The sequence below is a fragment of the Quercus robur genome, chromosome 8 (genome assembly GCF_932294415.1).
Source record: "Quercus robur chromosome 8, dhQueRobu3.1, whole genome shotgun sequence".
In the NCBI taxonomy this organism is placed as follows: domain Eukaryota; kingdom Viridiplantae; phylum Streptophyta; class Magnoliopsida; order Fagales; family Fagaceae; genus Quercus; species Quercus robur.
The window spans coordinates 36,871,116-36,943,204 of NC_065541.1; the positions used below are offsets into that span (position 1 = coordinate 36,871,116).

The 72,089-nt window shown below is 34.9% G+C and overlaps 5 protein-coding genes, 1 long non-coding RNA gene and 1 pseudogene across 7 annotated transcripts; 5 read left to right on the forward strand and 2 right to left on the reverse strand.

Moving 5' to 3' along the window:
* The first annotated feature begins 10,872 nt into the window (after positions 1–10,872).
* LOC126695387 (uncharacterized) lies at positions 10,873–23,100 on the forward strand. The gene is made up of 2 exons (XR_007646021.1): positions 10,873–10,981; positions 22,817–23,100. It is a non-coding gene; the product is annotated as an uncharacterized LOC126695387 (long non-coding RNA).
* Positions 23,101–27,899: 4,799 nt separating this feature from the next.
* LOC126696238 (cysteine-rich receptor-like protein kinase 10) lies at positions 27,900–31,136 on the forward strand (annotated as a pseudogene).
* Positions 31,137–35,710: 4,574 nt separating this feature from the next.
* LOC126696239 (F-box protein At3g07870-like) lies at positions 35,711–36,839 on the forward strand. The gene has a single exon (XM_050393008.1). The coding sequence runs from the start codon at positions 35,796–35,798 to the stop codon at positions 36,837–36,839; it is 1,044 nt and encodes a 347-aa protein (XP_050248965.1). The 5' UTR covers positions 35,711–35,795.
* Positions 36,840–40,563: 3,724 nt separating this feature from the next.
* On the forward strand, positions 40,564–41,682 carry LOC126695388 (uclacyanin 1-like). Its single transcript, XM_050392117.1, has 2 exons — positions 40,564–40,914; positions 41,059–41,682. Exons 1-2 carry the CDS (start codon positions 40,749–40,751, stop codon positions 41,514–41,516), a joined length of 624 nt encoding a protein of 207 aa, XP_050248074.1. The 5' UTR covers positions 40,564–40,748; the 3' UTR covers positions 41,517–41,682.
* Positions 41,683–42,032: 350 nt separating this feature from the next.
* LOC126695390 (transcription factor ILR3-like) lies at positions 42,033–46,455 on the reverse strand. Of its 2 annotated transcripts, none has more exons than XM_050392118.1 (5): positions 46,116–46,455; positions 44,613–44,675; positions 43,094–43,171; positions 42,851–43,013; positions 42,033–42,664 (listed from the first exon to the last, which is right to left on the reverse strand). In XM_050392118.1, exons 1-5 carry the CDS (start codon positions 46,247–46,249, stop codon positions 42,398–42,400), a joined length of 705 nt encoding a protein of 234 aa, XP_050248075.1. In that variant the 5' UTR covers positions 46,250–46,455; the 3' UTR covers positions 42,033–42,397. The 2 variants fall into 2 exon arrangements, with proteins under 2 accessions (XP_050248075.1, XP_050248076.1); XM_050392119.1 differs by having other exon boundaries at positions 46,122–46,451.
* Positions 46,456–52,531: 6,076 nt separating this feature from the next.
* LOC126696240 (uncharacterized) lies at positions 52,532–53,356 on the forward strand. Its single transcript, XM_050393010.1, has one exon. The coding sequence runs from the start codon at positions 52,532–52,534 to the stop codon at positions 53,354–53,356; it is 825 nt and encodes a 274-aa protein (XP_050248967.1).
* Positions 53,357–65,300: 11,944 nt separating this feature from the next.
* On the reverse strand, positions 65,301–65,732 carry LOC126696241 (extensin). Its single transcript, XM_050393011.1, has one exon. The coding sequence runs from the start codon at positions 65,730–65,732 to the stop codon at positions 65,301–65,303; it is 432 nt and encodes a 143-aa protein (XP_050248968.1).
* Between the last annotated feature and the right edge of the window lie 6,357 nt (positions 65,733–72,089).

Consider the following 72,089-nt stretch of genomic DNA (forward strand, 5'->3'; position numbering starts at 1 on the left):
TGACGACTATAGCAATTACCCTAATCACTATCATAATAAATAATAAATCCTCAGAATTTAATAATATTGTAATCCTTATCTTGTGTTGTTATTATTATTATTATTAATATATTCTTGTTAATTTTTGTTATTGTTATCATCATCATCTATTTTTTTAATTGTCATCATTAAATAATAATAATAAGGAAAAAGTTAATGGATGTCCTAAAGTACAGATTTAGAAAATGAATAATGCTAGAGATACAAACTATTTTACAAATTTTTTTACAAATTGCTGATTTAATGAATGATTATTGGTAAATGAAATAAATGATATTAATTGTGGGCCTAATGAAAACCAATAAGAAGTTGGCCATATCAATATTTTGTAAAAATTTTGTAAAATAGTTTGTATCTATAGCATTACTCTTAGGAAATATTTTTAGAAACTTCTATGAAATTATGAGAAGAGGAAAAAAAGAAAAGAAAAGGTAACTGATTATTTGACATTTTTATATATAAATATTTTCCATAAAAGTGGTATGAAAATTTATCTAAAATGACCAATTAACAAATGTCCTAACTCCTAAGTAAGCATTAAAGTGGTTAAATATGTGATTTCTCAGGGTAGGATCACTCCAATAGCTGGCCTTTGAAGGAATGCCTTGGCACATGAGTTTAATGGGCCAACCCCATCCATTATGTAAATCTACAAGTAATCTATATATATATATATATATATATATATATATATATTAATAAGCAAAACTTAGAAAAAGTTCAATTAGAATTTAAAATTAGAATCCAATTTTGTGCCATGTGTGTAAATTTATGTGGGATCACACCATAATTACCCACTAAAGTTTGTGCCATGTGTTCACTTAAGTTTTTTAGTATTTGTGTCAAGTGAGTTAATGAGTGCAAAATACTAAGAATCTAATATTAATAAATTATAAAATTAAAAAAAAAAAACCAATCACATATACTCAATAAAAAACACTACACAATAAAGATCACCACACGTTCTATCTTATTAAAAATTAGAAAAAAAAAAACATAAGTAGTATTAAATTTAGGTAATAATTTTCATATGGGACTAATTACGTTTATTTTAAAAAATAATAATTTGACTAATTATTTATATTTTTATGATAAAAATTGTGTTTAATTTTAAATGTATTTATATGTATGCATGTGTTACATGCTTTTTTTTTTATTTAATAATTTGACTAATTATTTATATTTTTATAATAAAAATTGTGTTTAATTTTAAATGTATCTATGCATTTGCATGAGTTACATGCTAGTACATATTAATACGTAAAACTTAGAGAAAATCTAATTAGATTCTACAATTGAAGTCCAATTTTATGCTATGTGTCTTAAATTATTTATTTTTAGAGAGAGTTTTATTTCTTAATTTTGGAGTCAAATGTGAGACCACATCATAAATATCCATCCAAGTGAGTTAGAGCATTCTCATCAACAATTGCAAAAATTTTAGCATTTACAATCTCAAAACACTACTTTTTCAATTTTAACACCTCATTTTACAATATACCAAACATCAAAACTTCTATTTTTTTTACAACTTCATTTAAATATTATTTCTTTATAATTTTTTATTCCTTTTTTGTTTTTATTTTTTTCATCCTCTCTCTCTGGTCTCACTATCTCTCTCTCTCTCCCTCTCTCCCTCTCGGTCTCACTGTCTCAACCCAGCAATCATACCCACCGCTGGCCACTAGCCACTACAATTCCAACGGCCACCACAACGATCAGAGACCCATGCCAATCAAGTCGATGACCCATGCCGATGAAACCGATCAAGTAGACGATCCACGCCGATTAACTCGGCGATCCGTGCTGGTCATGTCGATGATCCATGAACGCAGACCCATGAACCTAGACCCACAAACCTAGACCTATGAACTCAAACCCACAAACCCAGACCCATAAAATCGCTGGAGCACATTAAACCACGACCCAAAACGCCAAATTCATAACCCACACAACCACTGCTGAATCTACCATCAAATCACAATCTTAAAAAAAGAAAAAGAAAAAAGAAACCATTGCGATAGAGATCAGCTTGGTTTGATGCTCCAGCCTGGGTTTCATTGGAGAGAGAGGCAGAGACGTTAAGCAGAGGGAGAGAGAGAGCAGAGAAATGGTTAGCTCAGAGCAAGAATGAGAGACAGAAGAAATGGAAATGAGAAAGAAATAAGAAGAAGAAAAGAAAGTGGACCCCACCTGAATAAAAAATAATATAAGTTTTACAATTGGTGTACAATGCGGTCTCAAATATGAGATTGCATTGTTCATCAATGCCAAATATTATGGCATTTAAAACACTTGATGAAGGTGGTTTTTTATTGTTTGGTGTGTCAAATGCCAAATATTTGGCATTTGACACACTTGATGAGAATGCTCTTATTGCATACAAAAAGCAAAGAATTTAGAATTAATGAACATAGAAAAATTTAAAAAAAAAATGACAATTTACATTTTCTACTTAATAATATTCTTACAAGACTTTTTAAAGAGTTAAACAAAAAAAGTATAAAAATGACTATCAATAATATTTAAATTATATATGTAAGAATTATACTATGCATTTTAATGTACATCTTTTAAGCATATCCATACATATACATAGGGTTAGAAGTTAGTAATGATATAAAGTTCCAAACTTAAAAATAAAGTTTTAGCTCATGCTATTCATACAAAATATATATACAAATAATCGTCTAAAGTATGTGTAGGGACATGTTTTGCAGCCCAAGCCCAAGCCCAAGATGTATGAGATCTTGACCCAGTGAGCCCGGTATAATAAATTTGTAGAGAGTGGGTCAAAAAACTAGGCCTTAATGAGTTTGACAACGGCTAGTATGGATTTAAAAGTGATCAAGAGAGAACAAGGAGAATAGAGTTGAATGAATTCACTGTTCGAGGAGGTATTTTGTCATACAAATCAATTACAAATATAATTTTGATTGCTACAATACTCCCTGATCAATTTCCCCTCCCTCTCTCATGGAGAGTTTCTTACATTATATAGCTTCCTTTGGACCATCTTGATCCTACACTTGTTGATCATTTGAGCCCTTACTTGAGTACTTGTCCCATCAGACACCTTATTTGGCTTTCTGTGATTTGTGGTAGTCAAGGTAGTACTGTTTAAAGGTCTTCTCCACATAAATGCGGCTAGAAAAGTAGCTACAGTACATTTAATGCGGTGGTAGTAGTTTTTCCTTAGATATTTTTGGGTTTCCTTCTTGTATGTTCATGAGGCACGTCCCTATCATTGGAGCTTCCCGGAGGGTCATTCTAATTGCTGGAATAGATACTTGAATTGCATTCATTATATCCGAGGAGGAGTTCCTCCTCGAACCACCTTCCATTCGTTTCTTACTCAGGAGACTTTAAATTGGAACCCCTAATAACTATTTGTTCCTCCTCGGACCATTCAATGTCCTCAAACAAAGCCCAATGCCCAATGCCCAATATATGATCCTGGACCCTTATCCCTACAGTATGTATAAATAAAATCTAAACTTTTTCCACAAATTATTCACACAAGTACAAATCTAAAGTTATAATCAAGTTATATACACAAATCTGTAAGTAATGATATTATAGAGTTCATTATCACATACCTAAAGATTTGACCCAAAAAAAAAAAAAAAATCACACAAGTTAATATAATGAAAAATTGAGAGAGAAAGAGAGAGAGAGATTAAAGAGTTGAATGTCTTCGGAAATTAAAAAGAAAAAAATAAAAAAAATGGAACCCAAAAAATCATAATTTATTTGACCATTAACATTGCTAATTGTACTTAAACATGAAAATGAGAGTTTACTTTAAACTTTGGAAGATTGAGGTCATCAGAATTGGGAAGAAAGACATGATCATGAAACACAATTCACATTTTAGTCGCCGGTTTTCTAGTACAAGCTTTTGACGGCAAATGAAATTGTGATGAGAAACACATGAGGAAAGCAGAGTCCATGAATGAACCCATTCATGACTTTGTATTCTATCAGTACCGGTCCTACTCAATGTGTCATACTTGGACTTGGCCTCTCAGTGCTTTGTTTTCCACGACAAAAAAGTAGACTTCGTTAATCTTATTGATGACGTTATTTTCTTCCGTATCTTCTACTTTGGGGGTCTCTGTCTTTTGGGACCTTGTCCCCTTGGATTTTTATTTGATATATTTGTTTTGTTTTTTGTTTTTTGTTTTTGTTTTTGTTTTTTTTTTTTGTTTTGTTTTTTTGTTTGTTTGTTTTTTTTTTTTTACTGTGTCTCTTGGTTTATTATTTTTCTTGTTAGTGATTGATTTCAACGATTTAGAGGTGCCCCGTTTTTATTTCTATGACTAAGTCTCTTGGATTATTGTTTCAGACTAAGTAATTTTAATAAAGGAATTCATCAAAAATATATCAATAAAAGAAGAAATCACTTAAACTGTGCATCCAAAGAAAAAAAATATAACTCCCATAAACCATAATCCTAAATGCTTTCCTCATGATTATGGTTTTTTATTTTATACTAGTCGCAGACTCATGCGATGCGTAGAAATATATAATTATTTTGTAGTTTTGATATAATGTATAATTTGTTCTCCTAAATTTGTTGCAGATAGTTTGCTCTCCCTAAAAATTAAAAAATTTCTAAAACTATCTTCCATCTCTCTATCTCTACAAATATATAATTCTATTATTTTTGGTTTTATTTGATTGATATTTATCCATTTGTGGGTGGTTCATATTCTCCTAAATCATATTATAGTGCATTATGTTTTCCTAATTTTTTTTTCTTTAAAAACTAAACTTTTGAAGGTTCAAATATATGTTTCAAAGTTCTCATTCTCTTAAAGGATATTATCATAATAATCATAACTCATCACAAAAATATACTTGATATTACTCAAATAACTAATAGACATAATCAAATACATAGCCAAGATTGTGTTTTGATATAAATTCAAATTCTCACTTTCAAAATGACTAAATATTAACTCAAAAATAAAAAAATTAAATCAAAACTATAAGAGGGAGAGAGATGACTTGTGATAGGGAACTCAATTCAATTCAATTGGTCTTCTTCATATTTTATCCAAATTCAATTTCTTCATATAACCAAGCATACATCTTGGCATTTCTCAGATCCAATTGGTCTTCGTGAATTTTGAGGCTTTGTCCAAACTTAGATAATCTTTCACCCTGATATTTTTTTGGTTGTCTATTGCTACTTTATCTAGTTTTTACATGTCCTTTGATTTGATTTTCTTTCCATTGAATCGAATTCTGCAGTTTTTCAAAGTCTTCCAACAAAGGCATCCCATAATAATATCTAAATTTGTTACAATACAAAACCAAAAAAAGAGTAGCATATCTTGTATTAAGTTATGCATCTACATTCATGTCACAACTAATATGCACATACAACAAAACTGATTTATGCTACTCATATACAAAGAGAATACTTTATCCATAATGGTGAATACATCACACAAATGCACATAAGAGGTATCCATTAGTGGAAAAAACTCACCCGTCTACAATTTATTGGAAAATTGAATATACATTTCTATCTGAGACACCACTTTCTAAACATTGGTTAACTCACTACAATTCTTTTACTATATTCTTCACCTTGGCTTTGAGAAATTTTTGGTAGGTTTATGGGAACCAATGTTGTTGACACTAGAGATCTTCAATGGCACATTACCAACAAAATTAATCGGGAAAACTTGAAGAATATGGGGGAGAAAAGGGAAAAAAAAAAATCACTTTAGAGGGACTTCCTAAATTCACAGAAGTAGATATATATATATAATCAGTATTTTTTTCCTTGGAATTCTAATAGGGTGGTGTCGGGGGGCGGTTTTTGCGCGTAGTCACATGTCTTCAGTTGGAGGTGTGACTTTACTAGGCCCGAATTTGTTTTGGGGGGTCCAATTTGGAACTCGACATTGAGCCGCATAGACCAATGGCTTCTGGTGCATTTTAAGCCTACAAAATAGATAAAGCCCAAAGTCTTAGAATCATAATAATGGTTGAAATATAATATGTTTAGCATAATAGCTTTGATTAAACAATTAGTTGAACATCATTGTTATGTTTATTAAGTGATATCTAATATTAGAAAGTAATTAATCAAGTGTCATAAGTCCAATAATGGGATAAGTCCAATAGTCCATATCTAGCTGTGGTATAGTTCATGTCCAATATAATAAGATATGTCCAGTAATGGTCTATGTCTAAATAAGGTATGTCCAGCAATGTTTTATGTCCAAATCATATATGTCAATCAAAGATATATGTCCAAATAATATATGTCCAGCGGTGGTTTATGTCCAAATAATATATGTTCAACGGTGGTTCATGTCCAAATAATATTTGTCTAATGGTGGTAGATCAATTTATGAATATGTATGTTCATTAATGAAGTATTAGTGAGACCATGTTTTATTGAATAGTGAGATGATATTAAAGTAACTTATATCCAGCGGTGCAATAATAATGGGTTAACATATACTTAATAATGTAATTTCAAAGATGGAGAAAATATTGACTTATCTCTTATGTTTCTGACTCCAGCGGTATAGCATCACTTTATTCCTTATATGATTTGTGGCTCCAGTCGTATAGCATTAGTAAGCTAATAACATTCCAGCGGCATAATAATATGAGTACAGCGGTACAATGATAATAAAATAAAATATATTCAATAATGTAAATATAGAAATAAAGATATAATGACTTATCTTCATAGTTTGTGGCTCCAGCTGTATAACATTAGTGGACTTATAATATTTCAGCAGCATGATAAAATGAGTCCAGCGGTACAATGTGATATTATGAGTCCTTTCAGGTGAGTTCATGATTAAAGACGAAAAATGGGTGCAACTGGAGGGGGAGAGAATATGTCCAGTCGTGTGCATAGGTCGGTTAAGTTTATCCCTTTTATCACACTTAAATGATTTTTCCCATGTAATGCTTTTTTAGTTATTAGTCAAATATGAGTGATATTGCCTTCCATGAGAAGGGCTTTTGTAATATGTTCTTGAAAGAGTGTTTGGTATCTTTTAAGATGCATGAAGATGGTAAAAAATATATATGTTTTGTGAAATATGGTGTTTGTAATACGTATAGGAATTATATGTAGATACTTTGTTGAATATGGATTTTGTATATAATTACTTTGTGAGACATGAAGTTCAAAGATATATGAGAAGTATGTATGGATATTTTGTGAGGGATGCGTTTGTAAAATATAGGGAAGTATGAGAGATATTGAGATTAAATATAGTAAATACATGAGATTATAGTTGCTGTTGGAGTGGTTTTTGTATTATTTCATGGTTTACGTTGCTTTCTAAGAAGGGAGATTTTGTATGAGAAATAAAGAAGGAGATAGAGATGTGTTTTTGTTCAGCAAAATGATGAAGTTTTAGAATATTAAAGTGTGGGAGAGATAGGTAGTAGTGTGTGTAATAGGTGTTATCTAAGAAGAGGGATTTTGTAAGAGAGATGAAGAAAGATGTGGAGATGTTTAGAGATATGGCAACAAAATGAATGGAGTTTCAGAATATTGCGGATGAGAGAGGGATGGATGGTGTGTGGGGCTTGGTCCTCTTTATATAGAGCCAAGCATGTAACTAGATTAGAATTAGTTAAAGGGAAATTTAGCAAATAAGGAAAAGTCTTTGACAAAGTAAGTAGTTTCATTAGTGGGTTTTTTTTTTTTAGCCAAAAGAAGGAAGTTTGAGACTTTAATGCTGCTGGAGCTGCTGTTACGGCTGTTAGTCACAGCTGTCAGCTCTACAGCAGTAGCTGCTGAATGATGTCATCTGAATGACATCTTCTGCTGGAGGAAAATATTTGGCATTAAATTCATGGTTTGGTTGAAAATGGTAAGATAACCTTTATGGGACCTTCCTATTTCTGGTATTGCAGTTGGAGGCTAAGGATCTTAGCTTAAAATGATAGGATTTCTTTTATGGGATCCTTACTTCTTTTGGTATAGCAGGTAGTTGCTAGGATTGCCATTAATGGGCAAGTGATGTCATTTTAGGACATGTGTCAACTACCTAAGTTGCTGCTGGAGCTATTGCAGTTGCTGCTGGAGTTGCTGCTGGAGTTGCTGCTAGTATTTTTGGCCAAGTTTCATCTTTTGGAAAGTTATGTGTTTAGTCTATGGTTTTATTACAATATAATTTTGGTAAGTAATAAACTAGTTGGTTAATATTTGAAAAAGTTTTAGAAATGTAATTATGGTTCTTTGTGTTTTGACCAAATCTTGGAAAGTAAGGAGAGCATTTAATGTTAGATATGAGGTATTAATATAGATTTAGCTATGTGCTTGGGATTGATTTAAATGAAAATAATAATATAATTAATATGAAATGATATAATAACATTTTTAAACTTATATTATATGATGAACATTAATTTTTATGTAAAGAGCATGAGGAGTTTTATCATTCTAAGTGTTATGTAATATGAGAGGCTAACCAAATGTTACCTATTGCACACTGACCCGTCAGAGTTCAGGGAATTGGGGAAGACATACCAAAAAACATGTTTTCATTTATTAACTTTGAACCACTGGAGCTTTACTAAACATACTTCTTGGCCCTCCAAACCATGACTCCCAAAATTCTCCCGATGAGACTTATGAGCTTGGATCATGAGCCAAAAATGAGATGATGTGCTATGAGCTTGAACCATGGGCTTTGACGCCTTTTTTGTGTAAATATGGGCTATTTTGGGTTTTAAAAGAGATTTTTCCAAAATCCATGATAACGTTGATGTGGTGCGGGTTGCCAATGAAATAAAGTCATGTGGTGTGAAAAATTTGTCCTCAATAGGTGGCAATTGAATGGTTTTCATAGTTGCTTGATTAGGGAGAAGGAGAGTCATAGAGTTGAAGGGAGTTTGAATTATTATCAGATTGAGTTTTATGGGATAATAAATGAAAAGTTAAAAAGTTAAGAAATGTTAATTGAGAGCGAGAGAGAGATGATGGTTGAATAGAAAATGGCAATAGATTTGGCTTGATGGAGTAATAAATGGGAAGTTGAAAAATGGTAACGTTAATTGAGAGAGAGAGAGAGAGAGAGAGAGAGAGATGAATTATTGATGTTCACGAATTAGGTTTGATGGAGTATTTTTTTTATGTGATGGAGTGATAATTGGGAAAAATATTAATTTGCAAAAAGAAGGAAAAGAAAAAGAAAAAGAAAAAAAAAGCATTGTTGGTCAGTAAGTTTACCTAATATCTATATTATACAGCTCGGTTTACATTGATCGTACATTTGAACACAAAGAGCTACATTTTAGATGTCATGTTTTACTTCCCATATATCAATATATTTTTGTCATGATCATAATAGAAATATTGCAACAAAGCCACTCATTGTTCCAATAATAAAAAACCTCCCATCAAAATTTAAGCTTTCAAGGTTTTGCATTAAGTTGGTTGCTCCAATATGGTCCAGAATAACATAAACTCCTACCATTGAACATTTAGTTAGTTGTTCTTTTATATCACCTAATAAATCATTGCACAAAAGAATAATGAGAAACATCAATCTCTATAAAATTTCAAGTAGGATGCTCCAATATGATCCAGAATAATATCAACTCCTACCATTAAACATTTAGTTAGTTGTTCTTTTGTTTATCACCTAATAATGAAAAACATCAATTTCTACAAACATTGAGGAAAACTAAGGTTTTAATATTAAAGAAAATACAATTTTCCACTTGTTTATTCTTTCACCCTTTTAACAAAGTCCTTTGTCTTGTAATTGATGTACACATCAGCCCCAAGATCCTTGCAAACAGCTAATTTTCCTTGCCAATCACAATCTAAAACTATATGAATACTTGGAAACCAAACTTATGCATTAGAAGAAAAGTGATATTGGACCCGCAATAACAAACACTTGCTCATAGTACTTAGTTATCCAAATTGCAAATGTACCAATATTGCTTGAGCCCCCATGAACTTGAAATTTTAATACTTATTAGTTTTGCATTGGAGATACCATGTTGCAACAAACAAAAAGGATAGAAATTATCATTTTAAGCTTGTGTAGTGCATAAATTATCAAACCATTTGTAAATTGGACCAAAAATTACACTAAATAATCATAAAGGCTCAGAAATTAACAAAACAAAATCTACCAAAAAATTTAGAGAGAGAGAACCTTTTTTGTGAGAGGAAACTATGCATAGAATGGAAGAGAAAAATAAAAAATTTATAATAAGAGAGTGAGAATAAGAAGAGTCAAAATAAAGGAAGATAAAGTGAAAGAGTAAGAGTGAAATTAAGGTAGAGGGTAGTGGGGAGATGAAAAGGTAAGAAAGGGAGAAAAGTTTGAGAAAGTGTAAATATTTTTTTTAAAAAAAAAGAGTGAATGAGTAATGTTAAAAAAAAAAAAAAAAAAAAAAAGAGAAAACGTTCTATCAGGTTGTGGTGTAAAACCAGTGTTTTACGCTAGCCAATAGACTCCTACCACGTGGACAATATTAAGTTCTCACTTAAACCCCTCTCCAAACAGAGAACGAAGTAAGAAAACCACAGAGCTCACACCATTCACCTTTGCTTCCTTCATGTCGAACCTCCACCACCGCCACACAGATCGCCAGAGCAGAACGATTGTGAAGAAGAAAGAGTTCTCGCCGTGCCCTTTGCTTCCTCCTCTAAGGTTGTGCCGTCCTTTACTTTTCCAAACCTCCACCACACCACACACCGAAGCTCACTGCCATAGAGGTTGCCAAAGCTATGCGTGGAGTTTGGAAACATACCGGAGCCGCCGTGAGCCACGATCCAAAGGTTTCTTTTTCATGATTTTCCCTTTTCCCCAATTTGGATTTTGAATTATTTTGGTTTTTCTGTTTTCTGATTGCTTTTTGATTGCTATACGTAAAGGGTACTGCAAAAACTTCAGTTGAAGGTTTATTTGCTGCTGGAGATGTACAGGTAATCCTCTCCATAGTTAGCTTTTTTTTTTCTTCCGTTTTCAATTGGTCCTGTACCTGTCAAGACTTATTGTGTATATTCAGATACCTTACCCAAGACTCTGGTCCAAATGTTGCAATAGTTCAACTAGTGGTCATCTTATGGGTTTAGAAATTGTATTGATTATATATGTTGTGTCTATTAATTATTGCTTGTTGGATTTATGAAGAATTGGGATACATTCAAGGAAATTCTGAGAACTAGTTAGGGAAAATCTTGTATGAATGGAAGTGATGCATGTTACAATCTTTGTCATCTAATCAATTTCTTGGCATGTCCCATTTAAAGAGGAAAGAGATAGTGCAAGAAATTAGGTTTTAGCCTTCTGTTACATTTGTATTTTCTTTTTTTTTTTAATTGTTTTTGGTTAAGTTAAAAAAACTTTCTAATATGTTAACACATCTTATTCTTTCTATAAATTCCTTAAACTGGTTTAAGGTCTCTGTGTGTGTGTGGTCAGGGGTCAGAATTGAAACTCTAAATTGATAACTTTAGAGGACATATGTTGATAAGGAAGAGTCAATTGGATTGTGAATTTAGAAGATAATATGAATAAAGCTTATATGCTTGGTTGGGGGGGTACTCATATGCCATCACAATTGTAACAACTAATCTTCTTTTAAATGCTTTTGTATTTGTCCTGGCAAAGGCATGCTCTCTCTATCTTTTCTTCACTTACCAATGAATGGAAATTATAGTGTTTTATTAATGGGAACTTTTATATGAATGCTGGCACCAAAATTCATAGCCTGTTAATGTACTCATATTTTAGACTGTCCACTAAAAAAAATGTTCTACAGATACAGAACATTGATAAAAATGAAGTGTAATAGCTGATTTAATGCCTAGGAGAGTATTATCTACCAATGAAAATTTTGCAAGGAAAATTTTGACCATAGTTTCTATTATCTACTAATGAATACCATGTCTATGTTTGCTCAAATATCTTTATGCTGTCCTGTTTGATTATTTTTTTATGCAAATCATTATATCTTTATGCAATCCTGTTTGTTGTGTATGGCTCTGCTATGACAGCTTAATGCTCAAGTCCATAGCATAAGGTGTAGGAGATGACTGTCAGTTAACATAGATTATGCACAATTTTGCTTGACTAAATTGAATTTGATTTTTTTTTTTTTTGGGTTGGTAGTTACCTAACCCAGTTTTAGAAGATTTAAAAGAATGTTACTTATTGTATGATAGGATTGCTGAATTGTTTCCTATATATATTTCTTTCAATTTTTCAATTTGTGTTTCCTTTTAAAAAAAAAAAAAAAAGAACCTTGACTGAATTGTTTCCTTTTTTTCTTTTCTTGGATTTGTATTTCTTTCAATTTTGCTTCTTATAGGTGCCTTTCTGACAAGTTTACTTATTGTGGTTATTGAATTCTTCGCTGTCAACTTTAGCCTCTAGGACACAGTTGGTATCATTTATTTGATAGCTATTAAAATATTTTTAGTTTCAAATATAATTTACTCCTACTTGTAATGTCAATTTGCTCTCTATATGTACCAAAGTGCAAATAAGGATGTACTTGGAGCTGTTTTATGTAATAAAGTTTATTGAGTGGAGCTATATGTACCAATGTACCAATGTACTTGGAGCTATTTGATAGCTATTTTATATACTTGGAGCTATTTGATAGTTGTTTTATGTACTTGGAGCTATATGTACCAATGTCAACTTTCTCCTACTGTTAATGATAATTTTAATATTAGCATAAAATTTTCCAATTAAATTTTAATTTTGTAATAGAACAAGTTTTCCAAATTGGGCAAGTTTAGTATTGTAATAGCACAAATTTTAAATTTATTCTTAATTGTTGCTTATGAATTTTTCTTCTCTTTTGTTTTTTATAGGTCATATTGAAATATAAAATTACTTGAATTGAAAATATGAGTGCGGACAACAAAGAACCTGAAACAATCTCACTTTGTGATATGGTGGATGACTTAGTACATGATAAGTCAGAAATAAACGAAGATCAAAATAATGTAGACATATCATTGGATGATTCAAATCAACCTTTTGCATGTAATAGGCATTCAAAACCACATCTTGATATAGTATTTGAAAACTTAGAGGCTGCTCGTGCATATTATAATACATATGCAAGGCGAAAGGGTTTTAGTATACGAGTAAATCATACTCAAAAGAATAAAGATAAAATAAGGGTTGAAATTTAATATGTTTGTTCGAAGGAAGGATTCCATCGTCAATGTAATGAAGACAATGAAAGAACAGGTCCAGAGCGTGTAGAAACAAGAGTGGGATGCAAAGCAATGATAGGTTTAAAGAAAGTTGATGATATATGGATTGTATGTAAGTTTGTGGAGGGTTATAATCATGAGCTTCTTACCCCTAAGAGTACAAGTTTGCTTCGTGGGCATAGAGTGATAACAAGTACCCAAAAGAATCTTATAGATACACTCAATGAGTCAGGTATAGCCCCAAGTAAGATAATATCTGTGTTAAGTAAAGAATCTGGTGGTGATTATAATGTTGGATGTATTCCAGTTGATATTCAAAATTATTTGGGTAGTAAAAGAAGAAAGTTGCTTTAAGATGGAGATGTTCAAGGAATGAACAAATATTTTATTGGGAGTCAATGTAAAAATCCAGGTTTTGTTTATGCAATTGAAGTTGATGAATATGGGTGTATGGGTAATTTCTTTTAGGCGAATGCTAGGTCAAGAATGGCATACCAATATTTTGGAGATGTCGTTACCTTTGACGCTATATACCAAACAAATCATTATAAGATGCCTTTTGTTCCCTTCACAGGGGTTAACCACCATCATCAATCTGTGATGTTTGGAGGTGCTTTGCTTGTCAATGAAACAATAGAATCTTATACATGGCAATTTTTGCCCGACCCGCGGGTATCCGATCCGGCCCGACCCTAATGGGCCGAATTTTACCCGGTCCGATTAAGAATAGGGTCGGGTATGGATTTAAAAAAAAAACCCGAAGCGGGTCCGGGTTTTATAAAAAAAAAAATCCGAGACCCGACCCGAAACCCGACCCGGATAAAAACCCGGCACCCTAAAAGTACAAAAATACCCCCTATATATATATATATATAAATAATGTAAAGAACTTGAAAGTAAATAGCTTTAAAGTAAATGACTTGAATGTAAGAACAATAATAAGGCGGTAGAACCAGCCAAGCAGTATATATCAAAATAATTCAAAGTAAATAAGAACAATAGTTCAAAATAAATGAAAGCAATTTAGAACCATCCGGTATGGCGGTAATCCGTCCAAGGTGGTGGTAGCAATAAGTAAAGTAATGAACATAGAACTGAAAATACTTGTTATTGAAAGTAGGATAAACACTTACAGTAGTAGTAGTCAATACAAGATCTCAACAGTTATGGGTTAACAAGTACAAAGCTTGAACTAGTCCTAGTTACAAGGTTTGTAGGATTACAAAGTTTGTAGTAAACAAGGATGAGTAGTAGAAGTAGGGTGAGTTCTTTCTCTAAGAAGGCTAGTTCTAAGGGAAAGGAAATCAGAAACCAAACTTGACTTGAGAAGCCCCAAAATTTAAGGGACAACCCCCCTTAAATAGGCAAAATTTCGGAGTGAACAGTGTCATGAACAGTAAAAGTGAACAGTGATCTGTGAACAGTAATCCGTGAACAGTAATCAGTGAATAGTAATCAGTGAACAGTAATCAGTGAACAGTAATCAGTGAACAGTGTTTTTTCCATTTTTTGAAATGAAAACTTCTGAGCTTTTGGCTTTCATTTGGTCCAACATGTCAGGAGAATCATGGCAAAAGGCAAAAGGAAAGCATGCATGTCTTCCACCAAGTACTTGGGTGCTTCATTCTTTTCTAAAAAGACTCCAAAGGTGGCATGGTTGGTCAAAAGGAAGCATCATATCTTCACAACCATCATGGCTTGTGTCTTTCAATTCTGAATATTGTAATAGATGTGGCCGTTGTGTAGGCTAGAGAAATAGTGGCCGTTGTGTAGGCTAGAGAAATAGTGGCCGTTGTGCAGGCTAGACAAATAGTGGCCGTTGTGCAGGCTAGACAAATAGGAGAATCAAAATCTTCCGCAAAATCCGGAATATCACGAGTTAGTTCCGGATTTTCTGCAACATATTTGTGAATGACAATAAAATATCTTGGCTGTTGTGCAAGCCAGACAAATAAAGTAACACCAGTCTGGAAATAGTAGTGACCTCATCAATCAGTAGAGGGAGCATCGGAGGGATAACCATCAAAGGGATCAAAAGGACCTTGTGGAGAATCACATACATGATCATGGTAAATAGCATACTTATTACAGAATCCACAATATAAAATTGGCTCAAGCTTTGGAGTTTTTCCTGGGATGAGGAGACTGTTTAGATTAGGATGATCTTTTGTTTGTAGGTGAACAAAGGCGTCAGCATAGGGTTTGGGGCCAAAAACAGCAATTCTACCTGTGCTTCCTATGAAATGATAATTTTTCCATAGATTATGAGCAACTTCACGAATTTGATTATTAAAATAATTTCTCTAGCATTTTGCAAGAGTGGCTTTAAGGGACAACTGAGAATTTCCCTCGAACCATGGCCCTTGGTGGGTATAGCCATTAATGAGGATGAGATGCTTTGAGGGGTTAACATTCATCCAGTTATTTTTCTCCCATTTTGGTAGAGTGCTCCAGCATCTGATGGTAACAAAGGGTCTAGTGGAAGAGTTTTCAAACCCTTTAATAGCATTCTGAATGATCTGTGGAAGTTGGCTAGCCTGTTTATGACTTGTCAATTTTACAAACCTAACAAAGCCATATTCAAACATTTGGGAAAGCCAGCTAGAATTAGGATCCTCATCATCACTATCATCTGAATCTTCACCAGTGAAATATGAACCAGTATCAAAATTAATAAGGAGACCAGGAAATGGATGTTTCTTTTCATATACTCTGAGACTGCTCCCAAAGTGGTCTTCCCATTCAAGCTGAATAAAGACATTATCACCTTCGTCTATTTCATTAGGGTCAGGAATAGTAGCAGTAACAAGTTTTCTGAAATACTTGGACCATAGGTCAAAAGACCGAGACATAGCCTTGCAATCCAGAATACGAGATTGTAAATCTGAAGGCAAGTTGGCAACAACACTTCTTAACATGGATTGGGTCTTAAGACTCAATCTAGCATAATCAGTGCCCATTATAGTCTTTGTATCCATCGAATGGATTTCCTCTTTGCCAAAGAGTTGACTAATGTAGGTTTTAAGACGGCTCACAAGAGCCTCATTTTCTGAAACAAGGTTATTTTCTGGAACAAAGTCAATATTTGAAGCAAGGTCATTATTTGGAATAAGGTTACTATAATGGCTCATATAAATCTCGTTTTGAGCAGTAAGGTTAACAAGGTGGATTTCAAGGGCTCTAAGGGTTTTGTGAAAAACATTAATGTGGTTTTTGGTAAAAGCAAACTGAAGGTTATCAAGAATGAATTTAATAGAATCTGGTAATTCTGAGTAACCCGAACGCTTGATATTCTGTTGTTGTGTTCCCTTCTTACCGTCGTTGGCGCCACCCTAGTTGTAAAGTGAATTCCTAGGACCTAGCTGTAAGGCCCGTTTGAGCCAAGAGAGGGCGTGTAGGGCATGAGAGGTATGAGGTTGATTGGGGTATGTGTTACGAAATGCAACGGTTGTGAGAAAAACATGATAACTGAGTGTTGAACCTAGGATAGTATGGATAAGTTGTGGAGATCCAACTCCTCTATCAGCTCCAGGACTAGTTGTCCTCCTGATATTGTAAATGAAGAAGATCACACTATTGATGATAATGAGATGATTCCTGATTTTCGTAAATGGACTATTCCTAAAGTTGATACTAAAACTATTTATAAAACTAGTTTTGTTGAAAGTACTTTTCATTCTGCTTATAAAGCTAGAACTGTTGAACAAATTTTCTCTATTTCGAAAGTTCATGAAAAATGTTGCTTATTCACTAAAAAGAATATTAATGACTTCCTTGCTGCTAAAAAATTCTATTATTTGCATATTGGTATGGTTCAAGTTGCTATTAAACCACTTACCCGCAAGGGCATTAATGCTTCTGTTCTTATGTGTTTAAGAGATGCTAGATTTAAGATTTTTAAAGATAGCATTCTTGGAATGATCACTGCTTCTTTGTATGATGGTCCTGTTTATTTTAATTGTTATCCTGATCTTACTCTTGCTTTGGATGATCCTAATATTGTTAAAGCTTTAACTTTGAATATTGCTTCATCTGGATATTACATGGAAGAGGGTAGTAAGCCTTTTGCTTTGATTTATCGCATTTATTACAAACTAATGGGTACTCAAATGAATCCTTGTGCTTTAATGCCTAGAGAACCTTCAGGTAAAACCATGTTAATTCAATGTTCAACTCCTGATGCTAAAATCCAAGTTCCAAAAATGATTCAATGGCAAGATATTAATCTTCCTAAGGATTGGTTGTTAGAACATGAAACCCCTCCTACTAAACCCATTTTTGATGAACTTGATCTCACCCATATTCAACAATATCTTGATGGTACTGTTAAAATAAGTTTTCAAAACAATCCACCTTTGAGGATCAACGAAGGAAGACATTCCTTTGGTGGATCTGAAAGTATTTCAAAAAGAGATCGCGACATCAATGAGTTTTTGAAAAAGAATTTGGAAACATCCTCTGATTTAAAGCTAAAAGGTATTTCAACTAAACCTGAAACTTCCACTCCAGTTAGTAAAACTGCTAATGAAGATGAGGAAGATACTGTTTCTCTTACTCCATCTGATTTTGAATCTCCTATTGAAACTCCTCCTGTTTACCAAAATCAATTGAGAGTTTTGACTATTTTAAATGATGATTTTGAAATTGATTGGGATTCTTTGTACAATGAGTTTATGCTTGCTTCAAACAAAACCAAGAGGAAATATTTCCAAGATAATTTTGCTCAGTCTGATAAAGACCATGCTAAAGGTAAATGGCTGGAAATGATGAATCAATTGAAAAAACATATTTTGTTTTTTGATTTTCTCGAAAACCATTATGTTCCAAATAATGAGGTTTCAAAACAACATTTATATGTGATAAAGAAATCAAATTTTGTTAAGATTGATAAAACCATTGTTAGGTCTAGTCATCCACCTCTTGATTCAATTTTGATAACTACTAAGAAAGATGAAGTGACAAAAGAGGAAGTGAAGGCCTCTCCTTTCAAAATTGCTGATGATCAAACTCCAATTGTTAGTCTTATTGAACAAAACAATTTTACTAATCAATCTTTGCATATTATTGGTCAACAGCTTGACCGTATTGAAGAAAAATTTGTTGAAAAATCTGTTTCTAATTCTGAAAAATCTGTTACTGTTAAAACTGAGAAACCTTTGATTGATTTACCCAGTCAAAGAGAAAAAGTTATGTTTAAAACCTCTCAGTCCAAGACTCTTGAAATTGTTGACAAAATGCTTTCTGATCTAAAGATTAAATCTGAGGGTACTAGTACTTCTACAAGAACTCCAATTGCTCTCACTATTTCCAAAAAAGAAATTATTTCTGATGAAAATACAGATTCTGATACTATTTCTTCTGTTTCTTCTGTTCCTGCAAAAAGAATCTTTGATAATGATTTCCCAGAAATTAAAAGATTTGTTGGAAACTCCAAACCCATGTCTTTTACAAAAAATTGGTATCCAAAACCCACTTCTCCTGATATGCAGTTTGAAGAGAGATCTTTTCAAACACAGTTTTCTGTCTCTGCTGATAAACTCTATGAATGGAATATTGATGGTTTGTTTGAACAGGAAATCATTAATAAAATGAGCCACATGTCTATGGTTGGTATTGCTTATCAAAACAACCATAATCTTGATCAACCTGAAATTGTTAACTTGCTTCTTACTGGTTTTTCTGGTACTCTTCGTGGATGGTGGGATTCTTACATCACTGAAGAATCCAAAGAGTCTATTAAACATGCTGTTAAAAAAAATGAAGAAGGTTTGCCTATTTTTGATGAAAGTATTGGTCGTGGTATTCCTGATGGTGTTAATACCTTGATCTATACCATTCTCAAACATTTTGTTGGTACTCCATCCAATATTTCTTCCCGTGTTTCTGATTATCTAAATAATTTGAGTTGTCCAACTATGTCTGATTACAGATGGTATCAAGATGTTTTTACTTCCAGGGTGATGCTCCGGAAAGATTGCCATAAGCCTTATTGGAAAGAAAAGTTTATTGATGGTCTGCCTCCTATCTTTGCTCATAAGGTAAAACAAGAATTAATGGGTAAAAATGATTCTATTGATTATGATAATTTAACTTATGGTGATATGTTCAGTACTATTAAAAAACTTGGCATTAATATGTGCAATGATGAAAAATTGTTAAAACACCAATTAAAGAATAAAAGAAAAGCTAAATATGAAATGGGAAATTTCTGTGAATAATATGGTCTGCCTCCTATTGCTCCTTCTAGACAGAAAAGTAAAAAACATGATAAAAGCCATAAAAAATACAGAAATACTTTTAAACCTAATGATTTCTATGCTAAGAAGAAAAATGTTTCTAAAAAACATGTTAAACAAAAACCAAGTAAAGGTAAATGCTTTAACTGTGGTAAACCGGGACACTTTAGTAAAGATTGTAAAGAAAAACCTGGTAAGTTAAAAAACAAGTTCAACATGTTAAACATTGATGGTAATGTGCAAGAAGAATTATTTAGAATCCTTGAATCAAACAGTCCGTCTGATTCTTTGGAAGATGATTTTTCTTCTTCATCTGATTCTTGCTATCAATCTGCTGATGATTCTTCTGATTCTCCTAATATTAAAATTGGTTGTAGAGATTCCTGTTGCAATGTTATTAATACTCTCACCAAGGGTGAAGAAGATGAAAAACTGATAATTCAGCTAATAAATCAAATTCAAAACCCTGAACTCCAGAAAGATTATTTGGACAGGTTTAAGAAAAACTTGATAAGAGATGAAATTGGTAAAAAACCAAAATCAACCATAAGTTTTGAAGAAACTTTGAAAAGATTTAATAAAAAGAAATCTAAAGATTTAATATATATATATATATATATATATATAATCAACCCTAATCTCTCAATCCTTCAGCAGCAACTCGGACACTCATGCCTCCCTCCCTCAGTCCTCACCCTCACTCTGACTTTCCCTCTCCCTCAGCTCAGTCCCTCATTTAAGCTCACGCAGTCAGCCAGTAACATTTCATCTTTCTGGGTTTCTGGTTTTTTTTTTTTTTTTTTTTTTTTTTTTTTTTTTTTTTCTTCTTCTTCTTTCACTGGGTTTGGGACCTTCAGCTTTCTGGGTTCTGACGCTATCGCGTCTCTCGTCCTTCGATTCTTCGCCGCAGCTCTCGAGGAGCTCTTTGATGGGCATGTGGGCTTCGCTGACTTCTTTGTCGCCGGCGAGTTTCTTCTCCGCCTTGATCTTCACGATGAGCGCGAGGCGGTTCTGCTCCACCGCGCTGACGTCTACGATGAATTTCATGGGGAAATTCCACTTGGGGTTCGGGTCGCAGTCCTTGTTGATGTGTGTCCTCTACTGATTGGCGTTGTTGTTGTTGTTGTTGTTGAAGTAGTCGTCGTAGATCGAAACGACGGCGTACAGGTCCATCTTGGAGAAAAGATTCAAGTCCTTCAAGTCCTTGGCCGAATTCAGTGTGATATCCAAAGGCCTGCACTCCATTCTTGAAGTTTTCTCGGATCAAAGAAGAACAAAGAAAATTTGGATATGAAAAAAATATAAGAGGTGTTTTTTTGTTTTGACGGAAGAGAATCAAGAAATTGTTGTTGTTGTTGGTGAATGGTGGTATGTGAATTTGGGCTTCAATTCTTTTTTTCTTTTTCCTTTTTTGGTTGGGCTGGGCATTTGGGACACGTTATCTAGGCTTGAATCAAAATATGCAAGTTGAATGTGGCAAAAATAAATTTGGCTTCAATTCTTTTTTTTTTTTTTTTGGGTTGGGCCATGAATTGGGCTCAATCCCTTAATGGGGCCCGCGGGACCCGTGGGCTCCGGTGGGAGCGGGTCCGGGCCCCGAAAAAAAAACCTGCTTAGTAAACGGGCCGGGTTCGGGCCACGGGTCTTAACTCGCGGGTCGGGTCCGGGTATGAAAAAACCCAGCCCAAACCCGACCCGTTGCCATTCCTAAATTTGCATCTATGATACAATCACTATTGAAGAGTTTGAGTTAGAATGGAGTAAGATTATGGAGAAATATGGATTGGAGGATAATGATTGGTTGGGAAATCTTTATATGTGGCGTGAAAGATGGGTTCCAGCTTACTTACAAAACTCATTTTGTGCCTAGATGTCTACAACTCAAAGGAGTGAAAGTGTGAATAAATTTTTTAAAGATTATGTTCGTTCGAGTCCAACGATAAGTGATTTGTATATCAATATGAGCTAGCTTTGAATGCACGTTATCTTAAAGAGAAAGAACAAGATGTAAAGACCAAATATTCAGTGTCAATCTTGAAAACATGTTATAAGTTGGAAGTAGAGGCAGCAAAAGTTTATACAAGAAAGATGTTTATGAAATTTCAAGAAGAGTTATTTTGTAGTAAAAAATACAAGGCATCCAAATATCATGAAGGAGTGAAGAAGATATACAAGGTGGTAGCTCATAGGAGAGAAAGTCCATTTTATGAAGTGTCTCTTGAAATTGTTGAGACAAAAGCTATTTGTACATGCCATATGTTTGAGTTTGTTGGTATTATTTGTAGGCATATCCTAGCTGTTTTTGTGAATAAATCTCTTGTGCACTTTCTTCCATCACATTATATTTTAGAAAGATGGACAATTAATGCCAAGAAGCACATTGTACATGACATATCTAGTGATGTCGTACAGGTGGAGTCTCAAGTTTCTTCTACCATGATGAGAAATATTTTGATGCTTCAATTTTTGGAAGTTGCAGAGGTAGGGTCACAATCAGAGAAGCAATACAAGCATCTTGGACAAACTTTACAAAAAGTTCATGAGGAGCTTCTAGCCATGCAAGATGTTCATGATGTTGATGATTTAAGAAGTCTTGATAATAATACATCAAACAATCAAGTATTATGAAATCTTCCAACTACTTTGCAAGAGCCTCCACATGTTCCATCAAAGGGAAAGCCTAAAGCTTTGAGACAAAAGCATCTAAAAGAAAAAAATTGATGAAGAAGCATCTAAATGTGAGAACCAATTGTCCAACACATAAACATTCCAGGTAATTACATGACCTTATTGAAACTCCTAGTATTAATTTAGTGTTTAAATTTTTGGTTTATAAAATTACTTCTTGTAGGGATGTTGCAAATACAAGCTTGACACCACATTGGGAGTCAGTGCATCAACAACAAAGTCAAACTGAGGTTATTTAATTACAATATATTCAATTTCAAGATAATACATACATTTGCTGATATTTTCAAAATAAACCTTTACTTTTTTAAATTAGGAGTCTTCGATGGTAAGGTTGAACCCATTAGTCATAGCAAATACATTGTGCTCTACAAGTTTTGTATAGGTATATGATATATTTGATTTTTTTACTTAGTATAAATTATTCTGTAATAGATGTTTTTGTTATTTATTCATTTTTTTATTTGTCAATCATCTTTAGGACTCTTTGCCAACTGTGACATATCCTTCTACATCGTCATCTACTATGCATATAACTCCCAACCAGTTATCATTTACGATATGACCACTTAGCGTTTAATTAGAATATATTGAATTTTATTTTTAACTGTGTTCATTCTAATTTTATTTTTTGTATTTTGCTGTACATTCTTTTATGTAGGATCCATTACAACAATTCCAAGAAAATTGATGTACAAACAAGTTTTGTGTCCAAGAGAATGGATTGGGAAGCAAATATTTTTTGGTTATATAATGTTTAAATTGTGGTGGATAGACATAGAACCATCTTCTTTTTTGTATTCCCAATGTAGGGTCCTCTTTTTTGTATATTGAACTATGATAGGTTTTATTCTAGATGAATGTATTCTCAATTAGAAATTTCCCAAAAGAATTGTGATAAATTTTATTTCAAGATGTATGGCCAATCATATGATCTTTTATGAATTGAATTGTGACAGGTTTTATTTCAAGTGAATGCATTCTCAATTAGAAACTCTTATAAAAAAAATTGTGATAGGTTTTATTTCAGGTGAATGTATTCTCAATTAGAAACACTTATAAAAAAAAATTGTGACAGGTTTTATTTCAGGTAAATGTATTCTCAATTAGAAACTCTTATAGAAAAAATTGTGAATGTATTCTCAATTAGAAACTCTTATAAAAAAAATTGTGACAAGTTTTATTTCAAGTAAATGTATTCTCAATCAGAAACTTTTATAGAAAAAATTGTGATAGGTTTTATTTCAGGTGAATGTATTCTCAATTAGAAACTTTTATAAATAAAATTGTGACAGGTTTTATCTCAGGTGAATGTATTCTCAATTAAAAACTTTTCTAAAAAAAAAAATTAATTGTGACAGGTTTTATTTCAGATTTCTTTGTAATCTTATAATCCTCATTTTGTATTCTAAATCATGATAGGTTTTATTCTAAATTAAATTGTGACAGGTTTTATTTCAATTTTTATTCTAAATTGAGTTGTTATTATGTCAAATTTTAGTTTGTATGGTACAGAAGTATTAATGGGCTTGTATTATAGAAGTATTACTTCTAAATTAACAAGTATCCATGTAATTTTGATTCCTTAAAAAAATTGTTAAAATGTCTTTTATTTTGCTTATTTTAACAAATTTCAGTTACAGTAAATGCACAATTAGTGATACAAAGTCTGGTAAGTGTACAATTAGTGATACATATTTAACTTATAAAAAACCAAGGATTTCAACCCAATGTAAAGGCCATCTAGGACCATAAAACACATTAAAGCTTAAAAAATACATAAATTTGGGATGATGATGCAAAGGACTTCAATCTAGATAGGTTTGCTGAAGGAGTTTCAAAAGCTACAAGGGGTCAAGTTTCATTTTTACGGAAAACTTCATATCTGCAATTCTGCATATCCGCATGTATGCATTTCATTTGCAATTAATTGTATCTATATGAAGACCAATTTATTAGAAACTAAGTACAATTCACATTCACCAACAATTGAAAGTCTACTGTCCAGTACTATTATCTCTTCAAGTATAGCCCAATAAAAAAAATTCCATATATAAATCCAGGTACAGCCTATGGAAAGCTTAAAGCTTAAAAAAAGGGTCCTAACTTCTACCCTAAAGCGAATCCATGCATGTATCCAGGTGCAGTTGAATGCATGTAACGTCCAACGGTATACAGGTTGAATGCATGCTCTCCTTGGATGCATTTCCTTCTTTCTGGAAAACAAACAGAGACATCAGAGTGGGAAAAAAAGAATTAACTATAGATAATATGAAGAAAATGATCACAAAAGCTGGTAACTCACGCATTTATGCGAACGACAAAAAGCAGTTTGGTATCGGTCACTATCAAATCTAGTCTTTTCCTCTTTGTCCTCTGTTTCAATTTTATGAAACCTAGTTTCTACCCAAAAAAGAAGAAGAAAGGATTATTTGATAACACCATTATGTTAGTAAATATATCATGAAATTGCAGACAATGCAGGGCAGCTCTGGAAACATTTTTCCTGGATAGAAGTTAATCTAAAATTAAAGACATAAAGAGAGTACAAACATCTAAGTTTCTACCAAAGTTTTCAATCTTAACAAGCACATCACCTAGATTGATGAGCATACACATTTCAACTACTATTGCATGCTTCTCATGGACAAATAATCTGTGACCCAAGAAGAGCCCATTTCACCTAATACTAGGCAACTGCCCAAGAGACAAATTTAACATGCAAAACAACAGAAGAAAAGACCAAGGAAAGGCACCAAAACAGCATTTAGTCATGTCACATGCTAAACATAAAAAATTGAATATTTCCAACATATCAAAACTGAATGAACCCAATAGAATGTCAAATAATCGAAAACCTCAGCTTTCTTCACTCCTCTAAAGAACACTTCAAACTTCTCCATCCCAGCTTATTTCTAATAACATCAATCTTCTACAACTGATTATCCACACAAAACTAAGGTGTCCCCAAGTTCCAACTCTCTCCATAAACCAATCATAGATACATATATGTTAACCTGTAAGCCATCAAAATAACACCCAAAATAATCCCCCAATTCTCAAACTATGCCATGCTTGCACATAACCATATGCAGATGTATACAAAAAAAAAAAAAAAAAAACCTCCACCAACCCAATAGTAACTTCAAAAGGAAAAAATTTACCCAATTTCAACCACAATAAAAGGAAAAAAAAGCACTATATCAATGTTATAAGCATAAAATTGCACCAAGTAAAACCTACACACATATATGCATATATGTACAAGAAAAACTCCAACAACCCAACATAAACTTTAAAAACCAAAATTTTCCCAATTCAAACCATAATAAAAGAAATCAGAAAAACACTACATCAAATTTATAAGCATAATATTGCACCAAGTAAAACCGACATACACATATGCATATACATACAAAAAAAAACTCTAGCAACCCAACATAAACTTCAAAAACCAAAATTTACCGAATTCAAACCACAACAAAAGAAATCAGAAAAAACACAATATTAATCTTATAAGCATAATACAGTTATAGCAACCCAACAAAAACCCACTTGTGAAAAAGTAAAACAAACTTTGAAACTTTCAACACAATTGTCAACTTCTGCACAGCAAGTTCCAATTCAGTATTCAATTATTATTTCCAAACTCAATCCCATCACATTGTACATCTAAAGCCAATTTATCTAACAATCAATCTAACTTAATCAAATCAATCAAACATCCCTAATTCAAAAACCAAACAAACCCCATATCATATCAAAACTCAACACAGCATCTTTCATTAGAACAATACAAGATATGAACATACACTCACCCTCCATCCTCATCAAAAAGGAAATGCTCAAAATTTGAAACTTTCTGATGAAGCAAACAAAAAATCCGAACACTCAATTCAAAATCCAAATTGGGGAAAAGGGAAAATCATGAAAAAAAAAAACCTTTAGATTGTGACTCATGGTGGCTTTGGTATGTTTCCAAGCTCCACACACAGCTTCGGTGACCTCTGTGGTGGTGAGCTTTGGTGTGTGGTGTGGTGGAGGTCTGGGCAAGCAAAGGACGGAATAACCCCAAAGGAGGAAGCAGAGGGCACGACGAGAACTCTTTCTTCTTCAAAATCGTTCTGCTTTGGCGATATGTGTGGCGGTGGTGGAGGTTTGGCGTGAAGGAAGCAGAGGAAGCAGAGGTGAATGGCATGAGCTCTGTGGTTTTCTTTCTTCATTCTCTGTTTGGAGAGGGGTTTAAGTGAGAACTTAATATTGTCCACGTGGCAGGAGTCTATTGGCTAGGGTAAAACACTAGTTTTACGCCATAGCCTGATAAAACGTTTTCTCAAAAAAAAAAAAAGATAATGATGTGGACGCTAATGTGGATCAACTAGAGTGTAGTAATAATAAATGCTATACTTCAACTTTTAGATATATAAATATAAATATAAATATATATATATATATTTATTTATTTATTTATATATGAGAGCTAGCCAAGAAACTGTCAACTCCTAGAAACCATAATATTGTTAGTTTCCTGGCTAGCTCTGTGTTTGTTGTTTTTTATTTATTATTATTATATATCTATATACACACACATATATATATATATATATATATATATAAAGTTTATAATGTCTTATTCATCAAATTAGTGAAATTTGGACCAATATTTTTTATTGAGTTACAAAACCCAACATTTTTCTAGCCTGGTTTGGTTCCTGCGGCTGACGAACCCATAGAGCTCATTTAATTTCCAGTCTTCCCCATTTTCCTTGCTCGGCTTATCCATACTTAAGAATTGTATCAATCACAAATTCACACTGATCAGTATGATTTGTCTGTAGGGTAGCGTTAGTGTTTGTTATACACACTCTGTTGTTACATACAAACTGCTTCAAACTTTTTTTTAACTGAAATCGTGAGCTTAAAATATAATTTCTAGTTAAAATCGTGACTTTAACTCACGAGTTGAGTTCAGAAAAAGTGTGTAATAGCTTTTACCCTCGTCTATAACCCTTTAAAAAAACTCATTTGAGTCAGAAAAATATTATTTTAAAGAAAACAATCATTTTGTGCTTCTTAGCCTATTTTGTTCTTTCATTATTTCCGTAAATTTTCCAACAGAATTACCACTGACTGTATATAATCAGTACCTAATTGTTAGTGGATTAGGCCGGTCGCCATAACAGTGATTTTAAGGTTGTCTCTAGCAGATGTTTATATTTTAGCGAGAAGTGAGCTTTTTCCTAGTCTTTGCTCTGACTATTAAATTTGTTGCCTGTTTTACTAGAATGACTTCAACATGGCACGTAAGATTATAATTGTAATTTTGTAGAGTATTGAGTGGGTTCTTCTTTACATTGATTTGACTCACTTGGATCTTATGGATGGATTTGCATGAATATTCAGGGGGGAATAAGTAATATATATTAGATGAGGATTAATATAATGGTTAATAGAGACATGATCATAGCTGGGTTGCCAAAAGGTCCAAAACTAAGTTCTAACATGTCATATTCGAGAAAAATTCAGCTCGGTCAGATTGTCTGAACCTTGTGATCTTTATATATTTTACATATGAAAGTCATATTAAATAATAGACCATGGATGTTTATGAATCTTCTTAGCTATAAAGTAAGAGAGAGAGGCACAGTTTGTTCATGTCATACTGCTAACTTGCTATCACACCACACATTTTTCTTCCTTTGCTGCCTCTTCTACTTCACCAAGTCTCCTTCCCAACTTATATAATGCGATATTTTGCAGTAGATGTTGTCCATTTGATTTTATTTTCATGTCTTCTTTATTTATGTTCCACCAGTGCAGCTCAAAATTATGCGTATGTCAACTGTAATACTGCTAATAATTACACCTCTGGGAGTGTCTATGAGCAAAACCTTAACCTTACTCTTACATTTCTTGTTGCCAATTCTTCTATAAATGGATTCTATATCACTAGTGTGGGTCAGAACCTTGATGCAGTTTATGGCCTAATACAGTGCATAGGTGATCTCTCTAACAGGGATTGCCAAACTTGTGCATATACTGCAGCAACAGAGATCAGGAGCAACTGTTATAATCAGAAGGAAGCTGCCATAGGTTTTAATAATTGCTCATTACAGTACTCGGACAGGGGTTTTTTCTCGACTGTCAATAGTGCTCCAATATGGAGAGCAGTTAATGTGAATGATGCAACTGACACGCTTCTTTTTAAGCAAAAGTTGGAACCTTTGGTGCAAAATATTTCATCTGATGCTGCAGCCAGTCCTTCAAAGTTTGCTAATGGGGTCATATGCTACACTGTTTACGTAAATATCTATGCTATGGTACAGTGCACCAGAGACTTGTTAGATAACCGCTTGCAAGGGCTTATCAGTTATATTCCTAAATGCTGTGATAAAAAAGTAGGCAGTCGTATATACACTCCGAGTTGCAATCTTCGTTTTGAGATATATTCGTTCTTTCTCTCACCATTACCACCTCCTCCACCTGAAGTATCATCTAAATCTTTTCCATCCCCTTCATTGCCTGAGAACAATGCAACTACTACTAGAACTACGCCAGGGAACAATGTAACTACAACTGGAACTAGTAAGACAACAAGTAATCATGCTGGTATGTTTTTTGCTCATTAATTTCAAATCTCTTGAGGATTTACCAACAAGTATCTCATTGATCCGGAGTGTGAAAACAAATTTATCACCTTTTGTGTTAATTTAGTATATTTCTTGTTGCATGAATGATGAAACTATTTCATGCGTATGTGAGCAGGAAAGAAGAACAACTCAGAAATTTTTGTTTTGGTCATCCCATTAGCTGTTGCATTGGTTGTGATATCTATAGTCTTCGGCTACTTCTTATGGAGAAGAACCACAAGAAAAAGAGTTGGTAAATCACGTTATATCTCTAGCAGCATTCAATCAAATTGTTAGCTGTAAAATTTGAATTTCACTCTTCTCGTCTTATCAATAAACTTTGATGTAATAAAAATTTATTCCTTAGAACATTACATGATATTAGGAACACTTTTAGTATGCCTTACATAAGCGAGTTTCTAAATTAAGTTTTCTGCTATCTGAATTCATATATGTTTTATATTGTATTGTCAAATAGAGAGTATTCATGAAGGTGGAGATAAGAGCAGTGAATCGCTTTTGATGGGTCTAAGTACACTTAAAGTTGCAACAAGAAATTTCTCTGAGGAAAATAAACTTGGAGAAGGTGGTTTTGGTCCTGTTTACAAGGTACTTGGTTATCTACAATGCATATGCTATCTTTTCCCATTTCTATCTTGTAGATTGAATGCACCGTCTGTATTACTGTATACACCAGGGTAAACTCTTAGATGGAAGAGAAAAAGCTGTTAAAAGGCTATCAAGGAGCTCAGGGCAAGGTCTAGAAGAACTTAAAACGGAAGTAGTGTTGGTTGCCAAATTGTTGCATTGGAATCTGGTAAGGCTGTTAGGCTTCTGCTTAGAAGATGAAGAGAAGCTACTTGTTCATGAATACCTACCTAATGGGAGCTTGGACAAAATTTTGTTTGGTATGAATAATTTCATGTCTTTCTTGTTATTTTGTCTCCATTGTTTGACTAGCATATACTCTGTGGATATATAATCATGAAATTGTGGTCACTACAATAACATAATTTTAGTTGCAGAAAACTAGTCTAATAGCAACTGGTATGTAACCCTTGTCGTTTTGGCAACAACTTTTTCTTTTAGCTTTTTAGCTTTCAAAGCCTCACTTTTTTTAAGTCCAATCATATTTTAACCAACTTTCAGCTAAATGCTACATCCATGTACATTGTGGAGGAAATTTTTGTTCAAAGGAAATTCTCCTCATCAATTGGTTATCTTTTTGCACTTAATAGTTCATGTTCTAATTATCCTTTTCTTGTTAGCCTTGCTAAACATTTTTTTTCTTTTACACTGATAACAATCTATTGATCTGATGCTTGGATGTTGCTGCAGATCAAAGAAAACAATTTAGTTTGGAATGGGAAAAGCGGTACAAAATAATTATTGGAATTGCTCGAGGACTACTTTATCTGCATGAAGATTCTCAGCTCAGGATTATTCATAGGGATTTGAAAACCAGTAACATCCTGTTAGATGAAAATATGAATCCCAAAATTTCTGATTTTGGTTTGACAAAATTATTCAATCGAAGCCAAACTCAAGGCAATACAAATCAGATTGCTGGCACTTAGTAAGAACTTCCCCATTCTTGGACAGTTTTGATTCTTAATATATTTGCAAACATTATATGTAACTTTCAGATACTGAATTAGTCTGTGTACCAAGTGATGACATGTGTGAATGCTCACATCTGCATGATGTTTGTGTTGTATGATTCTAAAAGCCACTTTTCTTGTAAAAGACTTACCAACTTTTCTTGTTTGTTGGTGGAATGAAGCGGATACATGGCACCAGATTATGCTAAGAATGGGAAATTTTCAGCTAAATCTGATGTCTATGGCTTTGGTATCTTAGTTTTAGAAATTGTAGCTGGTTGAAAAAGCTCTGCAATTCAGTGAATCTTCAAACCTATGTAAGTTAGCTGTATGAGTATTCTCTTCTGTGCATAATTTTTAATTAGCAGCTCAAGATTGATTTGAATTCAACTTGTTACAGGTATGGCAACATTGGGGCAATGGAATGGCTTTGGAGCTGTTGGATCCAAGCTTGGGTGATCAGTGTCCAAGATATGAAGTTATGAAGTGCATCCATATTGGATTGCTATGTATCCAAGAAGCTGCTGCTAATAGACCTACAATGTCAGAGATTGTAATGATGCTTAGTGCCTATAGTACTATAACATCCCAAATACCCTCAAGACCAGCATTTTTGGTCACTAGGGAAAATCCTGAATCAGACTTGGTGACAGAAGATGCTGGAGCATCATCTCAACAATTTGAATCCAAACCAGAACCATCACAGAAATCTATTAATGAGGTTACAATTAATGATTTAGATCCCCGCTAGCAAAATATTGGGCACCGTTGTTTAAGACTTTGTACCATATATATAATTGAACTGTTGGAGCTAGCAATTCAGTGCTGGTCCTTTTCTTGGTCTAGAACTAATTAGACCACAAGTTAGGTATTGATATGCAGAATATTGTAAGTAGATCATGGATTTTCTCTATTATATTCATCAGTGGCGACTCCAGGAATTTTTCCTAGGGTGTTCCTTAAGAAGCATAATTTTCCCTAGGGACGGTTCCAGGAATTTTTTCCAAATGTATTGTTGTTTAGTTGTTTCATTAATTTTTTTATCTTTTATAAATTATAATTTGTTATATTGTTGTTTCATTAATTATAAAATTATTAATTGTTGTTTAGCCTAACATAATTTAATTTGTTTGTCTTTTATAATGTATTGGTTAATTAAATTATTAAATAAACTTTTATTAATCAACGCATAACCATATAATCAACCCCTCTATAAAGAGTATTTATAGGAATAGAATTTCTCCTACTACTTTTAGGAAAAGAAATAATAAACCTACTTCTACTTCTACTTGAGAAAGAAAAAACAATTTAATTAGGAAAAGAAAAGCAATTAAAATCCTAAATCATTAAGGAAAAAGAAAACAACATAAAATATTAAAATATTTTATTCTTCCTTAACCAATCTGCGTCATTCTCTCGGGGTTGGGGAAAACTCATCCTCGAGTTTTGTGCCAATCTTCCACGATCAATTGGAACCCCGTATAATCATTTCCATCCTATTCTTCTATGCAAGACAAGACAAATCAATATGCTACTTATCAATCTTTTCTCACTCATAATAAATCTAGATGTATAGATTTTATTCTTGACCTCTTTTGCCACGGTAGGATATAAGAAGTAAGTACTAAAACAGAATCCATGCACACATCCATAAACTTCATATTGCCTCCTCCACAAAGATTACTTAAAATCACTTGTTCACGCTTCTTGTTGACCTCTATCAATACTTGTTCATTAAAATCCACCCAGAAGGGATCAATAACGTTTTCCATTAATCTTTCCAAATTGATGTTAACTGTATTACCAAAAAAATTTGAGAGAAGCTCATCAACCCCAATGAAATCATAGTGTCTAATGTGTCCAAGTTCAAGCTTTAGTAGATTGAAACTTTGTTCATCAATTGAGAACTTGTCTACTATTGAACAAATCGATTGTACCAACCTATGATTGTAATCAGTAAAATCAATAACCTTTTGTTTTTTAATGTTGAAATTCTCATCAACGGTGTGAGTTATTGGCTCACCTCGTATGTATATGACTTTATTTTCATCAAGCTCAATCTTGTCTCCTTGACTATAATCTTCAAGATAGTCATCTTAAGTTGGTGGAGAATCCCAATTTACTACACAGACTCTTTCAATGTATTCATCCTCCTTTTTGATATCGTAGTCCTCCTCCTCGACATCAAAATACTCCTCCTCCACATAACATGGATTTGGATGGCAATTTTGAGGTCGGTTTTTCAACGGCTAAGGCGGTGAGCTGCTTTGAAAGTGCATCAAATCACTCCTCTGTTCGTTGAAAGAACGCCTCTAATTGTGCATCGCGTGCAATCTCATCGCGTTCATACACGTCATCTATGGCAATAGGTCTTCCCCCACATGCTCCTCTTTGTGCCATGGTAGGAACCTAACCTAGCTCTGATACCAACTGATGCAGCGTAGGCATGTAGAAGTAGAATATGTAATACACAATTATTACAACTCTTCCACGAAACCTAAGTTCCACAAGAACACTAGGCTAGTAGGCAAAATAATAGAGAAAACATCTTTAACAAACTTTTATTAATCAACGCATAACCATATAATCAACCCCTTTATAAAGAGTATTTATAGGAATATAATTTCTCCTACTCCTTTTAGGAAAAGAAATAATAAACCTACTTCTATTTCTACTTGAGAAAGGAAAAACAATTTAATTAGGAAAAGAAAAACAATTAAAATCCTAATTCAACAAGGAAAAAGAAAACAACATAAAATATTAAAATATTTTATTCTTCCTTAACCAATCTGCGTCAATAAACAAATAATTTTTTTTAATTATTATATATATAAAAAAAAAAATTTCAAGTCAGGGTGTTTCTGGGAACACACTGAGCATAACGTGACGTCGCCACTGATATTCATAATTAGGTTAACCTTAAAGAGAATTGAAGGGTTCAACTTGACACACGCATGACTGAATTGGAGCATGCCATATATATTATATATTGTTGGGTTGTGGTTGCTTTAAATAGATATTTTCTCCCTATGGCAAGTGAATACCCTCATTAATTATTAAGATAGTTTTATTTACATTAAATTTTATTATTAAAATATCAAGAGACCTATTAAGGGTTAGATAAATTTACTTTAGGTAAAATTTTGATACTTAGTATCCGTTTAGGAACAACTTATTTAGCTAAAATTGAAAACTTTTTGTTGATAGTGTAGAAAATTGTTAAAAAATAAGCTAAATAGTACAGTGAGACTCATGAATAGTATCAAAAAGTGCAGTAAGACCCCTAAATTGTAGCAAAAATAAGCTAAAAGTGTAGATAATCTGAATTTTTTAGCTCATTCCAAATGGATGCTTAAATTTTAAGGAATTTAAAATATTATAACCAAAAGTTTAAAGTAGTTTAAAATAAGAGTAATGCTACAGGCACAAACTATTTTACAACATTTTTACAAAATGTTGATGTAGCCAATCTCTTATTGGTTTTTCATCTAGACCCACAATTAATATCATATTTTCATTTATCAATAATCAGTCACCACATCAATACTTTGTAAAATTTTTTGTAAAATAGTTTGTATCTCTAATATTATTTTTAAAATAAATAATTTGTTGTGTATTACAAGTTGTAAAATTAATGTTAATGATATTAGGCAATATTTATTTTTATTTACATTAAATAATATTTTATTTTATTTATTTATATATATATTTAATTTTTTTAATTAATCATAAAATTCGAATACTAGTTTTTTTTTTTTGGTGTGGGTGTGTGTGTACTCGTTAAAGAATACAAGTCCTAGGCTCCTAGCTACTTTTCCCTAGTAGCCATACCCTGGCCATAGACATCATAGAAAATAACATCTTAAATGGAAGGATATATATATATATTTTTTAATTATTATTTTTAGTTATAATATTCTACTAACCCTTCACAAGTCGCAAGTTGAACCCTTTTCCTACCTAGACTCCAAAATACTTTGCACATGGAGAAGTGCCAATTATGTTATAAGACTCTTGGCAGAATGATTTTAATTTAAAAAAAATTAAGAGGAGTTTTTTCTATAATATATTTATAATTGACCTCTAGAAGATTTTACCATCACTATAATTGAAAACATTTGACTTTTGATTGACTTTGTATAAGTTTCACAATTTTGTATGTCAGTATATATATATATATATATATATATACACACACGTGTGTGTGTGGTAGGGGGGGGGGGGTGTGCAAACCCTTTATTAGAATTTCACCACCATTAATAACTATCTTAATGACCTTTTTAGATTTTAGAAAAATTACACTTGCCCCTAAACTATGAGAATAAACATTTACCCCACTAAACTATTATATGTTTAACACTTTGCATCCTATAGTAGAGTTTATTTAACTGTTAACTTTGAGGTTATTTTACACTCACATGTAACTCACATGACTTTTGCATAAAATTTTTTTTTTTTTGGAGCACCATATGAAAAGACCATATTGCCTCATTTTTAATCTCTTAACATACTCACGTGTCTCAACACTTCACATTAGTTCTTGCATTGCATTCTCTACCTCCTACCGCCCTAAAGTATATAACTAATGTTTAAATAAACTTTAGTGCAAATGTGCAACACACAAAAAGTTACCATAGTAATAGTTTTTATTTATTATTATTTTTTTTATAAGACTTGAGTAATATTTTAGTGGGGTAAGTATTCATTCTCATAGTTTAAGAAGAAATAAGGGTAATAAGAAGTATAGTTTCTTTAAGACCTTTTCCTCTCTCTCAGTGTGTGTGTTAAAATACTTTAGTATTCTTAAAAAAAAAAAAAAAAAAAAAAAAATTGTATAGTTTAGGTTGATACTATAATTATTAAATTTAATATTTAGAAAAAAAATAAAAAAAAATATTAACAACTATTGTAATTATTATATTTCATATCACAAAATAGGTGTATTAATAATTACCATAATTATCGAATTAAATAATTAGAAAAAATAAAAACAAATCATATATATACCATTTTTCTAATTAATAGTTGGCTTCAAGGAGATTTGTGTTGATGTTTCCTAGTCTCAAAGACTTTTTCTCGGCCACCACGTCCCTACCATAAATGAATATAACAATAAGTTAGTAGTTGACTTCAAGGAGATTTCTATAGATGTTTCCTAGACCCTAGTACTCTGCTGGGAATTAACTTACCGGCCAAGACTTACTAGGTTTCCATGGCTTACGCATTGAGTGTGGACAACGAATTGATATATATATATATATATATATATATTTTTTTTTATGGCAATATAATTAGTATTTTTTTTCTCCTCTGGTGAAGGTTTACCGAGTTTACCATGGCTGTATTTTTCAAGCCATTGAAGAGAAGTTAGGGATAAAAGTACTCCAGCAAGCCGATTCATTAAACAAGAATGGCGCAATTCCCTTCAGATATCCTCTTTGACATCTTTTCACGACTACCCATCAAGTCACTTTTTCGATTCAAGTGTGTCTCTCCGCTATGGTCCAATATCATTGATGATCCATGTCTTGCTTACATGCACCTAACTCGATGTGTTCAAGAACCCAAAATCTTACTTCTTGATCATCATCATCACACGCCAGATGTAACGTTTACAGAAGCTGGGGTCTTCTTGAAGGCTAACATGAATTTAGTCCCAAAGTTTGCAAATTCAAAAGCATATTTCTTAGAGGGTTGTTGCAATGGTTTGCTTTGTTTTACAAAACGTTGTGATGATTGTGTTTTGGTTTTGTTTAATCCTCTTAGGCAAGAAGTTCTAGCACTACCACCATCTACATCCTCTCCTCCATTAGGGAAGAGAAAATATGGATTAGGGTTTGATTGTTTAACCAACAAGTACAAGATTGTTAGTGTTTTCTTCCGGGAAGGTGGTTATGAAAATCCAGACTACAATTTGGGTGCTCAAGTATACACTCTTGGTACAAGTTCATGGAGAACTATTAGCAAAGGTCCTCCTTTCCCTTTAATTGGAAAGCCTATATTTGCATGTGGAGCTCTTCATTGGCTTGTTAACTCTCATGATGCTTTAAAGGATAAGATTGTTTCTTTTGACGTTGGGAAGGAGGAGTTTGGCTTGATTTCTCTACCAAAAATTTGGGTTGGTCATTTGTTTGATCTAGGAGCAAACTTGGCTGTGGTTGATTTGTCATCTGATACCCACATCGAAATTTGGGTAATGAAGGAATATGAAAAGAAAGAATGGATCAAGGAATACAAGATTGATATTAATGCACCAATGGGGATGCCAAATAATTCATTGATTGAAGTTATAGGACTATGGGGACTTGGTGAAATACTATTGAAGTACAATGAAAGTTTATTTTCCTATAATCTGAGGACTAGTGAGTTAAGGTACATCCAGATTCCAGGGCTCAGTAATGACACAGAAGTCTTATGTCACATTGGTAACTTGCTATCAATTTCTAGGTTTTAAAGCAGAGTAAAGGTTTAAGGCTTTTGTTTCTGAGTCAAAATTTTGATAAAAATTATTTGACTATTTTGAATGAATGAAAGATGCTTAATTTGATTTGCTTGGTTCAGAAACTATTGTGATGTTGCTTGTGTTATGGTATACATTTCCATGTCAATTTTGATCCTAAAGCTTGCTTATTTATTTTCAACGTTCTAGTCCATCATTAATGAGTTCACTTTTCACCTCCCCTTCTTGCTATTTCTATGTGTTATTTTGTTATTCCATTTATCTATATATATATATATATATATTTTGTATTATGGGTTATTATAACTTATTATATACATTAGGTTGTGGCATATGTGTGTGGTAGCAAGATAATTTTTTTTGCTGATGCAGGCCTGCATAATTGTAGCTTGGAGGTATTATTTGTAGATTCACACATGGCCTTTACCTAATCCAATTAGACAGTTGCTTAGCAATAAGTTTGTTTATGATCTATTTGAATTTTAATTTGCTTTATTTATAACAGATGTGTTAGTTTGTTATTTTTTTATGAGTAATTCTTATGGTCGAGTCCATTATGAATATGAGAGGAAGAAACACTATTTATCCATACTTTGGAAGTACTTAAGAATTAATTTTCCATTTTTTATTTGTCTATTGGAGAAATTGAATGGTGCTCCCTCCTCTCACATTCATAGTGGAGTCCACTTATTAAATTCATAGTGAGACCCACAATGAATGTGAGAGGAGAAAGCATTATTTATGCAACATATTCTGAAAGTACTTAAGAATTCCTCCCCCCTCCCCCTTTTTTTTTTAATTCTCTATTGGAGAAATTGAACCTGCCCTGTTTACTGAATAGGCAAGACAACTAATATTAAAGAGGATGTTGTCTCGGTTTGGTTAAATTCAGCCTGGATAAATCATATATATCTAATAGGGTCAGGACTAGGCCATGCGACATAGTTTCAGGTGTTATTATTTGGAAAAAATACATATACATTTTGCAATACTTGAGTGAAAATCATCCTCATTGCAAACCCACCCGCATGTGCTAACTAATGTGTGCCTGAAATATTGATATACTTAATTGTGGATGTGTACATAGCACCAAAACACATTTCTAAGTATGTCAAGATCTTTAATTTTAATAATATCCTTAATGCATTTGAGATATAAAATGGCATGCATGTGGTGGTTAGCTCTGGGTGCCAGGCCTTTCCTTAAGCTCACTAAAATCCAAAGCATATGTAACAACGACAGAATATATATATTGACCTTTTCAACATTAAAATATGAGTCATGACTCATGAGTAGCAGATAAAATATTTTCGAATGACTAAATGTAAAATTGCTAGTAAAGTTTCCATGTAGAATCACTAGTGCCAAAAGTGTAAGCTGTTGGCCAAAGTAGAAGATCCATTTTGTAATTTGTAATTTGACCTTAAGTTGGTTACAATTATTTATTTATTTCTTTTAATTTGTAATTTCGTATGCATATATGGTTGGTATTGAAATATTGATATTATTAGAATTCAGATTAACAAATTTCATGACAATGTAATCTTGATTATTGAGTATATGATGTGTATTATTGAGAAAAATACATTGGAAGAAGTGGGACGTTTTGTGTCAATCAAAAATAGAGGGTGGTTTAGGCTTTCAAGATCTTTGCAAGTTTAATGAAGTTATGTTGGCAAAACAGGTTTGGAGGTTGATTCATGATAGGGAGTCTCTATTTTATAGAGTTTTTAAGGCGAAGTACTTCCCAAATTGTTCTATATTTGAAGCAAAATCGACTTCCGAATCTTTTGCTTGGAAAAGCATTCTTTGGTCAAGAAACCTGATCAGGAGAGGAGCAAGGTGGAGGGTGGGTGATGGTGAGACCATTGAGTTTTTCAGGATGCTTGGCTAGTGAACACAACAGATGGAAAAATTGCTACCCATAAATCTATCCTATTCCCTAACGCCACAATAAGTTCTTTGATTAATCAAGCTTTGGGTTGGTGGAATATCTACTTGATTGACCATTGCTTTTACCCCCTCGAGGCTGCTCTCATCAAAGCTCTACCTCTTTGCTCTACCCCACAAAAGGAGAGGATCTTTTGATTTGGCCCATGGAAAAATCTGGTAATTATTCAGTTAAGTTAGGTTACCGACTTTTACATGAATGGCAAGACTTGGATGATAATCGGGGTCAGGTATCGGATGAGTAGAAAAGGTTTTGGAAAAGCATTTGGAGGATAAAAATGCCAGGGAAGATAAAACACTTCATTTGGAAAGCTTGTTCAAACATTTTGCCAACCAAGGAAAACTTGCTATGGAGGAAGGTTCTCCAGGATTCGGTGTGCCATCTCTGTGCCAGGGAGTCTGAGGATGTTTTCCATGCATTGTGGGGCTATGAGAAACTACTTCCAATCTAGGATTCGGACTTTGGTTGGGTGTATAGGTTTTTCTGATATCTTGAAGCTGATTCAAGAACGACCTCACTTAGTAGCCTTGTTTGCAACTACGACATGGTCCATTTGGTATCATCAAAACAAAACCCGGTTACAACAATCCTTGTTACCGCTGGAAAAAAATCTCAAGTTTCGCTAAGGATTATGTTTGGGATTTTGCTAAGCAGAACAGAAGCTTCCCCAGCATTCAACAGAAGGTCATTAAGAGATGGTGCCCTCCTAACTCGGATCTAGTGAAGGTAAATTTTGATGGGGCGATGTTTAATGAGTGAGATGAGGCTGGAATTGATGTAATTATTCGTAATTCCAGGGGTGAAGTGATGGCGGCACTGTCTGAGAAGATTCAAAAACCTCCTTCAGCTGAAATTCTGGAACTACTAGCTGCCAAGAGGGCTATGCAATTCTCCCTTGAAACGGGCTTCAACAAATCTGTCTTAGAGGGAGATTCGGAGTCAGTGATCAGATCTCTAAGGCATGGTGGTTATGAAAATTCACTAGGTGGTCATCTTATCAAGGATATCCTATTTATTATAAACTCTTTAAGAGTATTTCTTTCTCTCATGTTGTACGGCAAAGTAATGCAGTTGCACATGCTTTAGCCTAGAAAGCTAGACATTCCTTTCCTTTACTTGTCTAGATGGAGGTTGTTCCACCGGACGTTAGCACTTTTGTTTTGTCTGATTTTCCTCGTTGATGAATATAGTTCAGCACGTATTTCATTCTCACCAAAAAAAATAAATAAATAAATAAAGTTTTTAAATTGTAATGTTCAAAATGCATCTTAAAGAATACAAGATTTCAATATTAACCTGTGGTAATCTTATTTACATAATTGGTCAATTGGCTTAACTTGTTTAATCCACTGAATAATTTGGGTCTAAATAAGCTTTTTCAGATAACACCCTTGCCGTTACTTTCACAAGGAAAAATATGCCATCTGAACTGGAAGAGCTCATTGACCTTGAAGTTAATCATAGTACTTTAAACAATCATTTTTATTGCTAATGGAGATCCATTCATGCCTCCATTTTAATTAGAGCTTCACAATAGTCTTCTTTAGTTCTTTATATATTTCCTGCAATCCTGAGTTGTATACAGGGATTAGGTACGCCAGGTCTATGTCTATCACATGGCTGCCATAACCACTACATGAATAGCTTTTCGCCTATGTGGTTGTACATGCTCGAACCCTGACCTGTCCTTTGTGAGAGGATTGCAAGAATAATTAAATCCCCTAACATGAAGTTTTGACTTTCTACGTTTCCAATTATTTTCCATGACTTCCCGACTCCGTAGACCAAAAAATAACAATGTCTTCAATGTGAAAGGGCTCTCTTCCTCGTCCTATATATCACCTCTATATATAGAATTCCTAGCTCAAACTGAAATCCATCCAATTGTTTCTCTGTGATTAACTTTCATCATTTTGCCATCTTTTCCAATTTTCTACTTCTAGGCCCCAGAAATGGCAATGCTGAGATCAACATTAATGAGCTTGGCTATATTAGCCATGCTCATCAATTTAGGTATGGGGGCAAATTACACAGTCGGAGGCGCAAACGGGTGGGATACAAGCACCGACTTGCAAACATGGGCTTCATCTCAATCATTTTTAGTTGGAGATAATCTGAGTAAGTAACATGTATTTATAAATGAGCCACTTTCAATATACTAGAGATCTATTTATGCTGTGGTTTTCATATTATCCAGCCTGTAATAATTTGATTAAGCTTGATGGAGAAAAGAGAGTCAAAGCTGACTAAATGTATTCACAGTTTTTCAGTACGCACCAAACCATGATGTGCTTGAGGTTTCAAAGTCAGACTATGACTCTTGCCAAGCAAGTAACCCAATTCAATCTTACAGTGGTGGCACCACCAGCATCCCACTCTCTTCACAAGGCAAGAAATACTTCATCTGTGGAACAAGTGGACATTGTAGCCAAGGAATGAAAGTTCAAATAGACACTCTTGCAACATCAGCCCCACCACCCGCATCTCCTTATTCAAGTAAACCACCAACTTCATCGGTGACTCCATTGGTTCCTACTCCAGCTTCAGAAAGTCATTCTTCCTCACCAGCTCAAACGCCAAAATCCACCCCCACTGTACCATCTCCAACACCATCTGCAACTTCAGCAAAACCACCTTCCTCATCAGCTCACAAAGGCGGTTTTCTTGTCCCCATCATAATGGGGATCATCTTTGTAATGACAATGCTTCAGGCATACTAAGCATTGGATTATTTCTTTGTGAGGAATATTTATTGTGGCAAAATATTATTTTACCTGTTGACGCATTTTGGAAACAAGTTCATAGCACAAGCATAATGTAATCTCACGATTAATGGTGAGCCTCCTTTAATTCTCTATCTAGCAATTAATGTTGGGATTTCTTGTTCGTTTATATTTCTACAAATCCTCTTTCCGCAAAACCCTCTCTAACTACACTTTTCTTTGAAGAATTTGACATGACTAAATTTTCTTTAACATTAAATACGGGCAAATAATACAGCTGTAGTTGCAGATTTTTATCTGATTCATTAATATATTCCACACTACTGGAAGAATTACAATATATTATATATGATGCTCTACCTCCAAGTTTAAAGTTTAAACCAGCCTACACCAAACCCGAACAAAAAGGCTAAAAGATAAACAACTATACTGCCATGGATTGACTAATAACCTGCTACTCAACAAGCTCAACTGCTGCAAGTTTAGGCACTAGATTAGTAAAAAACCAACAGGTGATGCAAAAGAAATCGACTCCATATTGTGAATATATACAATAATCCTAAAATGATACAGATCGGAACCAAAATATATCATTCCTATGTCCAATCTGTACCAATATGGTATATACAACATTGCACTATACTAGGACATGTGAGATCACTACAAGAGTTCCATATGATTAACTCATGACATGAAATGTCTTTTCCTCTAAGCAATAAAATGGGATTGCTTCCTAATAAATTATATTTCTTTACAGTACATGAAACTAAAAACACACAAGCAATTGAAATCAATAACCCCAAAAAAAAAAAAAAAAAAAGCATCCTAGCATTACAGGTAAATGGTATTATGAGCCAAACCATGGAAGGCCTTCCATTTTAAGCAACTGGAGGGCGTAGTACATGATCCCGTGATGTATCAACTGCAGCAGGTGGCATGAATTGCCACATGGCAATACTGGGGTAACCAATAAAAGGTATCAACTTGTTGCTAGAAACTTGCCCTTGGGCAGCAAATGCAGTCGACATTGCAGTGGGATGAGCCAGGAAGCATTGTGGTGTACTTGTTGCTTTGACTTGCTGCTCCAACTTCTCTTTGTCTGCCTTGAGCCTCTGCTTCTCATCACGAAGCTCATTCTTCTCAGCCTGCACAGAAAAAGGGCAAGCAAAAGTTACGTCCATGCATAATGCAACCAGTTACCCATACATATGTGACGAGTATGCAGCTAGGGAGGATAATTGATAAAATGAAATGCAGATGACGGAGCAATTTTTAAATGAAGTAAATCCTCCAAAAAGATAAAGAAAGATCCCACTCCAAAATAATCCAACCTTCAATTCTTTAATCTTCACTTGCAAATTTTCATTTGATTCCTTCAGCTTCTGAGCTTTACTTCTTAACCGGGTCACCATTCGAATAGCATCAGCCAAAATGGCAGCCTTGTCTGTTTTGGGCGGCCTTCCAGGCTCCAGGATAGAACCCAATTCTAGAAACCTTGAAATCACACCAAATTTAATGTGAGAATTAGAATGCGGAGAACACTCAATAAGAAAATATAACGAACAATAGCATGCCTCTCATTCAGCCAATCTCTTCGCAGTTTCTCCCGGCATGCTTTTGAGGCAGATGCAATACATGATTCAGGCCTCAACCTATAAGAAAATTTGCAGAAAAATTTAGGAAACATAATATGTGTGTGTGTGTGTGAGAGAGAGAGAGTCACCATTAAAAAAAATTATTTATTTAAAGAAAATAAGTCTCAATCACAACTATTTGCAATCACATCATACCTCAACTGAATGTAATATATACTTGTGTGTGTGTGTGTATAATACAAAGCTTATATTTGTGATTGCCTTTTATTTGTTGAAGCAGCATTGCAGTTTATTTTTCAAGGGGAAAACATTGTAGAAATTGTTTAGGATAATAGAATATGAGCAACTCAATTTGCATTTGCTGGTGTTTGAATTCAAAAGGAATATCATTTCCCAAACCTTTTGTCATTATGATTCCTCTGATCCATTGGTTTGAGCATCCACTAGAAGATCATCTCTACCTATTTAAAATGTAAGGCATGGTTGCCAATTCAAGATTTAAAATTTACACAACTTGTATCATGTTCCTTTTCCTTTTTCCTTTTTTGGAAAGTATATATCAGTGTGCATTGTATATTAAAATAAGTCAGCCCAATAATTGAATAAGAGCAAGCCGTCTGTCAGTAGATGAAGTAGCAACTATGAAATCTCAAGTGCAGCCAATAACTATTCCCATAAATCTGGAACGACTAATTAAGTTTCATATTATTGGAGGGAATCCAACCAAACTCAATAAGTTAATTTATCAGGGTTGCATGAAACACACCATAGAACCCATCTATACAATAGAACCCACAACTTTTGTGTAAAAGTTTTTTTTTTTTTTTTTTTTTTTTTTTTAAATTTTATTGTGAAGGGGGGAGGAGGGGGTCGAATTATCATCAACATGTCATTGATTGTATTCCCACTAGATCTATAATATGACATAGAAAATTATGGCCGAAATGTTATTGGTTTTTGGTATGTTGTTGTCAAAGTATGACCCACACACACAGTTGAGACTAAAGATGACACCCATCTCTGTACTTTTCACACCTTCCTATTTTTCTCATGTTTGCTAAGTTACTCAATTGAGAGAACCTCTTGTTGGTTGAGTGTAGAAATGTTGGCAGTAGGTTTTCTCAAGAGAATTCAATTTGATCTATTTCCACTTCAACTTCATACAGAGCAAAACTTGCCTGTATAATAAAGCATAGCAATTTTGCATATGAATGAACCACTCCCAACAGATTCCCATTCCCCCTTCAAGATCTACAACAAACCAGTAATAGTGCTTTGACCTTAAGAATCCTAGACTGGTCATCTCACCTATTTAGGATTAGAAAAGACAACTAGATGCCAAAAATTAACACACAAGTAAGTTTACAATGTTACAGATCTATCTATCCATTGTGAGTGGTAAAAACACCAGATTACAATCTATCATTGAATACATATACCTTATACATGGAAACATGTCGTTATCTTTCTTGCACAAGAAAAGGAAGGAGAAATTTACCGTTTCCGATGACCAACTTCCTTGAGGCTATCTGAATCTCTAAATGAGCAATCCACTTCCGCACTGGGAACAAATAGCATGTGATCAGGACATCAAGAAAAACTGAGAAACATAATCACATTACTACACATATGTATAAGATCTATTGCTCCTATTCCGAATTACATAATATAACTTCCTTTTTTTTCTACAGCTGACATTTGAGTGCTTTTATTTTTTTGGCTTCAAAATGAAAACATGATATTACATTTAAGATAAGAATTGTTTTTGTCAATCCACCCAAACAAATAGAAAGAGAACTTTTGAACATAAAGGACTACAGCAGAGGAAACATTGCTTTACATACTGATCAAGAAATATCTTATATCGCCAATTTGAGGAGAAATCTAAAACCTTGAGCAAACTGTCAAGCTACAGAAGTAACATCAATCTATTACTACCAACAACAGAAAACAAAAACCACAGAAAATGGGGAGCAATAGAACCCCCAAAATGATTTTATCTGCAACTTGCAAAAGAGCTACCGGTGCACTCAATTTGATTTGGGGAATGGTTAAGGAATATCGCAAAAGACTTGCATAGTTAAAATTAGTGGTATGACATGGTAATTAATTACACAATATTCAGTCAACTAATTAGGCAATAAATCAGATTAACAAAAGCGCCCAAGAGTTCAATAATTCTACAATATTTGTTTAAAGACACTTTCCTTTATAGGGTAATAGTTCATAGAAAAGTACTACGTCCACAAAATTTTCACAACTCTTTCACACCAAATTCTAAGTGATAAGTTATTACTAATTTTAATTTGAAATCATCACTGAATATATATAAATATATATATATATATATTTATTTATTTTTTTTTCCAGCTAATAATGACCTGTCACTTAGGATTTGTTATGAAAGTATTGTTGACATGGATTTATCATTATACATATCCTAGTATATTATAGATTCTCTATCATTGTTACCTTGAGAGTTGATCAGAACACAACCGTAATGACGTACATCTTTCTAGAGAAGCCATAACCTAGATTCTAGAACAGCACCTTCCTAGAATTCTCCAACTTTTGTACACATCACTTGTGAAAAGTCAGGAAATTTTTATTTTTATTATTTTTTTTTAAATATTTTTACAGCTTAAAACCATAATTTGCGAAAATTAATTGAACATAAGTTGTAAACTCTACTGGTTTTCAGTCCAACTAATGTACTTATTACTCATGAACACGTTAAACTGACACATATGAGATAATTATTTCAACAAGCACAATTCTAAGTTCTAACAAGGCTGACTAAAAGTAAAGATAATTTATTTACCAAAACAAACTATTGCCAAATATTAGTCTTAAAACAGCAAAGAGCACGTGTTTGGACCTTATTGCATACAACCTAGGAAAAAGGAAGACATAATAAAACTTCAATGTTCCTACTTTCTCCTTTTGTATTCCTTCACTTTCTCGGTAACCAAACAGGGAAGTTAAGTTAAGCAAAACAGACCCCAACCTGGTATTGAAGGAACAATTGAGGGGTTGTGGGGCCCAGCTGAAACTACCGGAGATGGAAGACGGAAATGGGTCTCCAAAGCCATAGTCAAAGAGCCAATTGGAGCTTTCTGAGGAGTCAATTTCCATTTTTTGTGAGTGGGAAAATTTTAGATTGCCAACGAGCACATACCCCAATTTGGTACTAGTACTATTAGTTGAGTGGGAAAATTAATGAGGAAGTGCCGTTTGATTGGATGGAAAGACAAAGACTATGGAAGAAAATGCGAGAAAGTTATGTCAGCACTCGGCATTGTCTGAGTATCCCACGCCACCTTCAAATAGTCAACGCCATTCCGCACTGTTTGAAATTAACTGAAATTGCAACTATCACTTTTTTAAGTTTAAGATCGTGATTTAAAGTTCTCATTTTAATTATTTCAAAAAAAAAATGTATATGTTAACTTTTTAAATAAATAAATATTTTTTGGGTTAGGAACAGAGGTTTTTTTTTTTTTTTTTTTTTGTAAAGTAAATAACATATATTTGAACCTATGTGTTGGAGTGTCCTACTCCTCCATAATTTATGAAAATTGCTTTTATTATTTAACAATATACTCTATTGACTAAATTTTCATATGACAAGAATTCGAATAGAGGTCCTTTATTTGACTATAAATAAATTTATTAATTGAACTAGTTAAAACCCATAAATAGAAATAACTTTGAGGGTCCGGATAGATTCATGTGTATGTTTGCATGTTTTCAGCTTTAAATCCAAAAAAGAAAGGGTTGAATGTATATTTTATATTTTTATGATTTCATGATTTTTTTTTTTTTTGGCTGAATTATGTTTGCGTGAATTAGAATTCAGCCGGATGGTACCTAAAATCACGCCTAAGATTTAAAAACATAGATTGAAGAAAAGATCGGAGGAAAAGATGTTTGACTTTGATTCTAAGTTTTAACTGAAGTTATTTCTCCCAAAAAAAAAAAGTTTTAACTAAAGTTGGGGAGCATGAGTAGTTATTTCCTATATTGGTCCCTACACAAAATGCCCCCAATAACTCTGCTGTGTTTAGTGTTAAATAATAAATGTTCGACCACTATTGGTCGTAGCCCATCAATTCTTGTCTCTCCTTTATTTGTTATCAAATGAAATGCGCAAATTATGGAAGAGTATCTTATTATTATTTAGGAGAGTTTCACGAGATTTCTCTTTTATAATGTCTGTAATATAAGTGAGTTTTATATGTTTAAATCTCACATACTGTGATATGATAATCTTGTGATATTGAAAAAATTATTATCATTATTTTATTAGACTTAAAAAATAAGTTAAACTAAAACAAAAGTATAACTATATTGTGGCAGTTCTCTGTGGCGGCTAGGGTTTCCTACTCTTTACGGTAGCAGCAAGGTTTCCCTTCTTTTCGGAGAAGGAGGTTGAGTCCCCTCTAGTACTTCGATATTAGTAGGGCGGTGAGTAGGTTTTACTTCTTGTATGCGTTTGTAGGGCTTGTGGGAACTCAGGTATGGAGGATTTAGAAAACAGATGGCAGCGTTTGTCACTAACAGAGAGTGAAGAGAGGAAAGTGGGCCTGACTAGGAATAAGAAGAATTTGAACTTTGTCCTGGCTGCGAAATTTTTCACAAGGAGATCCATCAACATTGAAGCAGTAGCAAGAACCTTCCATCCGATATGGCGTACTCGAGGTAGTTTTGAGGTGAGTGACGGGGGTAATAATATTGCATTAATTGCGTTTGAATTGGAAGTTGATGTGGAGAAGGTTCTCCAAGGCGAGCCGTGGGCTTTTGATCGCCATCTCGTGGCTTTTCTAAGGTATGATGGGACAGTGCCAATCCAAAATCTTCGGTTTGAGAAGACGACTTTTTGGGTTCAACTCCACAACCTTTCGTTTGCGCTTTTAACGGTGGAGGCAGCCATGAGCATTGGTGAAACAATTGGGACTGTTGTTAAATCTAAGGATGTGGGGGAGATGCGAGGAGGTAATTTTATGCGTATTCGCGTGGAGGTGGATATTACAAAACCCTTATGCAGAGGGAGGAAGATCTCTTGGGATGGACAGGGGAATGATTGGGTGGCTTTTATGTATGAACGTTTGCCGAATATTTGTTACTGGTGCGGCCAAGTTTCGCATGATGATAAAGATTGTATTTTATGGCTTAGTAGTAAAGGATCTTTACAGTTGAGTGAGCAGCAATTTGGTCCATGGTTACGAGCTCCGCAATTCAACCCGGCCAGGAAATCCATTGTGGAGGTGAAAGGCTATGAGGTAACACGTAAGCCTTCAACTAACGCAAGGCAGGTTGGCCAAGACGTTGCAGTAAGGGATCAAACGAGGTTGTTTCAGGGTGCAACAGAGGCGGTGGGTGCAGGGCTGGTTCCGGACTGTGATCAAGAAGGTGGGAGTGCAATGGAGGCTGAACTATACGGACAAGAGCTGGGGAATGAAGGTGAGTTGCTGGTCACGACGGGGAAGGGTGCTTTGATCGGTGCCTAGGACTTTGAGGAGGCTATACGCGATATTGATGAAGCAATCCAATTTGGCATTAAGAGCTCAACCCCTACGGAAGTTAATCCCCATACGTTGCTGGTTTAGGAGGAGAGTCTAGTGTTAGGTGGGGATGCTGCTGAAAGGAATGAAGGGCCGAACTTGGAGTCACAGGAGTTGGAGGTTTTGGGTAATTCGGTATTGGGTATTCCATGCACTAAGAGTCATGCAGTGAGAGACAATAATTTGGATGGGGGTTCAACAGGTGTGACTGAATGTGGTAGTCAGGGGCTGAGTTCTTTGAATAATAATTTAAAAGGCATGCGTCGCACTCAAGGTAGACCACGAAGTAAAAAGGGTGAACATGTAAGGGTTGGTTTAAAGACTTCAGGCCGAGGGAGAGGGCAGAAAGTTGGGGGCAGCACGACTAGTTCTAGTAATGAGATTGATACTAGTGTGGAAAGTGGGTAAAAGAGAAAAGGAGGTGCTAGTTACATGCATGTTGATACAGAGGAGGGTGGGGAAAAACGTTTGAAAATAGATGAGGTGTCTAGTAATCTAAGTGCTTCAATGGCATTGAATTCAACATCGGCGGAGGTTGCTGAGCAACCCCGCCGGGAGCTATGAGTCTTCTCAGTTGGAACTACCAGGGGCTTGGGAACCTCCAGACAGTTAAAGCCTTGGAAAAGGCTATTAAGAAGGAAGATCCCATTATTGTCTTCTTGATGAAGACAAAGTCCAGTGAGGAATGGATGGAGAAGGTTAAGAACGAGTGTAATATGAAAAAAAGTTGGGTAGTGCCAAGCAATGGAAGGAGTGGGGGCTTAGCTTTATTGTGGAAAGATGAAATAAAAATTGAGCTCTTAACATTTTCTTTGAATCACATTGATGTGTTAGTTTCTGATGGTCGGGGGTTGGGTAGATGGCATTTGACTGGCTTCTATGGCAATCCTGAAACAACTAGGCGACTTGAGTCTTGGGCGAAGTTAAAACATTTGAAGGGGGTGGCAGCCCTTCCATGGCTAGTTATTGGGGATTTTAATGAGCTAACTAGCTTATCTGAAAAAGAAGGAGGGGGTGGGCGACCTCGACAACAGATGGGTAATTTTATTGATGTTATTAATTTTTGTGATCTAAAAGATATTGGTTTTGTAGGGCCCAGGTTTACTTGGATTTATCAAAAGGCAGATGGTACTCAAATTCGGGAACGATTGGATCGTGCTTTGGCTACGGCGGTGTGGTTGGAATTATTTCCAGCTGCTAAACTATACCATCAATCTACTTTGGCTTCTGATCATTCAATGTTACTCCTTCGTATGGTGGCTGGTTCCAAATGTAAGAGGGTGAAGCGAAGTTTTAAGTTTGAATCTATGTGGCTGAAGGAATCCAGTTGTGAGGAAGTGGTGCGGTCTGCATGAGAGGAAGGTGTAATTGCATCTTCGGGTTGGGAGCTGAATAGTTGTTTGAAGATTTGCTGTGATAGATTGGAGGCATGGAACAAAGATGTTTTCGGTCATGTTGGAAGAAACATATCAGACTTGCAACGAAGACTTGAGTGGCTGGAATCTCAACCTTCAAATCCGGAGTTGATTCAAGCATTAAAATTTACAAGAGATGAATTGAATTGTCGGCTAGAAAAGGAGGATACAATGTGGAGACAACGAGCTAGGCTAAATTGGTTTCAAGGTGGGGATCGTAACACAAGTTTCTTTCATGCTAAAGCTTCATCAAGGCAAAGGAAGAATTTGATAGAAGGGCTAATGGATGCTGATGGCGTTTGGCAAGAGGATGAGGGTAAGATTGAGGAGGTGGTGGTGGAGTATTACAATAATTTTTCACTTCTAGTAGCCCATCAGACTTTTCAAAGCTTCTCCAAGCTATACAGCCGAAGGTTACTCCCTCTGTGAATAAAATGTTGCTCAAGCCTTTTACTGGAGAGGAACTCAGATTGGCATTAAAGCAAATGTACCCTCTAAAGGGCCCTGGTCAGGACAGGATGCCACCTCTTTTCTTTCAGCACTTTTGGTCGACTAGTGGTGAGGTGGTCACTAATACGGTACTCAATTTCCTTAATTTTGGTATTTTTCCTCCTAATTTCAATGATACTAGTATTGTGCTTATCCCACAAGTTAAAGAACCAAAAATGGTTACTGATTATAGGCCTATTAGCCTATGTAATGTGGTTTACAAAATGGCTTCTAAGGCTATTGCTAATAGACTGAAGAAGATTTTGCCATCTATTATTAGTGATACCCAAAGTGCTTTTGTGCATGGAAGGTTAATCACTGATAATGTGATAGTTGCTTTTGAAACTATGCATCACATTAGTCAGAAAAAGGGAGGAAAGATAGGGGAAATGGCGCTTAAACTCGATATGAGAAAGGTCTATGATCGGGTGGAATGGACTTGCCTTGATAAAATTATGGAGAAATTGGGTTTTGTGGAACATTGGAGAAGGTTAATTATGCAATGTGTGTCCACTGTTTCTTATGCCATTAATATTAATGGGCATCCTAGAGGCCGTATTATTCCTTCTAGGGGTATCCAACAAGGTGACCCCCTATCACCTTATCTTTTCTTGTTATGTGCAGAAGGTCTTTCAGCTCTCATAAAATCTTCAGTGGAGAATGGCTCTTTGGAGGGTCTTGTTGTTTCTCGTGGTGGTCCAAAGCTTTCTCATCTATTTTTTGCAGATGATAGTCTGATATTTTGTAAGGCTACTCTAGATAATTGTGAAGCCTTGCAAAGAATATTGGAAGTTTATGAAAGGGCTTCGGGTCAACAATTAAATAGAGCCAAGACGTCTTTGTTCTTTAGTAGCAATACATCACATGAAGTCCAAGAGGAGATAAAGCAAAGGTTTGGTGCCCAAGTTATTAAACAACATGAGAAGTATCTTGGTCTACCGTCTCTTGTGGGTAGGAACAAAAGGAGTACATTTAATGCCATAAAGGATAAGGTGGGGAAGAAATTGGAGGGTTGGAAGGAAAATTTTTTATCAAAGGCGGGTAAGGAGATTCTTATTAAGGCAGTGGCTCAGGCTATCCCTACATACACCATGAGTTGCTTTAAAATACCGGATGCCCTTTGTGAGGATCTGACAACTATGATTCGTAACTTTTGGTGGGGACAAAGGAAGAATGAGAAAAAGATAGCTTGGCTTAGTTGGGAGAAGATGTGTGAACTGAAGGCCAATGGTGGTATGGGGTTCAAAAAGCTGTAACAATTATATTTGGCTCTTCTTGCTAAGCAAGAATGGAGACTCCAAACGGATCAAAACTCTCTGATGTACAAGGTTTTAAAGGCTAAATATTTCCCACGTTGTGACTTTTTTGAAGCAAAAATTGGCTGTAATCCTTCTTATACTTGGCGAAGTATTATAGCTGCGCAAAATATAGTTAAGGAGGGTATGAGGTGGAGGGTAGGGAATGGAGAGCGAATCCGAGTATGGGAGGATAAATGGTTGCCTTTATCTTCCACGTATAAGGTGGTGTCTCCTAATTTGTTTTTGAATGGGAACACTCGGGTTAGTGGCCTCATTGATTCATCAAGTGCTAGTTGGAAAGTCTCTGTCATTGATGTTTTGTTTTTGCCTCATGAAGTTGAATTGATAAAGAGCATTCGATTAAGTTCTAGACTGCCTGAGGACAAACTGATCTGGGCTTTGTCCCCTAATGGCCAATTTAGTGTTCGAAGCGCTTATTCTTTGGCTGTGTCCATCTCCTAAGCCATAGGAAGAGGTGCTAGTTCGGATGCAGGTCTGGTTAGAAGGTTTTGGAAGAAAGTTTGGAGTTTACCAGTTCCACAAAAGACACGTCATTTTGTATGGAGGGCTTGCCGTGAGGCTCTTCCTACAAAGGTCAATCTTGCTTGACGAAAAGTGGTGCTAGATGACACTTGTGATGCATGTGGGTTGATGGCTGAGTCTACAGGTCACGTGTTATGGGGCTGTGTCAAGGCTCAAGAGGCGTGGTCATGTTCAAAGCTGGTGGGCTTGGTGGATCGGTTTGACTGTTGTTCTTTCATGGACCTGCTGTGGAAAATGGTTATTCTAGATCGGGTTGAAGAGGATAAGGTGGCTAGGATGGTTACCATAGCTTGGGCATTGTGGTTTCATCAGAATGAGGTTAGACTCAGTGGTGTAAGGAAGGCCGGCAAGGATGTGGTGAGGTGGGCGACGCAATATTTGGAGGAGTACTGGGCAGCAAATGAGTGTGGGAGGTCTGCACCAGTAGTAGTGGAGAGGACTGGGTCTTGGCTTCCTCCTCAGGCAAATTGGTTTAAGATCAATGTGGATGGGGATGTGTTTGCATCTCAGAAGGCAGTGGGCTTGGGTGTTATAATTAGGGATGATAGAGGACGAGTAGAGGCAGCGATGAGTAAGAAGGTTTTGGATCTGTTGGGTGCGTTGGAGACAGAGGCCAAAGCGTTTGAAGCTGGGTTGCTCCTTGCGAGGGACATTGGTATCCAAGATGTTATTTTGGAGGGTGATTCATTGGTCATTTACAATGCTCTTTGTGAAGTTTCCTTACCACCTTCATTAGTAACTTCGATTGTGGATGGGATGCGGGATTTATGTAAGGTCTTTAGGCGGCTTGAATTTTCTCATGTAAAAAGAAAGGGCAATAGACCAGCCCATTTATTAGCTAAGTATGCGGGAGGCATAGATGATTTTATTGTATGGATGGAAGAGAATCCTTACTTTCTTGAGCAAGCTCTTCCACATGATGTTCTTTCTTGACTATTTTGAATAAAGTTTTCAGTTTCTTATAAAAAAAAAAAGTATAACTATATTGATGAAAAAAACTTATTTACATCTATTGAAAAGATTCTTATCATGGCTCTACCCGTAATTATTTACTCTTCATTAACTACAGCCCAAAACAAGTCTCCAGCCTGCAGGTTCATTAAGTGAATCAATACCAAAGGTTCTCTCTCTCTCTCTCAAATTTCTATTAAGTAGAAACTCTACAAAATGCAACACAACACACACACACACAGAGCTGAATCGAATTCAAAGCTCAGGTCGAATCAATTAAACCATTTACGTTATTCTTTTCTCCCTCCTCAACAATGATAATAGCCTAGTTTTGTTTGATTAAAAGACAAAACCTGTGTTTAGAGAAGCCAACAAATGCGCGGATTGGCTGGCAAAATGGGGCAGTGCAATGAAGGAAGATTTTGCTGTTTTTGAATTTCCTTTTACTGCTAAACTTGAGACTTTAGTTGCTAAGGATAATAATGGCTTGTATTATGCTAGGCTTACTTCTGCCAGTACAGCATCTGTAACTGTTTAACTCTTCTTTTGTTAATTTGAATTGAATGCCTTTTAACTAAAAAAAAAAAAAAGACAAAACCTGAAAGTACTTACACTTATTTTCTAACACGTCTTTTCACATCAGATTCAAATTAAAGACTATTTATTCTCGTACCATGATACATTATAGCTTGTTCTTAAAATTTAAGACTGCGTTTGGTTCGATATAAATCAAATTTTGAGTGTAAAATGAATGTAGGGGAAAATGAATTCCTGTAAGGAAATTAAAATCCAGGTGTTTCGGTGTGCAATGGACAATATTTCGAAAAACGATTTCCAGTGTTTGGTAACATTCTGTAAATGCTATTTTCCTACAAATTTTTCACATTTTCTCAGCTTCCAAACAAATTTTATATCAGAAAATCCATCACCATCCATAGAAAATCCACCACCACCCACACACTAGCACCCACAGAAAATCCACCACTATCCACACAAAACCCACCACCACACAATACAAAAACCACCACCCACACCACCACCACAAAAAAAAAAAAAAAAAAAAAAAAAAAAAAAAACAGAGATCAAAGAGAGAAAGATTGAGAGATTGAGGGAAAGAGAGATCGGTCTTCAGCAGCGACGAGGTCTTTAGCGACAACGACGAGATCGGTCTTGGGTGGTGACGATGGTGCATGGCCTGCGGTTGGTTGTCAAGATCGGAGCTCAACCTGTCTCGTCGGGCATGGCTGGCGATCGGAGAGATGGGTCTTGGGTGTTTGTGGATCGGTGATGGCTGGCAATCAGTGATGAGGGAGGGGTGGATCAGTGATGGCTGGCGATCAGTGATGAGGGAGAGGCACGGCCCAGAGGGCGGTGTCGTCGATCTCAAGTTCAGGTGACCGGCCTCTCTCTCTCTCTCTCTCTCTCTTGGTTCGATGCTTTTTTTTTTTTTTTTTTTTTTTTTTTTTTTTTTTTTTCTGGAAATGGTTTAAAGGTAAAATAGATCTGTAATCTATTTTACACTTTAGCCAGTCACATTTTACAGTCAACAGAAATGATTTTCCGTTTGACCAATTTTTTCATGTACAACTAAACACACGGTAGGGTGTAAAATGATTTCCTGAAATGCTTTTCAGGTGAAACAAACGCACCCTAAAATTTTTTATCAAACTTATCAAAGTGTGAAGATGAAAAAACTGATAGGTAAACTTTACTACAACACAAACTACTTTCTTTCACCCACTTCGGCTGGTCTACCAATCTCTCAAAGAGTTACTGTCTGCCTAATTTTTAATGGGAAAATGTTAACATTATTGAATATTAGCCTTGGGTTTGTTTCGGACACTCAGATGCAACAGGCTAGGCGGAATAAATATACAAAGTAAAATATAAAAAACGGTATAAAAGATTTGCACCCCAAACCATTGATCAAAATATATTGCCAAAATAATTGGAAAGAGCCTGTATATTATCACGAGAAATTCAAATAGGCTAGAACTTCTAGATGGGCAAAAAGATGATAGAACTAGTTAAGGTCTATAAATTTCTATTTTTGTCTAAAATCTTAAGCCATTAGGAATAATGGTTTTGAACATTTAACCATTTTTCTAACACTTTTTTTTTTTTTTTTTCTTTTTTTTTTCTTTTTCTTTTTTTTTTTTTTTTTTTTTTTTTTTTTTTTTTTTTTTATGGGTGTTAGACTTGTCTTGATAAAGAAGTAAAGTGAAAATGACAAAACTTAGATACAGTACCTTATGTGTTGTTCCTTAAGTTTCACTCTTAATATTCAACTATGTGACTACTTAATTAAAAAATATACTTTCATCATCCCATGAGAAAAAATCCACATGATAAAATCTTAAAAAGAGAATCTAAAGAACAGTATTTAAGTACTGTACCTAAATCTTACTAAAGTGAAAATAATATTCAAATGGGACAGGCTCCCCTCCCGTTCAAATTTCTCCAATTTTCTCATTTTTTTTATCCGAATGGAGGACACGTAGCACTTAAAACATCAAAACGTCAAAAAAATGCCACATCAAACCTTGTTTACTCTCATCTTGTCTATCTCTTTCAGCATTCTCCATTCACAAACCCACCTTCCAAACACCAACATTCTTGGCAAACGGACGGCAAGGAGCTGTCAGAATGATGTCGGAGAAGCCACCCACTAACACCCTTGGCAAACGAATCAAAAATACATTAGATTCAAGGGGAAAGTTCTAACATTAAAACTTAGAAGTTTCGAATATTTTTGACAATCTCTCGTTACTTCTCTCAGATCTTCATCTCCTCATAAAGCCCACCTGGTGATTTCCAAATTTCACTCTTTTCTCATCACCATTTTTCACTTTTTGGTCTCTAAGAAAGCGTAAGAAAAGAAATGAAATTGAAATCTTGAAACTTTTATAAAAAATGGAAATTGAAATCTAGTATATATGGGTAAGTTTCTTTTCTTTCTTACACTGTTTCATCTCCTCTTCTTCTCAAAGCCCGCATAGAAGTGGGTCCCAATGATGGTTTGTGAACAGAGGTTGTTGAAAGAGTGGGTTAAATGGGAGTAATTAACGATTTGCATATTTTTAACCTTCAGATGTTTTAAGTGCCATATGTCCTCCATCCGGATAAAAAATGGAGAAAATTGGAGAAGTTTGAACGGGAGGGGAGCCTGTCCCTATTCAAATTAAAGACGGTTTATTCTTGTACCCATGATACATTATTCAATCATTTGATTAATTTTATCAAACTTGTCAAAATGTGAAGATTAAAAAAAAATGATGGATAAACTTTCCAGCAGCACAAACTTGTTTCTTTCACACATTTCTGTTTCTCTATCAATCTCTCAAGAGTTCCTATCTGCAATTTTTTTAATGGGAAAATGTTAAACGTTATTAAATATTGGGAAATGCGGCAGACTAGGCGGAATAAACAATAAGCAAATACATATGCATAAAACAAAGCCAGCATGCGCAACAAATGAGGCACAGTAACTTTTTGAAGGCACTGACTATGGTATTGGTGGCATGGCATAATATGTAAGCTGTGTTTCGTCATTTACTGTCTTTTTAAAATGATATAGGCCTTTTTGTATATGCATGAACACCCTGGAAACTGTCATTTGCAGATTCCCAGTACTGACCTATGAGTTGTGAGTTGTGAGGTGTGACTAGCTAGGGGATGTTGATAAAAACCAGGACACCTTGAGTCACAGTAGAACTTTCCTTGTCCGAACTCTGAAAGAAGACAATACTAATTCAGCAAAAACAATAGAAAAAGAAAGAAAGAAGGCAATACTGTCTGTCTTGGATTCTCGTCCTTTCATTTTCAGATACCTTTTGACCTTGTAGGACACCTACTCCATTCAAATTACAAAATTATCATTCACCTTATAATTTCCACTCATGTTACAAGCAATGATTCATTTTCCATCAAATCATTTACTTCTCCGGGGAAATGCTGTCCACGTTCTTTAGGAATGATTGGATATGCGATCGTAATTTAAATTCTTCAACTATCCCTAGAGAGCAGACTAAACAAATTTTTTTTTTCTTTTTTAAGAATAGATTCTTTTTTTTTTATTTGGTTAAATGAGAATAAATTCAATACCAGCGGGATTTATTCTCAAATGCAGTAAAAAAAATTAAAATAGAGTAAAAAAAACAAAAACAAAAATGAAAACAGAAACACTAATACCATTAGGATTTGGCTTGTCTCTAGAGCTTTATGGAGAACAACACAAATATGACACATGTTCTAATATAATTACGTGTTGGTTTTGTGTTCCATATGATTCTCTTGTGCTTTAAATAAAAGCTTTACTAATACCAAGATTTTTAAAATTTTCACATAATCTCGAATGAAGTAATTCAAAGTAGCCATAATAATTACAATTTCAACGAAGTCAATATAAGTGTCTCAAGACTCAACTACGCAATGAAACAAGTTGAGTAGTTTTGGTCAAACCTAAAAGGAAAAATCTTTTGCATTGAAATTTTAGATTTTGAAGCAAGCCTACTGGGTTGTCCATTTTAAAAACAAGTTTTATGCTTTCAAAACAAAAGGTAGCAAGTCCCACTAAAAAAAAAATCTTGTTTTGAAAGGTTTTTGAAAAACACAACTTCAAAATTTTGTTCTCAAAATCACAATCCAAACACCAAAATTGAAAACATCTTTTAGGTGGTCTTAACAAAAATGTTTATCTCTTTCTCAAAGATTTCCCCCAAGACTTGTGACTCAAGCCACAAATTTGGGTGGTCATTAATTTCAAATTCTCATTTAAAGATTCTTGAAGATTTCAAGGTGCTTCTTGTATCAAAGAAACTCGAGAGTGATGCAAAAGGTTGGTGAAATGATGTACAATATTAATGAATGCAAAGAGTCAAACTTAAAATTTCCTCATGGTTAAGAATGAAGAAGATGATGGTAAACATTTTCTTCCCCTGTGATTTTGATAAAAACTTGTTTTGTACAAGTCAAAATTATACGGTAATAACAAGAATTTCATGAAGAGCTAGGTTTAGAGTTCAAAAAATGCCAGAGCCAATTTTTGAAGAAGAAAATATTGAAAACGTTGAACTTCATGAAATCTTGCCACAAGTCAAGATCGAAGACCATGATAATGTTTTGCAAGAAGTTGTTGAAGTGGCTAAAGGGGGAAATATGGAGTTGTTGAAGAGGATTTAATTGAAGTTAAATATGAACGTGAGTCCTTAACCCTTAAGTCTTAGGATCCTGTTGACAGTGCATCAAAATCTATTAATTTTTTTGGGAGTAGAAAACTTTGATTTTTTCTTCAATATGTTGTTAATTGATGTTGTAACTCAATTAAAGGTCAATTGAAGTTCATAATTTCAATAATTAAATTTTAAAGAGGCTTTTCTAAAATTAAAAAAAAAAAATAATAATAATAATAATAATCCTGGTGGACTCTTATCTCTATTGCAGTGTTCAAACATGCTAGGTCTTGGAAGCAAAGATAGATGATCAAGTAGCCATACGAAGAGCAATAGTGAACTACCATGAAACAAGTGAGTTAATTTCTTTCTTGGATGAAGCATCCAACCCTTGGAAAAGTCTTAGCAAGAATCATGGGAACTAGATTCTAACCCTTGGCTAGTGAATCAGTGTGGGATAAGATTCAATTAGACTATTGTGACCAACAACAATCACAAGCCCCGGTAGTAGTAGCCATGGATCACGCTTATGTCTAACCCTTATTACGCTTTGTGTTCTATGTCATAAATGATTTTGGTTTGATAATTGTTATTTAAAGTATTTCTTTTTTTTCTTGTTTTGATGTGTTCATGATAGTAGTGCAACGACTTGTGTGTGGTTGACGTGTAATTGGTTTTTATTTGATTTGGGTCGGTGGTTACAATAGTGGTGGGTTTAGGTGTTGCTACTTGCTAGCTGTGATTGGGTTTTTTTTTTTGGGGGGGGGGGGGGGGGTTGGGGTTTGGGGGCGTGGAGTAGGAATTGAAACACATTGCCAAACGAATTCCATCACTTTTTTGGAGTGGGAAAACACTAGAAAACCAATTTTTAGAATTAATTCTCAAAATAAGATTTGAATGATTTTAATAATAGGATGAGTTTACCTTTTTTTTTTTTTGGGTGGGAAAACACTATAAAACAAATATGTTGAAATTGTTAGCCAAAAGCGGGTTCCAGTTAGTTCAATTGGTAAAGTTTCTGATGGTTGAATAAGAGATTTGGCGTTCAATCCCCGCCTACACCAAAAACTAATTGCTGTCTTGGTTTGAAGATAAAGAGCTATCATTAAGAGTGGATGCCATAGGTTGAAATTCTCTCTAAAAACAAATTGTTAACCAAACAAACCCTATATATTCTTGGGCTCTATCTATTAATAGGATGAGTTTACTTCTTCTTCTTTCTTTCTTTTTTTTTTTTAATTTTTTTATTTATTTTTCTTGCTAGATTTATATTTTTCTCAATTGTCACGTAGCAAAAGGTTTGAGAGAACTACATAAAAACAAGAAATAAAAATAACCCAATTGTTAGAGGTATAAATGGAATCAAGCTATTTTCAACAAGTTTGGCTCAAGAAAAAGATTGTTTATGTTCATTTATTGAACAAGAGAGCTAAACTCAAACCCAAATTATACTCAATTATTAATTGAGTGAAAGTCAAATATAATAATATATTCATAAACAAACCCATGAGTATGAGGGTCAATTTAAGCATATACAATATTAAATTTATAACATAAATATACTTATATAGACTTGAGATTAAATTGTGTAAATTTGTAAATAAATTCATAACATATCAATTGACTATTTGTGTTTTATTAATAATATAAATATTACCTATGTAGTTCTATACAATATCTTATAATACAAATTTTGTGAATCTTATTTTATACGTTCGAAAAAAATTCTATATAACTAATTGAAATAACATAATTTTAGCTCAAATTTATTTTTTAAACTATTAACATAAGGGGTAAAAAAATCTCAGTTGTGGACTTTTTGGTATTTCTTGTATGGAGAAGGAATAAAGTTAATCAACAAGCTCTTGAAAAGTTTGAGTTTGTTTAATAAGAAAGTAAACAAAGTTTGAACTAGGATAGCAATGGGGCAAGAGTTGGACCGACAGAGGCTGGATTGGGTTGGGGGTATTTGTGAGAATACTAAAAAGAAGATAAAACAAGTGGTTTGAGAGTAGTAATAGAATATGTACAACATAAAAAATAATAATTTACATACATACATACATATATATATACACACATACATATATTATGCAAAATGAGCAGAACCTGTTATTGCCTTGTCAACTCTTTGGGGTAGCAAATTTTTGCCGCCCTAATTTGAACATACATAGTAATTGAGTTGGTAGAGGAATTTGAGTAATGTTGTTTGAATAATATTGATTGCTACGTGATTCTAAACTACAGTTTCTAAACTACAGTTTCCAGTGTTTAAACACTGAAAATTGTGGTTTTAAAAAAAAAAATGACTTGTTTGGTAAGAGTGTTGTGGGGGCCCGAGGACCGAGGATGAAATTGAAAAGTCTCAACACAGACCGAGGATGAAGTTGAAGGGTCCCAACACAGACCGAGGATGAAGTTGAAGGGTTGTAGTATTGGTGTGGGGACGCAGCAAGCCGTGGGCCCGAGGAAGGAAGCCGCTCGGTGAAGAGAAGAAATGAACCATGGTACTCTGTGGTATTCTAAATGGGAGTTAGAATCTGAAGAGAGTGGAAGTCAGTGGGCAGTAGGGAAGCTTCTGGTCTAGTGTAGCCTGTTGCGTCCGCATTAAATGATAGACAACAGCTTTATCAGCTGCATTAATGAAGAAGTGACCTGAACAGTGTAAGTTACAGCTAAGCAGACTCCTTCCACCATCTTCTTCAGAGGTGAAAGGAAACAAGTGTCAAAAAAGGAGGGAGGTTAGGTAGAAATAGATAGTGGAGATGTGATAGAGGTAGAGGTATATAAGAAAAGGAGGGAGCACTAGAAGAGGAATCGAAAAAAAAAAAAGGGAAGAACATTGAACAAAGAGAGTGAATAGTATTACTTTTTATATAGATTTAGTCTCCTTGGGAGAACTTGTAAAGAGCTATATAGCCATTTGTTTCTTAATATAAACTTTATTTTTCCTAGCTGCTGTCCTCGGGCAAAGCCCTCTGTTATTGTTCGTTCCCTCTTCTTACAAATTCTATTGATTTGGGCCAAGGTTGAAAGGCACGACCCACTACTCTAGGTGGGCTTGGGCTACAAATTTTTTGGTCCTTACAGGCGTTTTTATAAGTATTTAAGTTACGTTGTTCATTTTAGGGTGTTTAAACACTGAATTTGGAAAACTCTTCTTACTAGTTTCCATATTTTAAACAATGTTGTTTAATGACATTTTTGTAAATATTTTGAAAAACATATGGCCCATTTTTTTAGACAACACATACAGTTTCCTTCTTCAATTCCAACATGGCACTCACTTGTCAACTTTAAAAAAAAAAAAAAAAAAAAAAAAAAAAAGACACACACACACACAGTTATGTTTTTTCACTCATTGAAATATATTATTTGAAATATAGTATCAAACACATTTTTTGCTTTATGAATACTGCAAACACTTGTTTTTACAACATTTTTTAAATCACAATTTTCACATCATTTTAAACAACAATACTAAAAATCTCCAATCACGGCCCTAACTTGTTATGAGCGCCTTTTAAAAAAAAAAAAAAAATTTGGCTGAAGAGTTATTATGAGATTGAGCTCAACTTGTTTAGAAAATAAAATTAGATAAATTAATTCTAAATTATTAATACTGGATTAAATCTAGCTATATTCGTTTATAGCCCAACTTACTACCTGATCAAGTCAGAGAAACAACTAATGGGATGACTAAGGGCCCATTTGGTTTAGAGATAGCTCAGTTTTTAAAACTTATAACTTAAACCCAAAACTCAGAACTCCCTACTCAAACCTCACATTCACTCAAAAATTGCAAAACACCTGTTTGGACTCATAACTCAATTACATAACTCTACAACTTTTTGCTAAAACCGTGGACCCCACCCACTGACACTACCCAGTGTTGTTATTGTTGCTACCCACGTCTCATTAACAAAAAATCTTTCTCCTTTACTTCTCCCACCATGGCATCCTCTCACCTTTCATTTCTCTGACTCTCCCTCTTTTCTATCAAATTTTTTTTTTGTCTATCTCTCTTTCTCTATCTCTCCCCTCTTCACTTTATATTTGATTTTTTTTTTCCCACTCTTCTCCATTTCTTTCTCAACTTTCTCTGTCTCTCCCCTCTTCTATCTATATTTGATTTTTTTTTTTCTCTCTTCTCTGTTTCTTTCTTAGTTGTTTTTGGTTGGTTTGAATCGGTGGTTATTGGGTTTAAAGTGGTGGGTTGTTTCAGTGGTTGCTAGGTTTGGATTGGTGATGGTGGGTTTCAGTGGTGGTCATTTGGGTGTTGGCTGGGTTTTACGGTGGAGATCTAGTTTAAGTCATGGTGGAGATTGGGTTTGAGATTGGGTTTTTGGGTTTCAGTTGGTGTTTTGTTGCAGTGGGTTGCTGTGGTGGCACTGGGTGGGGCTGGGTTTGTGTTTTGGTGGTGTTTTGTTGTGGTGGTGCTGTGGCGGCACTGGATGGGGCAAGGTTTGTGTTTCGGGGGTGTTTTGTTGTGGTGGTGCTGTGGCAGCACTGGGTGGGGCTAGGTTTGTGTTTCGGTAGTGTTTTGTTGTGGTGTTGCTATGGCGGCGCTGGGTTTGTTGTGGTGATGCTATGGTTGTTTGCAACGGTAATACCAAACAGCTTTGAACGGACAAGACAACACAAAAGCTTATAGGCACCACAAAGTCCTAATATTTACCTTAGTGCCACTAAGTTTTGTATCTCAATTTTTGAAAACACCAGTTTTGTATTTCCTGTTTCCATCACTCTTAACTAAAAAATTTTGAGTTTTGAGTGATGGAAACACAATGTGAAAATCAAGCCAAACAAAAAAAATTTGTGGGTTCCACGTTTTTTGATAACTCAATTATGAGTTTTAAGTGATATCACCCAAAACTACTTTAAATCAAACAAGCTCTAAAAGTGCCGGCAAGGGAGCAAGTAAAAGGCAGTAAATTCTAAATAGTAACTCTTGAACCTAAAAATAATAAAAATAAAAAAATAAAAAAAAGGGGTAAACTGCCATTTTTATCACTTCAAGACAATCCCAATGCCACTACAGACAGGTAGCATTCCTGTGGAAGACACCTAGGCTATAGCACAAGATAGCTCTTGGGTTGGGCCCGTTTGTTTAACAAAAGGTCAAGGAAAAACAAATTCATTTTGGCTGCATTTGTTTCGGTGGTAAAGGAAATCAGGAAAACGTTTTACACCCTTGAGGGTGTTTGGGTGCGTAAGGAAAATTGGGTCAAACGGAAAATCATTTCTATTGACTGTAAAATATGCCCTCTGACCCTGTAAAACCGTTTCCATTTGTATTTTACCTTCAAATCAATTCCGCCCCAGGAAAACAGAAGAGAGAGAGAAACAGCAAGGAAGAGAGATCGCACACCAGCACCGGCGAGCTTGTGCCACTTGAAGTACCACTGAGATCACACACTAGCACTGGCTCGTCGCACCCCAGCACCGGCAACCCCACCATGAGCTCCGATCCACATCCAAGCTACCCAGAGAAACATAACCCAATCCCCATTTCGGCAAACCCACACCCACTCGATCTTGCGCCGCCTGAAGCACTAGCGAGATCGAACCCCCGCACCAGCGAGATCGCACCCATGACCCACCCATGCCCGATCTCTCTCTTTCTCGATCTACCTCTCCCTTTCCCTCACTTGTCGATCACTCTCTCTTCTTCCTTCTCTCCGTTTGACCGAGTTTTTGAATTGTGGAAATGTTTTGTTCTGATTTTTGTTTGGTTTCGTTTTGATTTTTGTTTGTTTTAAGTTTATATATTGAAATTTTCTATTATAAAATTTGTTTGGTAGCTGAGAAAATGGGTAAGAAAATGTGAGAAACTAGTAGAAAAATAACATTTTCAGAATGCAACCAAACACATAAAAATATTTTATAGAACAATTTTCATAATGCAGCCAAACACTTGAAAATATTTTTCTTTTCCGAAAATATTTTACACCTGAAAATATTTTACACTCGAAAAATATTTTACATTCAACCAAACGCCGAAATAGCAAAGAATATGAAACACCTGGAATAACCACCTTAAAAAGAAAAAAAATGTAAGTCCTGGAATTCAATCAATTATCAATCAGCCATGACATTGACAATTGCATTGAAAATGAGTACCCTTTTTTTTTCTTTTTCTTTTTTCTTTTTTGGGATCAAAAGAAAAATGGGAAACGCCAGAGTATTGAAAAATGCTGCCTCAGCCATTGTTGGGTCAAAAGAAAAATGGGAAGCATCTGCATTGCCAAATTTGTTTTAAAATTTAAAATTGCTGCTTCGGCCATTGTTGAAAATGAAATTGCCAAGTTTTGACAGTAGTGGATGTTACTTATTTGCACTAATTACTCGCATCAGCAAGTCTCACTTCAAAGTAGACAACCAGACATCCTAGTCAACTTACTGTGACAACCAACATCGAAAGTTAACAGTACAAGGTCATTACTGTAAACAGCAACAGTTGTCAGTGATAACTCTGTAAATTCACTTATTGTAACCAAATATTCTACCAAGTAACAGAAAAATGGTTCAACTCAATAGTCCATACCCAGGAAAAAAAAAAAAAAAAAAATCCACCATTACAAAAACCAGAACCAGAAGCAACCACCAAAATTAACCCACATTGTCCTATACAACAACCTCATCTAAGACTTATGAATAATTTTAAAATGAAATAGCTAAAAAAAAAAAAAAAAAAAAAAAAAAAAACAATGGCATAAGAAATTTCTAGGATTCTTACTAAATGAACAATGCTGCTAGGCATGCGCAGGGCCAGGTGTGATCGGCACCGGACTAGGCTGATTCATTGGCGGCGGAACCACCATAGTTGGCGGCGGAGGTGTACTTGGATTTGGGTTAGTTGGAGGTGGGCTTAGGATTGGGTTGGAGTTAGGTGGAGGTGGGCTTAGACTTGGGTTGGGGTTGGGGTTAGGTGGGCTGGGCTGGTTGGAGCTGGGGTCAGGGCTTGGATTTGGATTTGGATTAGGTGGGCCGAAACCAGGGTTGGGGAAGACCACCGGAGTAGGAGGAGAAGAAAAGGAAGAAGAAGATTGGCAGGAGTCGCCGAAGCATTTGTGGGTCTTCTGAAGGCCATGGCGGAGAAGCCCAAGTCCTAATACAAGTCCAAGAACCACCAGCACTGTCACTATGAAGATGAAGATCTTTGTAGCTTTACCCACATAACACATTTCTTCTTTTTCTTTCTTTCTGTTTCTGGGGTTTGCTTCAAAGATTTGAGCTTAGGAATTCTGAATCTGATAGGGTTTGTTTTGGTTCTGTAGATTTTAGCAAAGATGGGTTTGAGTTTGGGTTCTTTTTCGTCTTCTTTTCATGGTGGGTAAGAGAAAACGAAGGAGAGAGAGATAGAGCTAGTATAGTGTTTGGTTTGTTCACTGGTTGGCTGGTCACTTGCTTGGTTTGGTTTTTGTGATTTTAAGGATTGGGAAAGAGTTAACGTGGCACGTGAAGGCCAATTATGAGAGTGAAAGGCAAGCAAAAATAGATTATATTTACCAAAAGTTTTAGCTGTTGCTTTCTGCAACTACCTATATGGTAGTATTAGACTTTCCTCAAGCAAAAAAAACAAAAAAAAAAAGAAAAACCTATATAGTATTAGACTCTTCTCAAAAAAAAAAAAAAAAAAAAAAACCTATAGTATTAGACCATAGTTGCACTCTTTCTTGATTACCACCAACTTACAAAATAGTGAAATTACTTCTTATTTAGGGAAAATAAAATTTAGCCCTAAGCTATTTTCACACTTTTCTATTTTTGTGGCTGAATTGACACCGAAGAGATTTTATTTTATTTTATTATTATTATTTTTTTGTGAAACGAAGAGAATTGTATTGATGCGTCTCAGACTCTAAATTGGACATTAAAATTTTAAAATGAGACGGAGAGGGGCACACATGATCCACATGTGTTACCTAAGTAACCCAACATTCTCATCATGTCATCCATTCGTAAAGAGAAGCTTATCCTTGCTAAAGGCAACTAAAAACCATCATTTCGATTCTTTCGGCTTAATATAGTAAAAATTCAAGTTTATTTGAGATATGGGTGCCGTTCAAAATTATTTGGCAAAATGAGGAGATAAGCAAATTTTGGTAGAGTCTTTTGGCTAAAAATTACAAAAAACAGAGTTTATTGCTGTTATAGGTACTGTTCAAAGTTATTTGGCAAAATGAGGAGAGAGACTGAATTTTGGCAACGGTGTTGCCGAAATTGCAAGAAAAAGTACAATGTGTCATGGGAGAGAGAGTTGAATTTCGGTAATGAGATTACCAAAATTCTTGTCCTGCCTGTATTGACCGAAATGGAAACCAATTGTGGCAATAGCATTGCCGAAAATGGGAGAAAAAAAAATTTGTGGCAACTAAGTTGCCGAAAATGGAGGGGCAAAAAAAAAAAAAAAAGATATACTACGTCAACAACATTTTTCATAACAAATTACAGGTGGTTAGTTGTTATTAGTTTAAATTTGAATCTAACACTAAGATTACTTTTTTGTCCCAATAATAATAATCAGTAACAACCTGCCACTTATGATTTGTTGTAAAAATGTTGTGGACGTATTATTTCTAAAAAAAATTGTGGTGCCGAAAGAGAAGAAAAAAAAAAAGTGGCAAATTGTTTTGTGGCAATGGCATTGTCGAAATAAAGGAAAAAAAAAACAATTTGCCACTTTTTTTTTCCTTCTCTTTCAGCACTACAATTTCTTTTAGAAATGATATGTCCACAACATTTTCACAACATTTTTACAACAAATCCTAAGTGGCAAGTTGTTACTGATTATTATTATTGGGACAAAAAAGTAATCTTAGTGTTAGGTTCAAATTTGAACCAATAACAACTAACCACCTGTAATTTGTTGTGAAAAATGTTGTGAACTTAGCATTTTTTTTCCCTCCATTTTCGGCAACTTAGTTGCCATAATTCTTTTTTTTTTTTCCTCCCATTTTTGGCAATGCCATTGCCACAATTGGTTTTCATTTCAGTCAGTACGAGCAGGACAAGAATTTCGGTAATCTCATTACCGAAATTCAATTTTCTCTCTCCCCTGACACATTGTACTTTTTCTTGCAATTTCGACAACACCATTGCCAAAATTCAGTCTCTCTCCTCATTTTGCTAAATAACTTTGAACAATACCTATAACAACAATAAACTCCATTTTTTGCAATTTTTAGCCAAAAGACTCAATTTTAGTAACGATGTTGCCAAAATTCTAAGAAAACGTATGAAAGAGGAGAGAGAAATGATGTGATGGAGGGAGAGTGTTAAGTTTTGAATCACAAGTAGGTAAAGTGCAAACGGGGCAAACCATAAGTGGGTTTACTGTAATTTTCCCTTTAAAATATATAGGAGTATTTTAAGAGTTTTAGTAAAAAAATTCATTAAATTTAATTTCATTCCCTTCAATTCCTCCCAATTTTTGGGAGGAATGAAATTTTGAGATTTTTATAAAATAGATAAATGAGTGTTCTTTTCTACCTATTTCATACCCTTTCACTTAAACTTCCAAATAAGGGAATGAACTTTCCATTCCCTCCAATAAAACTCCTAAACAATGGAATGAAAAATATATTATGACTGTAGGGTCACATTTTGTAACCCAAGCCCAAGATGTATAAGATCTTGGACCAGTGAGCCCGGTACAATAAATTTGTAGAGAGTGGGTCGAAAAGCTAGGCTTTAGTGCATGGATAACAGTTAATATGGTGTTTATCACAGTCAAGCAAGGATGAACTGAGTTTATCAAAGAAAGTTGGTCCTCGGCACAGTTCGAGGAGTTTTTTCTAGTGCCTCTTGAGTGATAGAGGTTTTAGCACTGCTTTTATTGCCCCCCCCCCCCCTTCACCCCTTTTATATTAGTTTCCTTCCTTGGTTTAGGTTCTTAGTGCTGATACTTGTCTCATCAGCCCTTTCTCCAAGTTGTTGGGAGTGGTTGTAAAGGCAGAAAAGCATGGCTATGTCAGGTACAAGGCACTAAATGCAATAATGGCAGCTTTTCCCTTAGATATTTTTATTCTTTCCATTGTCCTTTTCTGTTTTAGTACTTTTCCTGTTCCATGGAGTGATCTACAGTGCCACTCTCAGTGATAGGCCATTCCCTTTGTCCTTGGCCATACCTGGCCGATGAGGGATTCTTCCTATGGCTGAGGAGGGGTTCTTCCTTGGACTGGGCCCCTGGCCCAACGTGTATATTGGTATGGGCTCCCCGGTCTGTTACCCCCACAATAGCCCCTCGAGATTCTTCTTTTCTTCCCTATGGGAGGAAAGGAGGATCTCGATGTGATGATAGTCCTTTCGCACCCATTTTGCACTATGTCTGATTGTAAGACATTCTTTTAGTTTATCCAAGTCGCGTTCCTGCCGTTTTGGTACACGAGGCGCGCTTTCATTAAGGTCTTTTTACGAGGTGACGCAAATCCAACGACTGAAGACTGCTTTGGAAATTAAGCGAGATTTATCTCGCTTGTAATTCTTTCTTGGAGATTTGGGCGAATTAATTGCCACCAGGTTTGCCTCCTATATAAGACACATGGGGGGATCGTTCTTCTTCATTTACAGATCCTTGAGTTCTGCGAGAGTTTCAGACTCTTAACTCTTCAGATGTTCCCAAGGGCCCACCAAGGTGGTGATTTGAGATTTAGGGAATGAAATGGCCAAGGATAAGGGTGAGGGTGGAGGAAACAAGCCCTCTTCAGAAGCCAAGGGCGTCGCCAAGATTTAGAATGACACAGTTAAGGCAAGGGAAGCAGAGGCCAAAGATATTTCTCCCCTTCGACCGGACAAGAAAGAAGTCTCTCTTCCTTTAGCCAAAATCTGAAGCAGGTGTAGGTCGCATCAGATTTTTGGTGTGACAAAATTTGAATTTCATCTGGCATCATGTGTCATATGTGTGCGGGTTTGGATTTCTCATCGCCGGTACCATCTATACTTGCTCGGTCACTGCTAGAGCAATACTTGCTCGATTGCTGCTAGAGCAAGATTGTGGATCTGGCGTCTCTGCTTCTTCTTCTCTCCTATCGCCGGTACCATCCATACTTGCTCGATTGCTGCTAGAGCAAGATTGTAGATCTGGCGTCTCCGCTTCTTTTTATTTCCCATCACCGGCACCATCCATGCTTGCTCGATTGCTGCTAGAACAAGATTGTGGATTTATCGTTCCCATGGACTGCTTTTATAGTTAGCTTTTGAAACAGGCTTGTCTAAGCCCTTTTATGTACAATGTACTTCTTCTTTATCTAATAAAAAGATGACTTTATTTTACTTTGCGAACCTTTCCTTTTCTGCAATAATTGTTTTATGAATGGGTGTGTTGGTATCTTTTCTTTCAAATAGTATTTAGAAATTGAGGCCGTTGATGGTAAAGAGCTGTCACCCCGAATTTATCAAAACTGACGGGCACATGACCGTTAACTTTAAATAAGTTAACTATATAGGACTAATTAGGAAAATAACTGTGTGCTCTTCATTATGAATAGCGCAACCGCTAAAGGATGTGTAATTTAAAGTAAACGATCCGAGGGGATCACCGGGTACTAAGGTTCTTTTCAACATTTACGATGATATTTATAGCATTAACTTCCCTTAAGTGTCTGGTCCGAGGACCGAGCCATGATTGAATTTAGCTTAAACACTTAGGAAGTCGCCAGTGTGTGTTAGTTTCCACAAAGAAGGAGGTTTGAGGACCATGCAAGACCTTGGTTTTGTCTAGCACTTAGGCTCTTCTTGAAGTAACTAGTTTCCCCATAGGTTTGAGTCCGAGGACCATGCAAGACCTTGGTTCTGTCTAGCACTTAGGTTCTTCTTGAAGTAACTAATTTCCCCATAGGTTTGAATTCGAGGACCATGCAAGACCTTGGTTCTGTCTAGCATTTAGGTTCTTCTTGAAGTAACTAGTTTCCTCATAGGTTTGAGTCCGAGGACCATGCAAGACCTTGGTTCTGTCTAGCACTTATATTCTTCTTGAAGTAACTAGTTTCCCCATAGGTTTGAGTCCGAGAACCATGCAAGACCTTGGTTCTATCTAGCATTTAGGTTCTTCTTGAAGTAACTAGTTTCCCTATAGGTTTGAATTCGAGGACCATGCAAGACCTTGGTTCTGTCTAGCACTTATATTCTTCTTGAAGTAACTAGTTTCCCCATAGATTTGAGTCTAAGGACCATGCAAGACTTTGGTTCTGTCTAGCACTTATATTCTTCTTTGAAGTAACTAGTTTCCCCATAAGTTTGAGTCTGAGAACCATGCAAGACATTGGTTCTGTCTAGCACTTAGGTTCTTCTTGAAGTAACTAGTTTTCCCATAGGTTTGAGTCTGAGGACCATGCAAGACCTTGGTTTTCAACTTCTTTCCCCAATGGGGATTCATCGAGCCGGGCTACTAGACTTGTGAGAACTAGCCCCTTGACATATGTACAGGGCATATACTTGATACCAATATACACGTTGGGCCAGGGGCCCAGTTCAAGGAAGAACCCCTCCTCGGCCATGGGAAGAATCCCTCCTCGGCCAGGTATGACCGAGGACAAAGGGAACGGCCTATCACTGAGAGTGGCACTCCGGATCACTCCATGGAACAGGAAAAGTACTAAAACAGAAAAGGACAATGGAGAGAATAGAAATATCTAAGGAAAAAGCTGTCATTATTGCATTCAGTACCTTGTATCTGACATAGCCATGCTTTTCTGCCTTTACAATCACTCCCAACGACTTGGAGGAAGGGCTGATGGGACAAGTATCAGCACTAGGAACCCAAACCAAGGAAGGAAACTAATATAAAAAAGGGTGAAGGGGGGGCAATAAGGGTGGGGCTAAAACCCCTATCACTCAAGAGGCACTAGAAAAAGCTCCTCAGACTGTGCCGAGGACTAACTTTCTTTGATAAACTCAGTTCATCCTTGCTTGAATGTGATAAACACCATATTAACTGTTATTCATGCACTAAAGCATAACTCTTCGACCCACTCTCTACAAATTTATTGTACCGGGCTCACTAGTCCAAGATCTCATACATCTTAGGCTTGGGCTACAAAACGTGACCCTACAAGGACGTTTTAGCACGAACCAAAAGTTGATTTTTCAAAATATTTTTTGAAATCTAACATATAAATAAAAAATTTATAAGAGTATTGAAACAAAATAAAATGAGATAATTTTATAAATATTTTTCTAAATGCAAATAAAATTAAAGAAGCAGGCTTATAGATTGGTATTTCTAAATTTATAGATTACTAGCAAATAACCTGTACAATGTACAAGAAAGTTTAATAACATGTGATTTTTCTCTCTTTATTTTTTGTGTTATATGAAATTTGATAATGATATTAGTTATTAATAGGCATTTATAATGATTATGATTTTTATTTTTTTATTTTTTTTTAATAATTCACTAGTATAATGAGGAAAGGGGGATTTTGAACTTTAGATATATTTGATCGAAATATTAGAATGTGCCAATTTTTTTTTTTTTTTTTTTGAGGAATAATGTGCCAACCAATTGAGTTACAAGTCTCTTAGCTAGGATGGTTGTGTTT

Excerpts from the sequence above, each read along its gene's own strand:
- LOC126696239 (XM_050393008.1), top strand. The coding sequence starts at position 35,796 with ATGGCGCAATTCCCTTCAGATATCCTCTTTGACATCTTTTCACGACTA.
- LOC126695388 (XM_050392117.1), top strand. The coding sequence starts at position 40,749 with ATGGCAATGCTGAGATCAACATTAATGAGCTTGGCTATATTAGCCATG. Across the intron at positions 40,915-41,058 it reads TTTAGTTGGAGATAATCTGA|TTTTTCAGTACGCACCAAAC; the intron begins GTAAGTAACATG and ends ATGTATTCACAG.
- LOC126695390 (XM_050392118.1), bottom strand. The coding sequence starts at position 46,249 with ATGGAAATTGACTCCTCAGAAAGCTCCAATTGGCTCTTTGACTATGGC. Across the intron at positions 44,676-46,115 it reads TCCTTCAATACCAGGTTGGG|TGCGGAAGTGGATTGCTCAT; the intron begins GTCTGTTTTGCT and ends ATTTGTTCCCAG. Across the intron at positions 43,172-44,612 it reads GAAGTTGGTCATCGGAAACG|GTTGAGGCCTGAATCATGTA; the intron begins GTAAATTTCTCC and ends ATTTTCTTATAG.
- LOC126696240 (XM_050393010.1), top strand. The coding sequence starts at position 52,532 with ATGGCTGAGTCTACAGGTCACGTGTTATGGGGCTGTGTCAAGGCTCAA.
- LOC126696241 (XM_050393011.1), bottom strand. The coding sequence starts at position 65,732 with ATGTGTTATGTGGGTAAAGCTACAAAGATCTTCATCTTCATAGTGACA.